Here is a 72089-nt window from a genome sequence, read left to right on the forward strand (position 1 = left end):
TTCTGCTTCAAAGTAGCTATATTTAAACTAAACGGTTAACAACATTGATTTGATGATCTACTAGATGCATATATGTATGTATGTTTTAAATTTTTGTGTGCAAACTGATATACACATTACTATAAATGTATATATTATGCTAGTTGTATATATTATGTAATATTATAGTGTGTAGATTCAAAAAACCAATTATAACACCATTTACATCCTCTGACCATCATAAATAATTGCTATGGTAAATAACAATAATAATAATCATAAATAAAAAAAAATTATATAACATATTCAGCACACATTAACGTACACTAATAAATAATAACAATAAAAGCTTGATTATGTAATTTATATACATGTACATATGTATATTAATTTATGTAAATTACTTCTGCAAAATGTCTTTCAAAGCGCAATGGGGTCAATAAATTCTAATTTACGTATATTAGGCTCATTTATTTAAGTATATATAGGTACTTATGAATGTATATATTTTTTATTTATTTTATTAATATTGCAAACGCTAATATTCCTTGTGTTATCTAATAAAACACAAAAAAAAATCGAAAACCCCAAACCTAAATATCAAAAAAGTTAACATGAAACATGTTAAATTTTTTTTTATTTTCCATCATCTTATATGAGATATTGTAAACTATTCAGACAATTATTATTATAGATAACATAACAAATGTTCTGTCAATTAATAATATTTTTGGGACCAATTCAATATACCATCTCTCAATCATAATAACTGTCAAAATATTATCCTTATATATTTTATGTAAGGCGTTTTTAAACTCACCAAAATGTGTGCATACTTTCATACATAAATATAAATTTAGTGAATTAATACGTACATAAAATAATTTCCTGTACCTGGTGTTTCATTTAAAATATTACATATTCATCTTTCATACGTTTCCTCTAAGTATTTACTTAATTTATAAGGTATAAGGTTGGTAAACTAAAAGGGACTTGGTAAACTAAAATTGATTACGTAGGTTAACATTAATATTTTAAGGTTTTTATAAATATCCAACATAGAAATTCTTCTCTCGTAGTCACACAGTTTTATTTGGACCTATCTGCAGCCAACTAAGATTTTTTTGTTGGTGGTTCCACATATTTATATTTGTATAGCGTATGTGATGGTGTTATAAAACATTGAATTTTACCAGGATCTTTTCATGTGCAGAGGAACCCTTTTTTTTATTACATAAAATATTCCCGCACTTCTTATTTTCTTCAATTGTTGGTTTATATTTGGTTTCCACGTAAGATTTTTGCCTATTATAACTCCATGACATTTGTATTGCACCACCATATCTAATTTGCTGTTACTATTCGAGACATTTAAATTATTATCTGTCGCTTTCTTGTGTTGGTGGTGAGCTTTTGTAAGTTCATCCACGGTTCTATTTGTCTTTTATTATCTATCTTATCTTTTAGTATTTAGTGCTTGCTGAAATTGAATCTTCGCCAGAAACATTGGCTCCTGCCTTCTTCGCCGTAAACAATAGATATTTATTTTCATTCCGTTGACACATTCTGCAATTGTCTTTCACTTTAATTTTGCTATAAGAAAATACTACAGCATTTAAATTCATCCATCATCGAATAGCTTTTTACAAACATTAACAGCACATCCTGTCCACACGTGTAAAACCTACAAATATAATTTATCAATAATTTCAAAAACAAAAATATACGTACACATATACTTGCTAGTTACTAAAGATTTTATTATTACGATAATACGAAACCTCTAATAATAATAACAGTATATATAACAATAATTTGAGAATATCGTAATACCGAAATGAACTTGAGAGAAATTTAACATTTTTGTATTTTCTTTTTTTAATTTCTCATACACAAAATGATGTTTTGAAGGTCTTTCTATAAAATTTTTTAATATTAAAAAATTGTATGAATGGTCCAATTATAATTTCACTAGATTATTTTATTACAAATGTGTTCCGTTTCCATAATATTGAGAGTATTTTGATGAGGGATGGCACATTTAATTTTTTTTTTGTTTCCATTCTTTTGGAGATGCCTGGCAAAGCAGGAACGCATCACAAAAGAGAGTTCTATTAATTCTTTCGCTCATTCTGAGATATTTAATATTTCATACTGTGGAGTATATTGATGGGCTCAGATTGCGGTTTTTTGACGATGAACGACAACAACAACTCTGTGATTGCTATGTACACAATATATTATTGATAATAACGACCTGACAGCAATTGCGGTTATTCAATGAATGACAAAAAGGAAAGGGAAAATTGTAAAAAAAAAAATGAAAACTTCTTGTATTTCATTCCGTTATTTTGAATTTTTTTTTATAAATGCATGCCAATAGTGAAAGAAAGACGAAAATATGAAAGATACGCTCAATAATAATAATTATTATCTCTATTATTATATAGTGTTATATATTGTATATTTAATGGGCCTGTACTCGTATAATATTACAGAATGTTTTATATTCGAAGGTTCGTTATGAATGTCAATATGTAGATAAAAAAAAAAATAATTTGTATGTATGTATATATATTATGAATATTTAAGTAAATAATGCAGTTTGACTGTCAGACTATCGAATTTCAAGGGGAAAAATATTTTTTTTTTTTTATTTTGTGAATAATTGTCGAAGGGACGACTTTTTTATTTTCTTTTTGGACAATAAAAAACAAAATTTTATCAATTTACTGTAATTTGAGATGCTCAATATAATAAAAATATGAAGGAATGAAAAAGGAACTCTCACACATTGAATATGAAGAAAAGTTAAATGAGGCAAACTATTGGTTTTTTTTTTATGTTATTTAAGTTTGGGAGGGAAAAAAGTAGCTGTTGTTCTACTCCACAGATCATATTTTGTGAATGAATAAAATTTGATTTTATGTAACAATGTTTAATGAACACAGTGACGAACTTTATGTTAGAGTTTGAGGTAACTGTAATAGGTTGAATACAAGTATGTAATCGGTTAATCAAACTTGTTTTTTCTTATCAAACTGGCAATGTATGAAAGATGTTGTGGTAGAAGATTTTTTAGTTGTCGATACTTTTTATCTAGTATTTTCGAATAATTTTTTATATTAGTCTGTTAATGTTTTCATTTTTGGCCCTTGTGATTGTGTTTTTAATAAAAAGTGTTTGATACAAGCAAGTATTTTATATGGTATTGTTCGCCGCGATTGCTAGAATACTGTATAAATTTTTCCGCCACTGCTCTCGCTTTCAAGTGTACCCATACTGGAGTAGTATTCTCAAATATTACTTTTATATTCATTGTTCTTGTATGAGGAACATTATTGTATATTTAAGTTTGTAATAAAAACATTTAAAATTTAATATCAATATTAAAATATTTATATATATACAGAAATGAATATTATTTACATAATGACATACACACCCGAACTATCTCAATTCAAAGTTGAGAAGAGAAGACCAATATTAATAAAATAATAAATTTAAAAAATTATTATTCAAATTTTCTGTCATTAATTCTATAATTTATGAGTTAATTTAAAAGTCAAATCGAATATAAAGATATCAAAAATATAAATAAGTTAAATGATTTTTTAATGTAAAAAATTTTTAAGGAAGGAAGAAAATATAATGGTTTTTATGATCTTTTAAATGATAATTAAGTAATTATTAATAAATTTATGTATTTTCTTAATCTTAAAAGGTTTTTATAAAATTATTTTTAACAATTAATAGAATGAGTCTTTGAAAATTCTTCAAATAAAATAGAATGTAACTATTTCTTTACTTATAGATTATTGAAGATCAATAAAGTAATAAATTTATTGAAATCCCAATCGTTTGAATAGAGAACATAAAAATAAATTTATTAGATCATCTTCTCAAATATCGAAGGAGGCAATTTACTTATACATAGAAAGTACATTTAGGATTAAAATTTAAAAAAGAGATTTACAAAATTCTCAATATTGATAACTATTTTTTAAAACATAAATTATTACAAATTAAAACAATAAATTATTATTGTCTTATTGATAAATTTTTCGAATATTTTGTAGTTGCTTATCGAATCAAAGATATTAATTAGAAAATTTAAATGATAAGATTGTAATTTAATCATCCTGCGTGTGGCAATATCTAATCTCGGCCGATTAAAATTCAAAACATGTTAGTATTGTCGTCAATGAAAAATATGCATTGCATATTATAATCACAGGGTTGTGAATAGGCGAAAGCAGAACTGCTATAATGTACTCCGACTCGGCAAAAAAGTCATCTAAGCGATTTTTTTATCTTCTGTTAATCCATTTTTGTAATCTGTTAACATCTGTGATGCTAAATGATGTTGAAAATGAACTATTTATTTTAGTGTCATATCGTTCATGGTTACTTTTCATATACATATGCACTATTTAAATCGAAAACAGCAAACTTTAGGCTATTAATTGATACTACACTTTTTTTACCATTGATGTCGACTTCATATTTCTTTTTGAAACGAGCTGTAACCGCATATGAACCACCATACGTTTATTGTAATGCAACTAGAACTCCGTCATTTCGAACAAATACGTACTTTGACATTTTTAATTCAGGATGCACGAAACACATACTCGTATTGACTGGACATATATTTGACATTTCTTTAAAAGATTTGACAAAATCTGTTTCAGATGGAATATGTTGTTGTTTTCAAAAAATTTCCTGGGCAAAGTAATGTTTTGTCCACAAATCATTTCAGCTTGTACATATGTGAGTGGCTTGCGATAATATTTTTAAGTTGATTTTAATTCGATGGAAAACTTTTGATATCCCTGATGTATAACACAATTTACGCCATGCAATAAATGTTAGTTATTTCAGACTCTTCCAAAGCAATCAGATATGTGATCTTCTATAATAGATTTTCATGTTTGTCTAGAAAATTTTCAAAATTATTTACAATTTAATTATGGCTTATATATTTACTTCAAAATCCCAGCAATCCTACTTCTAATCACTAACCTACTTTTATTTTATAAATTTAAACTAATTTTGTATTATTATGAAGAAAAATTTAATTTTTTAATAAATAAAATACAAAAAAAAACAATGATCAAATTAAATAAATACCTAGGTAATATTTGTAAAGGAAACCAAGAATTCAGCTTAAAGGCTTTTAATTTTAATAACATTTAAATAAAAGGTAAATTTTTTTTTCCGGGTCATGAAAAATTTTGGAAAATAAAAATAATTAACATTCAAAATGGTAAGAGCACATTTAAAACGAATTCTAATGATTTCAAAATTATTTGTTTATTAAAATTAATTTTTTTTCTTTTCCATTTTTATTTTAAAAGACCCCAAAAATGCTATCAGAATATTTACAAAAAAAATACTGTATTTAATATTATTATACGCTATTTACTAGTTATATTCTATTTAAATGTTAAATTTGAAAATTTTTATTAGAACACGCACACACATATCAAATATTATTATTATCCTTGTTTTTCTTAAAAAAATATTATTTGTATCTTTTTCTAATTCCCATGTTTCATATTAAAATCTTTGAAAATAAATAGATTCCTCTGAGGACTCTTTAAATAATAAAATTCACCTCTATGCCTACAAACATACATAATATGTTACATATTGATATTTTTTTTGTTATATTCTTTTACAGATATAATTTTATTGTAAATTTATTAAAATTTTTCGAAAAATATAAACCTACATGCGATTATATGATATAATATAGAGTATTACAGTTAGTGCAGTTTTCTAACTCACTTAGTATGAAATTAATATTATAAAAATAAATTATTACTGTGTCAATACTCGGTTAGACTACCTTTAAAATTTTCTATAAAAAAATATTATAAAGACTACTGCAAAAACGAATTAACAATTTTTTGAAAATTTTAGGGAGATTTCGGAAATTTCTACAAAATTATATTACTTTTTTGTATGAATTAGCTTACAATAGATTTGAAAGAAGTCGGTGTATTGTATGTGCTATTAGTTTAATATGCGCATTTAATAAACTAGTAAATTACTCCACAGCAATTCAAAAAATCAAAATTTTCTCTGTACTTACAAGCATTTTGACCGAACATCCGTTCGTACATGACTAAAAACGATAATTTTTCTAATGCAAATTGTAGATTATTGAAGAAGAACATTGGCAAGAGAGCTGCTCCCCTCCCAATCCTCTAACCATAGCAGGGCCGTCACACAGAAAATGTATGGTCATCTCCTCACTATCACACCAAAATCTACACAAAAGGGAATCCGATTTATCAAGTTTTTGTAAATGAAATTTCCAGTAATAGCACGAAGAAGCCAGTAATAGCGCGAACCCGATTTCGATCGATCCACAACAACACTAAAGAAAATCGTTCTGAGCAAGATGAAAGGAACAACTTTGCATGATGACCACCTATGATATAATTAAACGATTTTAATTTAATGATCTCTCAACTCGTTCTATAGTTGAATAGTCGTTATATAGACGAATAATAGTTTTACACCTCTTAAATATTATTACAATTCAAATCAAAAATATTGCACACTCTGTATATGTAATATGTAGAATATTATAATATTTTCCTCGTGTTTTCTCTTCGGAATACAATATAAATTTAAATTTATTGCCAGTATCTAAAAAAAAAAAAAATTTCTGTTCTAGTGGGAGACAATTTCAATTTTATCCTAGTACGAGTATAATTACATACATATATAATATTACATACATACCTAGTCTTGTTTTATAAAATATTGTTACATAAACACAGATTTTACGTATGCATGACATCAATATTTTGTAATCTAATGTACACATGTTAAGCTCTATTACATTCAGTTTTTATATATAGATACATATATGTAGGTCGTTTTCAAAAATTGGTCGAAAAAAGGATAAACCTTTTTCATCTCTTTTAATATTTTCATATAAATATATGTATAGGTAGATTTCTATACTATTTAGTTATAAAATATTGAAAATATAATATTTCACCATTTAATATAGTTAAAATAATATTGGAAAAATATAAAATGTGTTAAAAAGTGTGAGGTAAGACCAATAGGGGGATTTTTAAATGTCTATATTAAAAAAAGGATATTTGAAAACCATTTTCCAATTATATATTGAGTGTGCGTGTATTCGGGGCTCTTCATTTAATATTTTTTCTTTGTTTTGTTGTTCTATGCTTTAGGTAGGTTTTTTTTGTGTAAAAACACGATGACTATTAAAAAAGGATTCATATTTCAAATTCTGCTAATAGGAAAAGAATGGCAACACATATTATATAATAACAATAATAAGAAAAATGTTCATTCAGATTAAATTGTTGTTTGTTTAACTAATAGAAAATATGAGATATGAGGTTTTTTTTCTCATTTTTGTGTAAAATTAATAACTAAATCATAGTATGGGTTAATTGGACCCCTTAAGGCATATTTTTATATTTAATTTGGTTTTTCACTTTTTTTTTTTGGTTTTTCGTTCCCTATAATATTTTTTGTTGTTGCGCCATGATATTTCTGTTTTTGGAGGTTAAAAATAAATCAATTAATTAAAAAAAATTATTATTTTTAGGTTGATTACTTTGCGTGTCGTCGTGTAAATGATTTGTCAAGAAATTATTCTATTAACTTTAAATATTTAAAAAAAAAAAAATTTCTGGTTGAGAATTTACGCTTCAATTGGAACTGGAATTGATTTTATTGATTGTGGGTAAAAAAAAGTTTAACTTAAGGGTTTTAATTTCATTTTGTTTGTTATATCTTACCAGATCGATTTAAGTACATTTAAATTTTATTCAATGTATTCTTCAAAGAATCTCATGATTTTTAGACCAAACCTTTTTTTCAATATATTTCATTTCAGTTATACGTGTTGCAACCTTGAAAGTTGAAAAGAAAGAATGTTTTGACCAGTAACGACCTCAAAATTTTGTTTTGCTTGATTTGCACACGTTTCAAGTGTGTTTTACCCCAGACCTACTAGCCGTAGAGATTTATATTCTTAAAAATAGTCTCATTTGAGAACATTGATTATTCTGTTTATCCGAGCGTATACAATATTTTTATAATGCCGTAAAAAAATAAAATTGTTAGATACCTGATCTGGTCATGCCTGAGTTTTAAATACATTTATCTCTATCTTCCATTTATAGTAAAAAATTCTAATATTCTTATAATCCATTTTCACGGTGTGAGATATATTCGAATTCAATAAAAGCTTTTCATTAAAAATCATATGAATGAAATTTATTTATTAAATTAGTCCTCTCTTATTCAAAAAAAGATCCTTTTTCCTAAAAAATATAAAGAAACTATAATTATTATTATCATCTTCAATTTTCATTTACACAACAATCGATTCTTACCATAAATTAGTCTAAGTATTAGTGTAAGTATTTCAAATGAATGCTTTAAGTATTTAGTAATATTTCTTTTTAAATTATCACTTTATTAAATTTTGTTTTGTTTTCTTTAAAATGAAAAATATTGTTTTCTTCAAATTGTTCTATTAATTACAACGTATTTTTGAGATTCTACAAAGATCTTTATGCTTCTGATTCTTAACAATACCAATTTAACGCTTTATATTACAAAAACTGAGTTGAAATTTAAAAATATAGTATAACAAAACAACAGCGAATAGCATTTATTAGCCCCGCTCTTCTAAAATAAAATGTTTGGAAAACAAATAAATTTAAAGTACATCTGACTTTTCTAAATACCTATTTTTTTTCAAAATTTTATTTTTTTGTTTTAAAATTTTTGCAATTTTCAACTTAATATTTTCAAGTTTTACTTTAAATTAAAGAAGTTTTCACGTAACAATAATAATTATTATCATCACATGAAAAAAAGGAAAACTATAATAGTTCCAAAAGAACACAGCACAGCAGTTAGTAATTAAAAACTTTTTTTTTTTAAATGACAAAACAAAAAATAATAATTCACTTTTTTTTTCGTTTAACTTTTGTGTAGCTTTTTAATTGTTACCTACGTATACACTTTTACGTAGAATTACAAAGAATGTCCTTAAACAAAGAAAAAATGAGTGGAATGCAATTAGCTGAAATATTTTGTTACAAAATCTTCTATGATGTATCTATTTTTATAACAAGGTGTACCACGGCCGCCATGCGCCAATCACAGCTAGATTATTATAAGGTTTAAGTACATGCTTTTTACTCACGCTACTCAATAATCTTTGATTAATATTAATTTAAATTCCGAATAAATGAAATTTTCTTTGATTTCAACCCACCAAACATTCTCCTCCTGCAATTTTAATGCTTCTACAGTTGAATAATTTTTTATCCGTCGCTTTAAAATAGGCCTCCTCAAATCCTTTTATCAGTTGAACATATTTTAATCAGGTTAATAAACGGTTCTTTGTATTTTATAGAATCCAACAATGTAATGAACTTTGTTATCTGTGAAAATTGTTATCTGTTTTATACTGGTAAAAACTTCTGCCGTTGTTAGTTCAATAATGAAAGACAAGAATTGATTCCAATATTAAAAATCTTCCATTTAATAATCTTACTTTAAAAATCCTGTTATATGGAATACCTTGTTTCGCTTTGAACCCTCTGAAATGTAAAAATAAAAGTTAAATTCTTTTTATCTATGACTACGTAATTTTAGACATCAAAAAGGTTGCTTTGTTTTTTTTCTGTCTTCAAAAAATACTCTCTAATTTCGTACAGTCAAAACAAAGTAAAAGTAAACGTTTTGTAAAAAAAAAAATCATAATTAAAATCCTATCTGCTTGCTATACGATACGCAGCAAAGTAGTAGCAACTTAATCCCACCCACCCCAATTCATCGGGTTTAAAATTTAAATATTTTGTAAGTTTTTTTTTTGTTTTTTATCAGAACCTATATTTTTTCAAGCATTTTATTTTAGTATTCTTTAAACAATGATCCTTTTAGAATTTTCTTAAATAGAAAAAAAAATTTGCTTCTATTTCATTCGTTGTAATAAGAAAAAGGATTTAAAAAAAAAATAAATGGAAAAAAAGGGAAACGTGTTTAGAATTTTTCATTTCATATTCCATTTTTTCTCCATTCTTTTTAATTAAAAAACGAATCCTTTCTTCCTCTATTTTCAGTCCTTTTAGATTACACACAATCTTTACAAAAAAAAAAATTTAAATGATGAAATGAAATAGAACTTTGTTTTTAATTTTTTAAAGAAAAAAATGCAGTTAATATCCTTAGAATTTTCAAAAGTATTCATTATGACCATCTGACAATAATAATCATCATGCAAATAATATAAACGCGATGCTAACAATGTGAAATTTAAAATTTGAAATACAAAAAGCGAGGAAAAAAAAAAAAAGAAGGAGGAAGAGAGCAAGGAGGAGGAACAATATGCAATTCCCTTCGATCCCATCCCTGTTATGCTCACTCCTTCCCTCATTCAAATAATTTTGTTTTCAATTAAAAAGAATTTTTAACATACCCGTCTAGCCATTAGCCAATTACGTCTATAAGTACTGCATTTATTTCAGAAAGGTTATACTGACACACATAAAAATCACTGATCCTTAATATTCATATGCATACACCAATATAAATATTTCAGTAATGAAACCACATCTGTAAGAAATGTAACAATTTGTTAATAAAAAAATTTTATGCAAATGGAATTCAAAGGATTACTTGTTGGCATGTACTGTTTACTGGTAGTTAAATCTTGTATTAGAGAATAAAAATTAATAAGTTAGTTAATTAGTACTAAACTTTTCGTTTTAATTTCTTTGTCAATGATGTTAATGATTTTTTTCAGCAACAGAGCCATTGATCTATCCATTAGGCCAACATCTCCGCATGCGCCAATTCTTGAAATACAGTGCGCTATTTCATTTCTCTGTATCTCACTGTGACCGGTAAGCCAGCAAATGGTTACAATGTACACATCGCAATGGGTGCCCCTGCACCGCTTCATCAAAGTTGATCTAAGCAGTCATTAGGCAACCAATTATAAACCTTATCTAATTGATTTTTTTGGAAAATTTTAGATGTACAGGTGCATGAACTCGTAAAAATGAAGAAAAGTTGCAATACAAAGCCTGTTGATGAAGAAAATTTGAAGAATTTTTTAAAGTGTTCTTTGGAAATTATTAAGGAAAATTGTTTTATACATTTTGGATTATTTCTTACAAACGTATCCTGGAGCGAAACATTTTTTGCGAAACGTATCCTGGAGCGAAACATTGATTGCGTAAATCAAACTTAATCTCTTTCTCTTCAATTTTCCAATTAAACCGGAACTTTTCAACATCGTTAATTTTAATCTCAGCACATTGACTTTTCATCTATACCAAAAGATTATTTATGTTTGCTTTCTAATACAGAAAAAGCTAATCACAATATAATTTTCTTCAGGTGGCTGGAAATTTTTTTTACAAACATCCATACTTGAAATATCATCATCATCATCATATAGGTTATGGCTTCATAATTCATTAGACCAAAAACTAAAAAAAAAAAACAAAATAATTATTACAATTGTCTTCATTCTATGCATTTATGGTTGAAACTGAAACACAATTACCATTCATTTGAATAATAAGTTCATAATAGAGCTACCATGCTTATTATTATACTCACCTAATATAAAACAAAATAATGTAAATAACTATATAGTAAAGACCTTCATTATATTCCTCTATATATTGTGCATATTAAACAATAAACATTATTATTATCCTTGTGTTACTATAATAAATAATTATAACCATTTATTTATTTTTCTAAATTCATTATAATATTCTGTTTATTAGTTTAAGTAAAATATTTTATACAGCTTTGTACCAGAAGAAGAGGAAGAACTTTTTTAAAAAATAAACTAAACAAAAGTATAAAAATCAAGTAACAAAATGAAAATTGTATACAAATAATTATGATTTTACTATCACTGTAGTTATTAATATAGATAATGGCTCAGAGCAGTAGGGCATTCGAGCAATAAACTTATGAAACAATAAAATTCAAATCATTTCAACCTTCATATACAAATATGTACGCACATACATACAATAATGGCTTGGAAACGTCTGGGACAATTGTATATTTCAGTAAGAGTAAAGTATATAGTAACAAAATAATATTAAAAAGTTTATTATGTACAAGGCGGGTGTTAATTGAATTAAAAGTCACATTCGAGGCGATTTTCCACAATTTTTCCATTTTTTCTTTCATATTTTTATTTTTTTTTTATCCATTGTTTATGTTACTTGAACTGAACTGAAGTGGTCCTGGAGAAGGACGACAAATTGTTTTTTAAAATGAATTCTTAACAATCCTGAAGAGGACGAAAAAAATTTCTGTTCCGTTTTTCATTTTTGTTGAATGAGAATGGAAAAAAAACGAAATCCATATGAAAATAATAATAACAAAATTATGTTAAAAGCTAATGAATTCTTAAAGGGGTTTATGAACTTTTCTGCCTTGAATATTTTTTTTTTCTTTTGCATGTATTAATGCGAAAAACTCGTTATTTATTTGTCCGGTGGAAAATTTTTTCATCAGAACGTTTATTTTTCACATTTTTCCTATTTCCAGCTTTTCTTCACTTTTTTTTTTGCCTTTCTCTAGATTCATTAAGTCGCGCTTTTTCATGTTTTTGTTCTTGGAAAATTGCATTGCAATTGCACTACAGCAGTTTTATATATACGCGAATAATAACTGAATTATGGCATTAGGTAACTGTAATTTTTTTTATTGTTTTTAAAACAAAAGAGTGGATAATTACAATTAAAAAATAATTTTAATGTGCAATTTTAAGAGAAACTTTTTTTTGAGAAAAATTTTTAAATGTTAAAAAAAAAGTTTTTAATTACTTTAACTTTTTTCCAAATAAATTACATAAGTTGACCTTTAGTGAAATAAGTTTAAGGAGCCGTCTGTGTTAATGCACTAACAGACAGAGTTAATTTTTTTTTCCTGAAAGTAATTAAATTTTTATTTAAAAATTACTAAATTTTAAGTAGTCAAAAATTGTATAGTGATTGTATAGAATAAAATTTGGCTTGATACAGATTGCTTGTTCTGAAAGGATTGGGATTTCCAATCTTTAAAAATTGGGAGTTCGGAGATAATGAAAGTCGTTTTCTTGGGATTTATTTTAAGTATCAATTATTCAAACCAAATTTTGTTGTCCGAACAGCAATGACAAAAAAACTGTTTTAAACATAATTTAATTACATGGAACATGTTTGATGTAACTTGAACATGTTTGATTTAAATGTATACAAAATACTAACGAATTTTTCTTTTATAATAGCTACATATAAGTACATAATTTTATTATTCTTTAAAATTTATTCAAAAACTATTTCCATTGTTTTTTAAAATTCAATATTAAAAATTTTGTAAGAGGTCAAATTTTTGTTAAATTAAAACATGAAAATTTTTTAAAATAATAGTGGTGTGTTTATAAACAAATTTGTTTGTAGATTTTTGAGAAGCATCCATCATTCATCTTACGTTCTAATCTCTAATTTCGAAATTATTGGTATACATTATTAATTCAACACATTAAATGATGATAAGATTAGGTCCCTTATGGTTGTGTAACATTAACCACTATAAAACTATCCACAAATTAATATAAAACTTAAATACTAAATAATCTTAGATATTTAAAATATTTTATATCAAAATTTCGTATAATTTGTAAATTTTATACTTATATATTTTTTATTTTTAGCAACGCAATCAATCCATTACGTAAAAGAACTTGGCGTATATAGAAAATTGAGAATTTTTATTAAAATATTTATGTACATGCAAAACAAAAGGCTATCATAAATTACTGAAAGAAAGTACCCTTGTCTTAGCGATTAAAATAATAAAAAGAAACACCTTTTAAAAAGTAGTTCATCTTTTAATTTTGTTAAAGAAGACACGTCTGCAGCAGAATTACTAAAGCATTTACTCTTAAATCTTAATATCATTTAATTATCTAATGTGTATTATATGGTAAAGTAAAAAATAGACGATGAATCATGTGTACGTACGTATATATTCAGTAATGTATAAAAAAAAGGCAAATAAAATTTATTATGATACAAGAAACAGATGAAAGTATAAGTAGAAGAAAAAATAATAAATAAAATCCTTCTTTAATCCTAGTTACCATCACTTTAGAACATAAAATGTAAAAAAAAATATAGAAAATCATGAACACTTTATTTTTTATTATTACCAATCTAATTCTTGTCTAGCCGTATATTATTTTTTTTTCTTTAGAATAGAAAGACACACACATTTACCTTTTAGAAACTTATATCCTCTTCATAAAACCGCAGATTCTCCTACATTTTTGAATTTTTTATATAAATGTATTCCATAATTTTCTTTAAAAATATTTTCCCACTTGTGATTCTAAGTAGTAATTTCTACGTAATACAAAAAAAAAATATTTATTTATTATAAAATTGCGTACCTACACTTGTATTCCAATTTAGTGTTAAAAAATGTTAGAAGAGCTTACAACATGAATAAACTTTCAGTTTAGGCACTTGTGAATTAAATAGATTGGAACCTCTTAACAAAATTAAATTAAGTTTTAAAAATCAAAGAGCACACATTGCCTTCCTTAACCTAAAATATAAAATTTTGTTAATACAATTTCGTTTAGAATTAGCATTTAAAATCTCATAAGGAGTCTACAATTAATTATAGCTATTATTTTAGCATCTACACTACAAGTTAACCATAATTTTACAGTACATGCTGCGCAAATATTATTCATTAAATAACAATATTCTAGACAAAATGAGTTCTTTAACTCAAATGCTATCAGAAGGATTATTTAAATTTACTATTTTAAAATATCACAATAGGAGCGTTTCCTTACATTCCCATCCCTATTAAATTCTTATCAAATACAATATTGAATAACTCTATGCATATATTACAACACAAATAATTTTTACGGTTAAGTGTAATGGAAAATGTATAATGAAATAATTCAGGTATAAATCTTAATGTTAAGGAAAAGCAAAAAAAAATTTATATTCCTTTATTTATAAGGATAAAATTTTTGTGTAGCATTTAAGTTTATAATGCAATAATACCACCTCACGGGAAAAGCAAAAACAAGAATATCAAAAATAAAGAATTATTGCGGTTTCAATTTAATTAATTAATGTTGAAAATATTATTATCCTTTTTGAAGAAAAACTCTGTCTTCTATATCGTATACTTATGGGGAATAAAATTATGAATTGAATAGTCAGTCGCTTGGGAGGAAATTATTATTATTTTCTAGCTAAGCATGTATTTGACTGAGCGGAAAATATAAAATAAAGAAAATTGATGTAGACCTATAGGTACTGAAAAATTTTAATTTTTTTATGAAAATTAAATTTTGAATTCAGGAAGGCGCATTATTATTATTAATGCGTTTATATATACATATTTTAGGTTTTCTAAATTGAAGTATACGAAGGTTTACTAATTATCTGATGAATTTTTTTCGTCAAAATCAAGATCATAATATGAATGAAAGGAAGTACAAGTGATTATAGTAATTGATTGCAGGAAAACATCATTATTAAAAGAGGCATATGTGTTGAATTTAGTATTTAAGATCCACTTTAACTTTCACATATAAGAAAATCTTTTTATTGGATCAAATTTAATAAGAAAGCGTTACAACCAATTACTATTGTTGCTATATTTTGCCTAGTCTCTATTCAAATAGGTAGTTATTGCTCATCAAAGTTCCCGATGAACTTTATGTTCAACGATCCTTCAATTAATGAGCACATGATTTACCAATTTTATGGAAGAAAAGTGCTCTTACCTGTAAATTTTCGAGCAAATTCTTGTACCTTCCTTGGTAATATGTTTTTCTATGAAGTTATCAACTGAGTAAAACAATATTCTTAATTTTCCATAATGTTCGACCTAATTAAATATAAAATTATATGAAAATTTATCTATTTAAGAATCAATTTACACAATTACCATATAGAAAAACTAAAATAATTTAATAAAAATTATATAATATGAGAAATGAATTTATTATCCTGTGGTTAAAAAGTGGAAAAACACCGGATGTTCATAAATATTCTTTGGAAAGCAAAAAAGAAAAAATATCATTTTAGTATAACTAAATCTGCCACAATATTTACATTCATACTATTTTATAAGAATTTATTCGAAATATACAAAATTGCATTCATATACAATTCTACATAAATACAAGACATATATATTGTATTATTGTAACACTTTCATAAATCATTTATATTTAAAAATCCATTTATAATTTTTTAAACTTTTCTACACTGAAAATAATATTTCTTGATTATATAAAAAGTTAGTTTGAGTTTATATTATTGCTTTCTTTTCTTTTTCTCTTGTACATGTATATAATATACTTAAATATTAATATTTCTATAATAATATTTAATAGTTTTTCTAGAATTTTTCAATAAATCTTAATAGTAAGCTACATCCGATTAACTCATTTTTAACCGCAACATACTGGTTTTCATAAATTGTTTACACTATATATATACATACAATATTATATAACAAATACTATATTACAATAATATGTACCTATTTGATTGCTTTGCTGTATAAACAGTAAAAGTTGTCAAAGTTGGAAATCCAAGGAACTGAAATTTAATTTCCAGCTCAGACAGTTTCCCGATATGTACAGGTTGGATAATTTTGTACTTCTGTTAAATAGCTAAGTTTCTAATCCTTTTTATTATTATATCTAAAATAGAACTATGATTAAGATTTTCGTAGCCCGAAACCAAATAAATTACATACAATTATTCGTGTGGTCTTCTTAATTTGATTAAAATACAATAATAGCGTGAATAAAAAAAAATATGAAAATATGTAATAATGACACTTGTGACAGAATTCCAGTAATGATATTTTGTGAGAACTTTACGGCATTGCCAGTTTGCCAATATATGAAAAAAATTCCTCTTAATTTTAAATGTTTCTTCCAGGTGTCGCGTTAAACAAATTTGTTCGTTTTTCCATATAGAAAATATTTTTTAGTGACAGTAAAGTTAAAATTTTTTGGTCTTTGACAGCGTCCCTCCCTGACAAGTTTTACTGTCCTTTATAAAACATACAGTTTTGCAACATACAATATGGTGATGTATTAAGAAAAGGATATAGGATGAAAACTAGGAAAAACCCGGATATTTTCTAAATAGTTGTATATTTTTTATATTAAATTCTATATTTCTGTGGTGGAAAAATATCTATTTGTTAAGATCAATTCAACCGTCGTCTCTATATATCATATATGTACAACTCTTTAAACAAAAATATAGAAGGAGAGTTAGTAAACTTGTACATAGTTTGCTTTTCATAAGAAATATATAAATAAATTCACGTCTAAGTGTATTATAAATTGGTATATGCGGTAGCTAGAGCTATGTAAGGAAAATTTTCTTTCATTTTAATTTTAGAAAATAAAATACCATGACAGGTTTTTTTTTCTTAATCGTTTTTCGATGAGGTTTTAGTGTTTTTGTTTTTTATTAAAAATTTTCTTGTATGATTTATATTACTGTTCAGTATAGCAGAAAAATTATTTCATAAATTGAAAATAAATTTGTGTTGCGGATGAACTTTTTGAAAAATATTAAATTTTAAATGGAAAATATTAGATTTTTGTACTTGAAAATCTTGAAATTTTTTATGAAAAGTTTATTGTAATTACAATTTTTTTTTATTATATTGCCGAAATAACCAGCCTTATTCTACTAGACGCGTGATATTTTTTTTTGATATTCTACTGGCCGCGAAATATGAGATGGCAGAAGAAGCGTGACTTGAAATTTTTTGACAAGTAAGAAATTGGAGAAAGAAACAGTTTTTCGAACGTTTTTTTTGGTTTTTGAATAAAAGTGATGAAGAAAATGAATTTTTCATTAACTCGATTAAAATTTGAAATTGCTATCGATAAGTTACTTATACACTGCAATTAATAAAATTGGTTAATAATGCTATTAAAATATCTAATTATATTCCTTTAATTTTCATGAGTCTCAATAGAATACCAAATTTGTCACCTTACACATGTTTATATACATGCGTTGCGTCTAGTTGAATTAGACTGAATGAAATTTTACATAACAGCAAAGCATAATTGCGTTACGTAATGAACATTTTCACCTAACAATGCTTTACGTAATGACCTTATATGTATAACGAAAAAAGTTTGGTTAGAGTTTCCCAACCCTATTAGAAATAATATTAAAAAGTATTAATATGTTTACAAACGTTTACGCATAATTAAGTAGCAAAATCTATTTTTGGTAGAAATTCTTTATTTCCGTGAAATCTCTACATTTTATAAACATTTTCTGTATTTTTTATATAATTATATAACATTTTTTCTTTCAAAAAAAAATTTGTATAATACAAAACAGCTACCAAATTTATTACAATTTCAAATGTGTTAAGACAAAAAATCGCGGACCTAGCAGCCAAACAATTTATTTTTATCTCACGTTTTAACTTATGAGCTAATTGTTAATGTAAACATTATAAAATGTAAGTATATACACTTATATAGCAAGCATAATATTTACATGACTTATAAATAGACTGACTTCATGCCACTTAAAAATTAAATATTTGCGAAATTTTTGAGAATGAATTTTTAAAGGAAATTAAAAATTTAATGTTACCACACATACATATTATATTGTTCACTAATTAAAATCTTGTCCAATGAATTAAAAGAAAATATAATTATAAAATACATATACTTACATAAAGCAAAATTTAAATTTTTTTAAATTTCAAATAATTAAGTGTTTCAGTTTCAATTAGTGAGAAATTGTTCCATTATTTTGTAGTAAAAATATAAAAAAATCAGATTTGTGTTTCTAATTAGCAAGGTATAAGAGGTGTTTTCTTAAGTTTTGATAACATGAAATTGCTCTGTTTGAGTAATTTTTTTATTTTAAAATATGATAATGCCACAAGTTTGCTATTTTACTCGATCTTCTTACGAAGACGTACCGTTCCGAAGAAAAATAGAATAACTTCAGAACTCTGAATGTAAACCACTTTATATGTATGTATGTATAATATTTAAACAATTTGTAAAAATTAAAACCCTATAGCATTCTTAATATTTTAAAATTCCTGAAAGTCATAAAAGCTTTAAATATCATTTTAAGATAAAAGGCACCATTAAATTTCAATGTATTTTACAGAAATTTTTACCGCATATACCACGGTTGCCCACGTATAGGGTGAATAGGAGCCAAAACCAGATTTTTCAAAAATTTTCAAAAGTACCATTAATTAAGTAGGTACCCACATACAATTTATGACAACAAAAAAAATTTCATGATGTTTTTTATATTAACAAAATGACTTCCTTAAAATTTGAGTGGCTACAACCTCGGGTATATTTGCATAAATTTAGCATATAACACATTTGATATAATATAGCGCCGATACATGAATGGAAATGCTAAGAAGACGAGTCAACCAAGTACACAATCGCACTCGTCCTGCCTCAACGAACTTGTACCATGTACCAACATTAAATAACCAACTATTTAGTTGATAAGTTCTCTGCTCAACAATTGTTTGAGCCGCATAAATGAGAGCCGCACTTGAGCACTGATATCATGTACTTTTACTTTAAGTATAGTTTTCCGATTCCGGTTTTATTACTATTGCGGATCAGTTTATATAAGAATTTGTATTATAGAGAAACTATTTCATTAGTTTTATTTCAGCTCTCAATATATTGTGTACAAAATTTTATATGAACATTTTATTATAATTTTTTTCATCATTATTACTCTAATATTAAATGTAGTTTATTTTTAGTTTAAGAGCATGTAAAATGCAATGAATGACATCTGTCTTGCATATGATTTCTATAATGACATTTTTCTTATATTGGAATTGGATATATGTATGTACGTAAATATATGTTTCGTACAAGTCAATATATAAGATTATGGTGGATTCATGATTCTTGTATAGGCTCAATAATGTCATTGCACTTTTGTTGGAGGATCATTTCACCATTAAAATCATTTAAAGATTTTATGTTTTTGAGGAAAGTTACAAGGTGTGTTTTGTATCTCTGTTCTTTTTTTTTTTTTGGAGGAAATTCAAATCAAGGGGAAGGGGGAGACTTTTAGAGTAGAGAAATTTGATATTCTTATTTGTTTAAAATATTCAAATGAAAAATATATGTAATTGTAATTCTCAAAAATGAAATATAAAAAATTTTTAATTTTATAAAGTTCTTGGAAAAAATATTGTCATATTTAACGTTAATTATTATTAGAAAATTTAAATTTTAAAATTTTTATTTGTATTGTAAAATATTTTCTAAGAAAATGCTTATGTTTAAGTAATAATTTTCTATTGAAATTTGAATACGAATGAATTTTTTTAGAATTATCTAAAGATTTTGTAGTAACATTGGGAAAAGGAGCAACAACAGCTTTTCATACGATTGTTTGGAACAAGCATTTGAGAGGAAGCAGTTATCTGTAATACTACACTGAGTGCAGAATAGCGACAGTATTAAACTTTCTCGAAATAATGAAGAACAAGGGGTATAACTGACTGTATTATGGAACGCAAAAATTGAGCCGGATATTTCTTATAATAGGGGGTAAAAAATCAATAAGAGAAGAAATAAATTCTTCTATACCCAACTTAAGAAGCCTACTACTGTTATCAGTGATACCAAACCAACGTGATTTAAATCCTAGACATTGGTACTGGTCTTTGCAAATAGTAGCAGAAAATTTCAGTTTCGCCATTACTTTAAATAAAATTTCGAATGTTTTTTACTTTCAACAAAAGTTGAATTTTAGAAATTTTGCATTGGTTAAAAACAATTCAATTTTCAATATTTTAGAATTTCTTTAAAAAAATTCTTTATATCTCCTAAAAAATATGCATAAATTTACAAGATTTTAATATAAAAACAAAATAAATTTTTATTCTAGCATACCAAAACAATACTTACGAGTAAAAACAAATTTTACTAAGATTTTTCTTCAAGGTTACTAACATTATTTTGTCTAAACCCTGAAAAATGATGTGTTTCAAAAAATAAGAATAAGTAAAAAGTATTCTCGGAACGTTTAATATTTAAAAAAAAATATTACAATTTGGCAAATATGCCATTGGCGTAATGTGTTACAAATTTACAAGGAATTTTAAAAATCAGTTCCTACAATATTTGTCAACTAACGACCTCAGAAAAAAAACAGAAAAGAAAAAAGGTTTTTTTTCCATTTTGTATACAACTTTTTTGTTTGTATTATTTGCTTTTGTGCTCCAACCTCAATATTCTTCTTTACATTCTTGCACTCGTCTATTCATCTATGGTTCCTTATAAAAATATTTCCTGCAATATCATCCGTTCTACACGTACAGTTACTCTTCAACTCTATTTTATGAATAAAAGTAGGGTTTCTTCTTTCATATCTTCTTTAAACTTTTATTATTTACCTAGAATTGACTCCTAATAGCGATAAGAATGAAAAGAAAACAAAAGAAACAAAACGAAGGCATTAATAAAAAGCGAAGAATTCAAAAAAAATTACTTCGGGGTTAAAAATGGAAGTGTGTGTGTACCTTTTTTCTTTTCCATTTTTTCTATTTTTCTTGGAAAAATAAACGACTTTTAAACGTGTGACGAATAAAAAAAATTTCATTCAAGTTTTTTTTTGTTGGTTTTTACTATATGTTTAATTTTCCTTTTTAAATTTAATCGTGTGCAAATTTCCTAAATAGACAAAAAGAAAAAGTAAAAAAAATTTTTCTTTTTTTTGGAAAGTACACATTAGATGGTATAGAACATAGGCGTGAAACCTGCGGCCCAAGTCCTGCTGTGGTGTCTTTGGATTTCTTGCGCAATCCCGTAAATTCTTTAAATTATGTTTACGGTGGTCAACTACTATTCTGGTTTGTTGCTTCACTTCGTTCTCGTCCCTTATTGCTAGCGGTCTATAAAGAAAAACTGAATATAAAATAAAAAAAATTGTTACTGTTATTCTAAATATGGTCTCTAAGGGTAAAAAGGTTCGCCACATCTGGTATAAAACATTTATAATAGAAAAAAGAAAAACGAACAAAAATATATAGAATAGAATAAGAGAAATGGTGAAAAGACAAACTTTTCAACTTTTTTCGCCTCCTAATGTGTTAAGGCTCCATCCCATATATAATGCGAATTTTTCGTACATAATATGATAAGGTAAAAATAAAAATACAAAAAAATTGCGTACTAAGCAATTTTCATTAGTCATGCTAGAATAAAAGAAAGAAAAACAGAACGTAACATAAAAAAAATAATATCCTAAAAAAATAAGAAATTCTATTGAAAGAACTGAGAAAATATCTCGATAAATTCTCGATTGTGTATGGGTTTTTTAAAAAAAATTTTTAAAGTTGTAAATGTTAAAAAATTACTTTCTTATTGCATATATATAGGCGTAATATAGATCTGACTAGTGAAATGCTTGAATGTTGATTTAATATTACAGTAGAATGTGTACAAGTTAAATTTTAGTTTCCTGATAGACGACAAATAATTTTACTTTCTGATATTCAATACTTCAGATCCTAGATCAGATCAACTTTATGAAACAATTATGAACGCAATAGAAATAAATTCACGTACTTAGTTCTAGATGTGTTAAAATAGCAAAATTGAAATGCTTTACTCTTTGCCAGCCCCCCCAGTGTTCTTTTATATAAACACTCATTTTCTCTCTCTCTCTGTGAAATTCACATGATGATTGCATCAAAGGTCCTTCAAAACGGTAGATCAGATATTCGAAGTGTAAATAATTTTTATTTTTGTGATAATTAGGTCTTTTTTTTGTTACAGTACATTCTCTTTTTAAAAAAGCTTACTGACCCTCTCTCTGTCTCTCTCTCTCTATCTATTTAATTTATACTCATTTCTGTAATCTGATCATGAAACTTTCTCCCAATTGAATTAAAAGAATATTATGCTGAATTCACTGTAACAAGAATGTTTTCTTAAATTGATTTTTATTTATTCAGGATATTTTTGTTTTCTATGTTCATTTTTGTTTTGTTTTTTCAAATTTAAATGGAAATTCTTATAGAATTTACACAATAATATACAACAAAACAATTTAATATCCAGTAACACGCTGTATACATCAACATAACATATCCTCCCAGTAGGTATGAAAGAATAATTGTTAGAACTGATTTTCAAAAGTACGTATGTATGTATGTATTGACATCAACTTTATATTATATACAACATAATTCGCAAGACATACTCGTACCTTTACCTATGCTCATAATATAAATATTAAAGAAATCAAATATTTAAATGGAATACAAGTTAGGTGCTAGAGAAAATTTTTCGTCAATATTATTAGAGAAAGTAGGTTAATTTTTTTTTTTGCTTTTAGAATAATACGAGTATCTAGGATATGTTAAAAAATTTTAACTTTTGTTTTCTTCACACGAATTGTGTGTAATGATGGTAATTGGAGCAAAAAACAGTGAAGTAAAGCAAATGAAAAAATTTGATAAAAGAAAAACTTTTCTTTTTATTTTTGTAATTTTTTTGTTATTTACGATAATTACCACATAAAAAAACTGATTTACAAGGATATTAAATTTTATTTGCTTAAAATATTCGTGTTTAAACAATTTAATTTCGATATTTACAAAATAAAGAAAGTAAATTTTTTTAAATAACTTTTTGTTTTTGATTTTTTTCCTATTAAGAAAATAGAAAAATGTTTACATTTTACGGGGGTGGGGGATGCCGAATTTAAAATTTATATAGCAATTTGCTTAGATTTTTAAACACGATTTGACATTAATGTAAAAGATTAAAATGGTGAAAATTAAAGGTAGCAAAATAATTTTGAGGATGAAAATGAAAGAAAAAAAAAAGATTTGTTAAAAGTAATTATGATTTCAATTTAAATTTAAAGTAGGAACTTTTCATACCAATATTCAATTTCAGCTTTCTGCTAAGCGCAACAGACGTCAATATTCGATACCCCTATTGCTCGTTTAAGTCAACTGTGAAAATCATGTGTTCGATGCGGTCATGTTAATCAAATTTTCGTTTATTTTTTTCCAGATAAGCAAATTTTTTTTTTATTTGACTTGTAATAAAAATATCGCAAAGGTCAAACAGCAAAATTTCAATAATGTCAATTGACGATCAGTTACACTAAGCCGAACGCATGCATAGTGACTATTTTGTTGTAAAGTGAAATTTGATAAAGAACTTAATTACAGTTTAATTTTAGTAGCCGTGCAATACTGTAAAGTAGATAGATTTTCATAATAAGCCAAGCACAATCCTTTGAACGAAATTAATAAATCATTATTTAATTTAAGTACGAAAATCATTAAATATAAGTGAGAGAACATTATAAAAAGGCGTATTTACCTTAATTTTCGTTATATATTTCATTATAATAATTACTTAATTTTGATCCTATTAAAATATTAATAAATTTTTTTTTGATTGAATTTTGAAAATTCAATAACGATATACCAATTAACCAAAAAAAAAAAAATTTCAAAAATTAACCTTATTCTTTCATCCTTTATTTTAATTATTATTGAGTAAGTATCGATTTTATCCTGAATATATTGATGAAACCAATATATTCACGTCATAATAAATTTATTATTTTCATCAAATTAAAATATTAAAGGTTAACACAACAGCCATTTTTTGTGTTTTGTTTTTCTTTTTAATCACAAATTTGAAAGGAATGGTAAAGTAAAATTTCATTTAAAACGAAAATTTATTTAATTACATATTACATTAATTTAATTCCGATTTATTTTTATTAAAATATTAAAAAATGTGTAAGGATTAATATAATAATTTTTGTTATTTTATCCTGTGGTATTTATAAATAAATTATAATAATTCGAATTAATTCATTCTATAAATAATATTCTTAATTAATTTATATTTTAAATAAATAATTTCCTAGCTTTTGTGACATTGAACATTATTTGCATTCTACAATTTAAAAAATATTAATGAATATGAAAAATTTATTGATTTTTGTAATTTTTTTACACTCATGTTCCTTCAAAATTTAAAAATCTGAGAAAAAACTTTCCAAAGTATAATAGGTGTAACGTAGTAATAATCACCCATACGATAAACATACACTACACTAACAAGAAGGCTCATCTGCAACTGTCAAATTAACACATTTGACGACCCTCATTTAATGACAAACCCAAAAAATATCAAGACAAATCTCAAGAGCTTCGCCAAAGTGTCCCCTGACAGGACAAGTTCCTCAGCAAAGCGCGGCCCCCAGGATGTGTTTCCTCTTCCAGACCAGAAACGTACGGACATGAAAAAGTGTTCCATGTCCTCCTCTTCCGCAATATCATGACTCTTGGCCATTTTCCTCAAGAAGCAATACTTCGTCAGTAAACCTTCCCAAAATATGAACATTAAGTTTTTTCAATTTTGATTTCAAAACACAGCCTCGTGTCAAGTATTTAATGTTTGTATAAAATAATATTTCATTTATTATAGTGCCATCTTTAATTGATAATTTGTTTTTTTTTTTTGTGTTAATGCATAAAAAGAAAATCATTTCAAAATGAAATAAAAATATTTAATAAAATTATTTTTGCAAAAAAAAAAAAACAACAAACGAAAAAATAATTTTCACTTTTACAACACAAACCTGTCTACCATCACACTACATATACACCTACACCATACAAAATATTAACTATTGGTAAACTGAAATAAGAACAACAAATAAAAAGGCCACAAATAAATAAAATCAACAATTTATTTTGAGGAATTTCTTTAGTTCAGTCGCTTGCCTTTAGTTCTCAATGTAAATTTGTGTGCATGTGAGAATACCTTTGACATTCACTAGCCATATAAAAATAATATCATTTAAAATATTCATTTATATAACATAATATAATACAAGTATCGACTTTAACTGTTGCAATAAAAAATAATATTTTATGTCAATTTTCGTTCAAAAATATCAAAATAAATAAAAAAAAGCCGATAAGGCGATAAATAACCATCACCAACAAAAATTTTTTTATTGCTGACTGATGTTTTATATTTACACCCCTACCATTTTTTACCCCTGAATCTCTTCTTATTTTTCCTAAATTGATTTTAATATTTTGAAATTTTTTTAAATAATTTCTCTTTATTTTGTCAATATACAACACAATAGGCTTAATGGAAATTAATAATATACACAAAGAGTGTACAGAGAAATTGTTTTCTTCAATTTGGGTGCAGGTAACACTGTGTGGAATGATGTCAAAAATTACATGGAATCCATTAAAATTTGACATTTATTCAAAAATGAATTTGTTTTAAGAATTATGTAAAATAAATATGTAAAAATTGTGATGTGAGTACTTAAATTGATTACTTTGGTTCTTGCAAAAAGAAAAAAATTAAATTGTTTACACGTTATGAATTTAAGAATATTTTTATTATAAAGGAAAAGAGATATTGACACATATATCAAAATGACATTTAATTATATGTATGTATGTTATTTATAAAAACAAAATGTCAAAAAATTTATTAATGTATTGAATAAAACTTTTTTCGCTTTGTTCGTGAATTTATTTGAAGAGGAGTATGATAAAATTGTACCAATTTTTCAAGGATTTTTCAAGAATTCAAATTTTTCGAATTCTTGGAATGATAATTGAAAAGACAAAGCCTTGTGTGAGGATAATGCAAGAATGTCTCGTTTTAGTAAGTTGAGACGCAAAATATTTATATTTGCTTAATAATGAATGCAAAAGCTGGTTCTAACTCACTAAAATTTATTATAACAATTGGTAATATATACCTCATTTTTTACATTAAATTGAGATTTCATAAAAATTTGAAAAAAAATATCAGTACTATTAACTCGTAATAAGCTTGATTTGACATTTTCTTAAAAAATAATACAAATATTTTATGATTGACTTGTTCGACATAACCTTTGGCTATGCCGCTCATTACAATGTTAAAGAATATCAAAATTTTTCCTCAAGAGAATCGAGTTCGATATTCCGAAAAAATGAATAATTAATGTTAAGCACAGCCTTACCAGAAAAAAAAAATGGCTGCTTGTATATGAATATAAATAATAAATAAAGGCATATAATACGTTTATTAACCTGAAAATTTTACACAAGAATTTATTGTTTACTTTTATACATATTTATTCTGCAATATTTTCATACATATTGTATCAAAATTTCATTATGAAATATTTAACAAAAATACACAATACTCCTTCCAAACCTAAGAATAATAACAAAAAAAAAAAATAAAAATTAGAATTACACAAATATTTTTATTATCCTTATAAAATGCTTTTCAATTCATGTGTTTTCTGCTGATTGAACATTAATAATGTACATATACAATACTCTCTGTATATCACATGCACGTAAAAATTTTGTTACATCCGTAAAATGCCTAAATGTGTATATAGAGGTGTGTAATATTATTCATTTTTATTTCACAAATATATTGACTTGTAATATCCGGCCGAACAAGTAATACTGTTAGTATAGAGCGTTGAGGAATAAAATACATATTTATGTTATATGCATAGATACATATGTAAATGTATACGTATTTATGCATTCTTCTGTTTTATGTAAATAAATATTCTTATATTGTTTAAAAACGGGAAAAGTTTTTACATATCGATGTACAAGATATTTTAGGAATTAACGCATATATTTTTTGTTGTAAAATTCTCTGCTCATTATTATGAGCCATGCTCAATGTGGCGCCTGCATCCCCAGCTATCTTGCAGTTTCTTCATCTGCACAGTCGATGAAAATCATCTTCGGTTTGAAGTGAATTCCCTTAAACTGAATCACTCCATCTCAGCCCTTGGCTACCTCATCGACGATCTCTCCTCCAACGTGGATAGCTTCAGTTGTGTCAGCATTGCCGAGTGATATTCCCTCGCCAAATCTGTGACTTTGATGACCTTGACGGTAGTGCCCGGAGCGAAATGTATGGTGCTTAATCCTGTCTCAGTTCTCTGAATACTCCCTCTTATCGCTTGTTCTCCTTGGGTTTTAAAAACTCTTTTCCACCCATGAGCTACTTGGGCCTCTTTCCTTATGTATCTCTTTCTTTCTTATGCTAATTTTCTGACCTCTTGCGGTTTTTTCCCTTGTTTTTGGAAACGTAACTACCATCCTAAGTGGGCACTACTGAGGAGTCGCCTTTTCAGGTTATTCATACTTCCTGGATTTCTAAGTGGCGGTAAGTAGGGTTGTTTCTTACCCTCTTCTGAAAAGGCCCTCTTTTTGAAAAAGAAATCTTGAAATACAACTTTATATAAAACGAAAAATGTTACTGTTGAACTAAAACAATTAACACGAATCGCTGTATAACACGCTCTAAATCCAAGCATGTTCAGTATGTAGTATAAATATTTTTACCCCTACAACGCACCAATTAAATTATGCTCAAAAAAAACATCCTGTTTGCACACAATGTTTAACGTTAGAAATTGAAATTTTATTTTCTCATTATAAAACCTTTAAACACACATACACACACTTATATGTATGTCATATTTATGTAAAAAATATATTGTTAAATTTAATATTAAATTTTCAAAAAAAAAAAAAAACAAATGTAGCTACATATAAAGAAAATGAGCCGAGAACAAGCAACAGAATTGGGAAAACAGTTCTCTTCCATTTTCCAAATTTTTTCTGTTTGTTAAAATTCAACAGTATAGGAAACATAAAATATAATAAAAGGAAAAAAAAATAAATATTATAAAAAAATTAAAAATGAGCTTTAAAATGAAAAAAAAATAAAATATTTTATCACGAAAAATTCCAGGCACCAGACGTGTGTTCGTTTTTTTTTTTTGTTTGATCCTTGAACTTACTCGTATGGCTCAAACACAAAAAAAAATTAAATTCCAACAGCAGAAGCAGCAGCAGTACCGGCAGCACCAGCACGAATGCCTATGTATTTTTTCCGCATTTACGTTTGAAAATTATTGAAAAACAAAAAAACTTTTATAACGGAGCCGGAGCGTATAGGGTATGCGAGCGTAACATATTACTCAAAAAGAAAAAAAAAACGAATGAGAATAAAAGGAAACAAAAATTAAAATATGAAAATTCTCTTTTTGTTTACCGCTCACCTCTTTTCGCCTATATTTTACTGCTGTTCACTCCCGCATTCTTGGAAAAAAATTAACAACACTGTGAACTCCGCGAATAAACGCGATATATGAAATAAAACACCTTCTTAAATATTGTATAATTCGTAAAAGAGTCATGATAAAAATTATGCAAAATGTCAAAAAGCACAAGAACAAAAAAAAGGAGAGTAAACGCCACATTCGTTGCCGCTAATGAGAAGAGACACGCATCAAGAGTTTTTCATGTTTTTTTGCCTTGTTTTTTTTTTTTTTGTTTTATTATTTGAACATTTCTCTGCTAATTTTTTTCGTCCTTTGCTTGGTGGTTCAATTTAATTTTTTTCTCATTTTCGAAATCTTCCTTTTGCTTTTTCCATTCACAGCACACTACAACACAAGTCGCAATGTGATACACAAACGAAAACAAAAAAAAGCAAATCAAAAATTGAAAATTGTAGTGTAGTGGTGATATTTTTTTGTTTTTTAAAGTTATTTTAATATGATGCTTGCGGTTGACATCCTTGCGTAAAACAAAAATCGAAAAATAATAAAAAGAAGGAAGAAAATAAAAATTACGATGGAAAAATGGTAAAATCCTTTTTGTTTGTACATACATAGATAAATTTTTTTTTTTGGGGCAAAAAATATTTTGGAAGACACCAACATTTTCAAAAATAAAAAAAATCATGAATTTTTCGTATTTTACAACATTGTTGGCGTTCACATAGCATTATTTTACATCATTTTCATTTTTACGGGAAAGGACAACAACAAAAGTAATGAAAAAAATGAAAAAGCAATGAAAAACAGAAAAGATAAAAGGATATAAAATTGTAAAATGTGATTATATTAAGTCAAAATTACGAATAAGAGTTGAACTCGACAACACTAACAAAAATAATAATAATAAAATTAAATAAGATTGAAAAGAGAAGAGAAATACTATGCGTTTGTGTTAAAAGGACTATTTTCGTGATAAAATATTTTATCACGTTTTTGATTTCGGAAGGTTTTCAAATTAACGCACAAATATATATGTATATATGGGAATACACATATGTACACCTGTAAAAATGCGACTTGTTGTACAAAGCACTTGAAAAGTTCAAACTGAAATGGAATAATATAAAATTAAAGAAAATATACCTAGCTATACGAAAAATAAACGATTTTCACTGATTTTCCAATGCAAGTCGAAAATTTTGTGTTTTTTTATCTTTTGTTTCAAATTAAATTCAATGAATTTTTTGTATGAAATTTTTTGATGACATACGAATATAGTAAAAATATATTTTTTTTATTAAACACTTTAACATTTTATTTGGTACTGTTTGAGTGTATGGGCGAAATACAACAAATCCAAGTATGTACAATATTTATTGAAATTAAATTAAATTTCATTATTAAAGTACAATTTTTTTAAAGTATATAAAGTAAAAAATTCTTTAAAACTTCATAACACTATTAAAATGAGTTGTGATTGCTAAAATGAAATATTAAAATATGGAAAATTGAAATATTAAAATATGGAGTTCGATCCATCCCCAGCAGCTCCGAAGAGAACTTTCGTGAGCAAAATGCAAGGAACAGCTTCGCAAGATGACTTCTCTCAATAGCTTCTCAATGAAGATTCGATTTCCCAAGCAGAACTTCAAGGCTGCCCCTAATGGCCGACATTGACTATCCACAGTAGGGGACAGATCAAACAAAAGGGATCTCAGATCCCCACCGTGTCGGCTTTTTATGTTTGATTATTATTGCCATGATGTCATAAATTTCTATATTATTAAGAGGAAGGGTATTTTAGTTTTCCATTGATTAATTTTTACTAATGTCTCCTTGAATTTCATTATAAAATATCCAATAGTTCTTTAAATTTTACTACCAATCAAGAAAGTTTAATTGACTTCTGTTTCTAAGTTATTATTCCCTTTTAAAACATAAGACAGTCTTTTAAAAGTATTTAACATTATAACATTCAATTAACTCAAATATTTTCGATGAAAACAATATAAATTAAAATTTTCATATATGTATGTATGTATTATGAATATGTTAAAATATAAAATTGAATAATAAAAATTACATTTTAAATATTTAAAATAAAATGTCTTTAAAAGCTCATTTTAACATTAAAAGATCTTAACTCTATATAAATTCAGAAATTTTCAATAAAACATTAAGAAAAACGACAGAAAACAACGAAAAATGGAAAATTGAAAAAAAAAAAACATTAAGAGAGATTTAGTTATTTCCAATAGAATTAAATGGAAAATTTTCATTTTCAAGGATATTTTATATTCTAATATTATATTATTATCCTTTTTTAAATTCCCAAAATACCATATACACATACATCCACATATATGTACGACGTACGTACTTAATATCTTTCATCTTATTCTTTAAAAAATTTAAAAAGTCATAAAAGCAATAATAATAATGTCGTCAATGTCACATATGAACTCCCTTTATATAACACATTATAATATTATTGTACTTTAAACGTACATACGTACATGGAATATACATACTTTGCTTAGATCCTTGCGATTTTTATTTTTCAATTTTAACAATATGGTTCAATGAATTTTTTTTTTTTGATTGTTATTATAAAATCCTTAATGCGAAAAAAGTATAAGATAAAATGAATAAAACATTTTTTTTAGATATTTTTACCACACAATATGCAAGGTATTGTTCTGGTAAAGTTCGCATGGCGCTTTTTCAATACAAAATGCATTTCATAGTCAAGTTCCGAGAGATGCCGGCAAAAACCTTTTGGTCAATCTATATAGATAGGTTTTAATACTGCGATTCTGTACCTCAATCTCGACTATATACACCCGTTTTCATTAAATTTTATATTAGAATTTTTTTTCGGATTTTGATGGGTTGAATAATTTTTAGTTTATCTAGTTAAAGAAATTGAACATTATTGTTGTATACGAGTTTATCATTTTTCAGATACGAGCATTTATCATATCTCATTTCACATACGTAATTTAATGAATTTATTTTAATTTTTTAAACTATTATATTTGGATTCAGTTCGGTAATATTATGAAAGTAACATAAAACCTTTTTTGAAAATTGTAATACAGAGGACAGTGAGCCTCAGTCTTAATATGCACAAAACTCGTACTTGTTAAAATGTGTTATAAGTTGATTGGCTTTGCGTTTTAAAATTTGAATTTAAATTATAAACGACATTTACACACACCTTCTACCGTTCTTTTACTAAATTAATAAGACTAGATTTTAAAAATTTCTAAATGTGTTGTTCAGAAGATAAATACCGTTCGTTTATGTGTTGATCACATCTTTTTTTTAATATTTTAATGTACCTAACTAATATATATGTGGTACATGTAGGTACATAGTATTAGAAGAGAGTAAAAATTTTAAGTATGAATATGGAATGTTTTCTATAATGACGACAATATTATATTAGATATTCGTTTCAATATTATACGATAATAAAAAGGACTTCAAGGGTTAAAATGAAGATGTGTTATGCAAGATATTAAAAAAAAAATTAAATTCTGTTCGCTTATATTCTATGAATTTTACTCCAATTTTTTCCTATTTATAATATTATACTTGCACTTCAATCTAATTCTATATCTTAATATCTCCAATGGTGTTCTTCCAATATTATACTTTAATGGGTACTACTCATATGTATATGTGCACATATTTTGAAACGATTTTATTAAACTCGTACAATGCAATTTTTTATATATTCGTATATGTGCACTAAATATTTACTTTTTAGTGATTTTATTCAATTTAAGTTATTTTTTTTCCAGCTTTTTCTTTCGTTTTTTATCAATTCCTAAAATAAATAAAATTCATGTATGTATGTGTGTACGTACAAAAGAAAAGCTCCATATTAGATCTCAAAATCGATTTTTATGATTATTAAGTCTGCACTTGTTCCAGAGTTCATGTATGTATATATGTACAATGACAGTGATTTTATCCTACCATATACAAACATCCCATCGGTATTAAGTGTGTTGGAAAATAAGAGTGCATGATTGAATGTTAATATGTGTTTTTTTTTTTTATTAGTATAAAACAAACAAAGAAATCATTGACTAGGCGATTATTGAAAAAAAAATTGTCATCTTTGGTTTTCATTTTTTTTTATTATTCTTTTAAATTGAATTTTATCCACTTCATTTTTATATCGAAATTAACATTATATAACAGAAGTGATCTTTTAAAAATGTTCTAAAGAATAGAGTGAAGGATTCACCTATATTTGCATTTTTTGAAAATTTTAAATATTTCCATTGAAAATAAAAGATGTTTTTTATAATCTAATTTCTAATTAAACTTAATTTAAAAATAACAAAATTTAATTTGAATTTGCAAGATTTTTATTTGCTTTTTCAAGAGGAGGATAGTTTGCCCTATTTGAAAATAGAACAGGTGAAAAAAATTGTATAGAACACCTTGGATGGAATTAGTGGAAAAAAAATTTGTGAACAAAAAATTTTTAAAGTATTTAAACATAATTTTCAATTGAAAAATTTTAAATAATTATTTTTTATAATTCAAGGAACAAATTTATAAGTACATACAATATTTAGAAATGAGTGGATTCAGCAATTATTTCTGACATAAATTTCACATATGAAAAAAAAAACAATTATTTAGACAACGTTTTATTGTCTAATTTAGTTTTAAAAATATTAAAACTTTGCCTATACTAATTAAATTTATAATTTAAATCATTTATACCCATTTTGTTGTAATTCTAAAAATTATTTTAAAGTAAAATAGATCACGGAATTCAACGATATTTCGAACATAATTTTAAAAAAATCAATAAATTTTAAATGTTACCTATAAATTAAAATTATTGGAAATTCTTTAAAAATTTACCTACCTATAACTACGTCTATGCTGATTTTTACGCCGTAACGTCACAAGCACAAAATCTTTTCAAAGAATACAAAGTATGTAAACATCAATACTATTGTATACTTATCTGAAGAAATTTTCATCTGAACCTAAAAATAAATTCATCAAAGTATATAATACTCATATAGATATATGTATGTAAGTACATTTGATTTACCTACATTATCTAAAAGATATTTCAACTTACCTGTTGAAGTTAATGCAGGTTGGAGTCTCTACGTTCTTAATATTTCGTTCAGCGCAGTCAGCTTATTTGGGTTGATCGTCTGCAGATGCACATTACTATCTTTTTTATTTATTAATATAATCTTTTTTGGAACATTTATTCGATAATCTCATCATTTTTATTCTTGTAAAAATAGAACAATTAAATTCCCTCCACTTGATGACTTTGTATAAAAAAAAGTGACAGTTTGCAAAAATAAAAATAGATTCGTTCAATAGCTTCGTTCAATTTCATCAGTGTTGCCACATGGCAAAACTAATCAAATTATATTAATGTAGTGCATTAAACTAATACATAAGTAATGTGAAAATTTTCTTTCCTATTTTCCTGGAAAAATGTTTATATTAAAACAACCTTCAACTCATATTTAAAGTTCAAAAGAACAATAATATATTATTGGTACCTGAATGTATCTTGATCTTTAATAATAATTTCAGTAATTTTCTAATTAAATTTTTAAATTTTCTAATATTTCTTATTATACCTACTATTAAAATACTTGTAGCTATTTTATGTACATATTTCAATATTATTTTTTTCTTTTTTATCAATAAAATATATGTAAAATTAAATTTTTATGCTGATTATACGGAAATATAATCTTCAATCAGTTTTTAAATTGAAAGAAACATGAACGACGACGACGAATGAATATCATAAGATTTTCTTTTATACAATTTTTTCACATTAAAAATTTGAAATGAAACGAAAAAAAAAATTTATTTTCATCTTCAATTTCTTTGATTTTTTTTAGATTTTTCAATTTAAATTTATTCCCCAAGCTTCGTCCATTCTTATATTTTGAATCCATACATTTAATATTTTTTAAATAATACAAGTACAGTAAAACTTCGATATAATATAGTGTTAACTGAAATTAAAATTATTAAAATGCGACACATTGGGCTTGTTTACATGTGTATTGCATTGAATGTGTGCAGAATAAAAAATAAATATTATTTGTAGAAGAGAGTGTGTGAGTAACATAACATGAATAGCTGTGCATACGTTTAATCATACACTTGTAAGTAAGCGTACTGTATCATTAAGCGTTACTGTATTGTAAGTAATTTGTTGTACATAATGTGAATTAAATTTAAATTTGACATTTAATAACATCAAATTTGTGTAAAATGTTTACATAACATGTTGAACAACAAATTATGCATTTTAAGTTGCCACGAAAAACTTCATTTGGAAAAAATATTGCAATTTTTCGCTGGAAAATTCTAAAAATACTAACGCATTAATGTTTGCTCGTTAAATAGGGAAGTTATATAGGTGACTGACTGCCAGTTTTACTTTATAAAAAATAAATTATATACAAAGATATTTTTTGACAAAAAGAATTACATGAATATTTTTGTTAACTCAACTTTTATTTTTGTACCGCACACATGCTTCACCCACTTTCCACCTTCATAAAGATATTTGTTTTGATCTTAACAAAAAAAAATATTCACAATCGAGAGAGATGAAAGAAAGAGATGACGACAAAAATTTTTTTAAGGAAGTATTTGATTTCATTTTATATATATATTAACATATTGTATATTACATTTTCTAAGGATATGCGAAGTTTTTTTTTGGGAAAATAAAAATTAAAGTATTTTTTACGGGAGGATAATAACGTATAAATAAAAAAAACAGTAGACTAGATAATTTAATACCAATACCCAACATAATAACAGGTATGTAAAGGTATCTGTAATAATAAATTAAATTTTGTTTTCCTCTCATACAATTTTCCATAATATATTGTTGCGCATCATACAAATATCTACATATTTATTGGATTGTATGAGAGAGGGTATGAAAAAAGAATTATGTACGAATGGATTCATATATTTTGTGTGTGTACATACATTTGCATGTCAATTTTATTTCACTTGCTCCGTACAATATTAAATAAATTCATGTTTTTTGTATTCTATTATTATATTTTGTGTACATCATTGAACTTTTTCAAAAGTAAATTTTAAAGTTACAAGAATTTGTTAAAAAATTTTTATCTTTATTTTTTCTTATTAAATTAAATTAACTATAAATGATAAAAAAATCAAAATTTTCCAGTACTGCTACTGTAATGCAGAATAACTGAATTTTTTTAAGATTGTCTTAAATTTAATAAATAATTTTTTGGTTAAATTATGCTAGTGCCAGATGTCTTAAATTTTAATATTGAATCATATTTCAGACCCAAGATATTTCAAAACCAATCCATTAGATTAAAAGTTGCTAAAAATATTAAATAAAATAGGCGTCTGTTTTTAATAAATTTTATTAAATTAATTCAGAAAATATTTTAATTTCAATTTTTATTTGCATAAAAATCTAGAGATCAAGGATAAAATTAAAATTTTTGAATTAATTTATAAAAGACTTATAATGCCTGAAGGGCTAGAATCATTTACAGTACTGTTTGATTTTTTTGGAAAGTATTACCATTTCCAGTTTAAAATGTTGTTTTTAAAATTGTGTTTTTTGATTAATTAGAAGAATTTTATTGACTATTTATCTTAAGAATAAACTGCGAAATTGAGTGAATGAATATAACGCAACTGATTATTGTAGTTAATTTTGGAATTCCTTTGGAGACTGATGCATACGTTATTCTTATACGTGACAAAATGAATGACGAACAGAATATTTATTTGTAAACATATAAAAACATATAAACATTTAAAACATATTGAAATAATTTAAAAAATATCAATTGCGATAATTGCATAATTGAAGAAGATTGTCATTTGCAAAATCAAACGAATGGCGTGATTAACATGATTTCATACTTTCTACAAATAGAAAATAGCCACAAGAAATTAGCAGATATTAAACTTCTTGCGCACTGCAGGATAAAATCAGGCAGTTAATTTTATTTTACCAGAAACAATTAACATTTTGGACACAGGGTTAAATTATCACTTTATAAACTTGATATCAAATAAATAAAACTTATAAATTATTGCAAACTTAAATGTGATTTAAAAATTTCATTCAAACGTACTCCAATTTGTATAAATTCATCTTATTCCTAGTACCTATTAAATTTAAATTTAAAATTGCGAGTTTGAAAACATTTCCAAATTCTTTAAAAAATTCATCATAAAATCTGAACTCTTTTAACAATACTAAAATATAGACAATATTATATTGTCTATATATAAAAACATTTTCTAACATTATTAACATTTCAAAAAAAAAAAATTCTTAACAAAATGTCAAGTCGAACAGAATGAAAAAAAACATCTGCTTACCAAATATTTTTTCCCAAAAAAAAATATAGAGCCGAAAATCAAGTAAAATTTAGCGAATACAATAGCGTTTTTATAGAGCAATGAATGAAAATGTATAACAATTCCTTTTTTGTACCGTTTCTAACACAATAACGCAAAGTTGTAGGAAAATTGAAACCAAACATACCAAAAATGAAAAAAACTCAGGACAAAAACAAATTACAAAAATATGTAAAAGAACACAAGACTTACAAAATAGGAAAAAAAATAAATAGAAAATGCGTCGAACCAAAAATTATATTTTGCCTCCATTAATGCTACCTACACCTTCCCTTTAACAATATTTTTGTTTTGCGTTACCGCACAGAGTGTTTCATTGCCTTAACGGCAACAAACAAAGTCAGCACAGATTGTCGAATCACTGCTAATTGATAGTTTGATATGTTTATTGTAAACACAAGGCCATTTGCAATAAAGCAATTTTCACAGTTGACAATCTACAAATTATTTCAATAAAGCGGAAAATATTTTCAGAATCAAAATGTTTTCTTCGCCATTCATTTTGTGACATATAAAAATCCTCAATTCTTCAGCCTTTAAAGAAATGCAGAAAAAAACCAAATAATAATCACTTGCGTTATCAACGTATATTCGAACTTTTACACGCGGGCGTCATGTCGCATTCATGACTAACTTCAGTTACACGCAATTGATATTGATATTATAGTTTCTAAAGTTTTAATTCACTATATACAGTATAGTATTGACTATCGAATCCCAATTTTGATTAATAAATTATTTTTGTTCATTTTAAATTTTACACACTCAGTTAGCCCAATTTTTCTTGTGCCACAAATTGCAAAGAATTTTCACAAATGCAAAGAAAAAAAAGCCTTTTTATTTTTTCCCCAAAATAAAATAATAACTTTCTTATAATTTCATTTTTATACCAACTGTATTCGCATTATTTTTATTCATTCAAGTAATTCTCTAGGATATCTTGTAAAAATATCATCATACCATCAGGATTTTATGTAGACATTTCCTAGTCATACCCATATCAAATTTTGTAATTATTTATTATTATAAAAATTTCTCTTTTATTTTTTTCTCATTTTTATATTAAAATAAGGAAGAAAAGAAATAAAGGATGAACAAAAGATGAACATGGTTTTTAGGTAAGGATGTTTCAATTTGCAAAAATGATAAAGATGAGAAAACATTATTGTGTAAAGAAAATGAAAACGCGCATACAAAAGAAAAGAGAAATGTTAAATTAAAATGTTGTATGTAGGTATGTAGCTAGAAGTATATTTACCGTACCGCCGCATATGTGTGATTTGTGAGTACATTTTAATGTCTTCTTATTTTGAGGATGCGATGACAAAGTCGACGAGTTTTGATAAAGGAATTGTACATATGAAATGAAAGTAATGCACAAAAATGATGTTTTTATGTATAATTTTTGTTGTTCTGATTTTCAAGGATATGAGCATTTTAAAATATTCGGATGTAAGGAATTCTTCCATTATATTGTAAGAAATTTTTTTGAATGAAAAATTGTAAAAAAATCATTACATTAAAAATTTTATTGTTTTTTTTTCTTCTCTTCTTTTGAATGCTTCTTTTTTTTTAAATAATTTTAATTACTTAACATCATCACTTAGCAATATTTAAATTAAAAAAGTTATCTTGAAAAAAAGATTTAATAAAAATGTAATAATTATTTAAGATTTTTATGTATGTATTTTTATACATATGTATATAATTATGTAAGTTTAAAGAACATTTTGTACTTTAAATTAATGCAAATATTTTAAAAAATTTTGTATTTTAGGGTAGAATTGTGAAATTTAACCTTGGTAGCGCGTTTTTTCAGTGAAAATAATTGAAGATTTCACTGCATCATTATTATTTCATTGCTTGTTAATGGGAGATTTTTTGAACCCTATATAAACCAGTAAGGACATTATGAGGTTTTACTGTACCGAACTGGGTATTGACTCAAAATTCAGTGTTGACACAGCTTATTTATTCAGAGTATATTATATAAGACAAATTTTTACAAAATGAACTGGTCGTGCGAACACAAAAGAGATTGTACAAGTGTTTTCTATTATGCTTTTGTTACTCAACCAGAAACATTTGCATGTTGTGTTTGCATGGAATTTTCATTTTGAATTGTAACATCGTTTGGAAGTTATCGAGCAACAGATCTAAGAATCAACTCAAAACCATCTGATTTTAAAAATTTAACTTAAGTGAAGGTTAAATCATTTAAGAGATTCCAAAATAATGCGAGCAGAATTAAGAAATTAAAACATACAAAGAATATGCTAAGTATGATGAAATCAAATGATCAGAGTTGCTTGTTTTGTAAATTAAAATTCAATTAAGAATTCAAAATTTTCAATTTAGTTTTAATTTTAGATCATTTGTATTAAAAATATTTAAAAAATTGTGAAAATTTCATATTTTTTTATTGAAAAACGTAAAGTTTTCCTTAAATTTTCCATTATTTTTTTATATTATCAAAATATATTTTAATATTTATAAACTATTTTTGCATTTAAATCCTATAACATCTGGAAAAATTAGAAATTCTACAACATTTTTTTTCTTATTTTAACCATTATTTTTTTCCTAACTTATTTAAAACAATCAATATAAAATTTCTTAAAACGTATAAATCTAATTTTGGAAAATTTTATGTACCTACTAAAAAATTTTCTTAAAATAATTTTAAAATTTAATATTTTCTTTTTTGGGTTTTTATGTTGCTTTTTTAATTGTAACAATTTTCTTATGGAAATTTTATTCATGAATTTCTTACATTATTTTCTTAAATAATAAAATAATTTTTGAAGAAATGCTATAAATACTCGTATAATATACGTGTTTCTATTCAAGTAAACAAAAGATGGAATTTTCACCTAGTTACTTGGTCTTCTGTGCTAGAAATGAAGAAAAAAAAGTATAAAATTTAAGAAAACAATATAAAATAAATAATATGAAATTTTTTTCTCTTTTTAAAATTTAAAACATAAATTTTTTTTATTAAATATTAAAAAAAAATAAAAAATCTCAATTAGAAACAATAGAATAATTTGTAAGATTTTGCATAAAAAATAAATTTTGCATAAATAAAAAATTTTCCCTTAAATTTTCCAATTTTCTAATTTTCTCTTTTTATTTATAAGACAATATTTAATTGAATTATTTGCAATTAATTTGAATATTTTATGTTTTGATAGAATAAAAAACTATAACAGAAAATTTAAGAAAAATTTTACTTTAAATATTTAAAGAAAAATGCCAAGGAAGCTTTGTAATTGGCCAACTTTAATTTACTTTAATAATGTTTTTAAATAAAAAAGAAAATTCAAAGTGAATTTGAATAGCTGAATAGCGCCATAAAGATTTAAATATGACCTGTTTCCAGTATATCAAGTGCGTGGAACTGATGTTAATCGGGAATTCCAACGCAACATGACGTACGCGTTGTTAATTCCAATATATGTTGTCAAAGCAACTGGAAATTATTTTAATTTTTTCTTTTGCCATTTCTGTAGACGGATGGATGCATAAGCGATTTTTATGTCTGACAAAATGAATTACAAAGAAAACATTTTAATCTCGAAATTTTAAATTTCGCCATTTATTGAAATATTGCTTGAAATGTTAATTGCAAAAGCTGCTATTTCAGATGATTGTCATTTAAAAAATCAAGCCAATGACATGATTAATATGATCGTCAAATATTTGATATTTTTGACATAATTTAAATATTACTATGTCAATTATATGTTCTTAAATCTTGTTAACAATTAAAGTTAATCCATTTCAAAATGACTTATAACAAATTCATACTACCCATATCTATGGAGTTTGACCCATATTTTGTTCTATTTATTTCCTATAAATCATTACTACTATAAATAATCTCTTAAACTTCTTAGTTTAAGACTTCCAAAAACAACTTCATTCAAAATATTTTGATAAGAAATTGTAGAGTTACAATAATAGTAAAAAATATTATAAATAATTTCTACAGAGCAGTACAAAACGAAATACTAAATTAATAAGAATAACTTTTAAAAAAATATATTTTGTATGAATGTAGATTTCAAGTATAAAAAATAATTTTGAATTTTGTATTCTATTAGTACCTACATACATTTTTTGTATAATAATTATTTATAATAAATTTAAATTTATTTTTGATATTTATTATTTTAATGATTTGTTTGGATAGGTATACGGAAGCACCATATGTGTGTATACTTTTTGATTTTTCCTATAGTTTAAATTTTTATTAAAAATTTCAAAATTTTAATTTAAAATTTACAAAAATATTTTTGATTTTAGCTAATATTTTAAAGTATGTGGGTATTGGTTTAAATTATTTGAAAGTACAAGTTAAAATTGCTGGAATTATTAAAAAAATTAAAATTCTTATTAACTTTTTTAGAGAATTTTAATACATTAATTAACAAAATTAATATGACTTAAATTGAAGTTGTAGTTTGGAAAAAAATTTTAAATTTTGTCGTTTTAGAGTAGAATAACAAGGAAACTACAATAATTATGAATTCTACATAATATTTACACAGTGTAGATGGTCTTTTTCTTTAGAGACGGTGATTTATTTAAGCATACTGTTTTATATTCCTCCCTATTTAATTCCTATCAATGCCGGCCTGTTGACGACTGTATTTGTAGCAAAACAACACATTTTTCCTAATTGTGCTCCAACGACCACGTCACCCAACTGACCCACCATACAAAATTTTAATAAAATTTAAAATTTATTATTAATACCTTTATTGTTTTAAAATATTAAGTGAATATTAAAATGCACTTTTGAGTGCATAGCATCAAATGTAAAATAATATTCAACAAATGCGATATTGAAGCATATAGAAAGCATATATGAAGATAAAGAAAGCATATTATTTACTATTATCTAAAATGCTTATACATATGTATAACAATCTCTGTTTATGAGATTATGTGCATATTATTTATTTAATAATTTCAAACACAAGGAATAAAATAGGAATAAATATGATATCAAATTGTAAAAATAATCTAACGAAAAATAAACGAACCACCATAAGTAAGGAAAAGAAGAAAGGAACGAAATAAAATATACAATTTTTCTATAAAATAGAAAGGATATCAATACAACTTTATTATTATAATAATGCCATAACCTAGAAAATTTATGTAGGTACATTATACATACTTGTATTTATGCATATTTTTGCTTATACATAGTCATAGCGCTTACACATTCTTAAACGTTCCTTTATTCTCATTCTATTTTTAAAATATATAATAGGAATATAAAGTATTATATAATATATAAAAAATATCCTTGTTATCCCTTTTATTTTTATTCCACATAATATAAAAATTGAAAAACGAAAAAATAATACAAAATAAAAGCACCGGTGTTGTGGCATAATTTTTTGAAAGGGTACATGAACTTTAGGATTTTTCAATTCTTTACTTACATATTATACTTTCATTTTTCTATAACAAGTGTTCTTTTACTTTCATTCATAATAAAATAATTGATAGACTTTTATTAAACTTGTTCATATAGAAAATTGTCCCAAAATTTCGTATTCTAGAAGTGAGAAAAAGTAATTGTCTAGGAAGAAAACATGTTGCCAGACAAGCATAACTAAATTGAATTAAATTGAAAAATTTAGTGCAACCGAACATGTTCGATATATGTTTCATACAAAAATTAATGTTCGTCGAACATGATCCTTAAATAGATTTTAAAACGACTAGTATGTTAAGTATAACATTTTTATTTTATTTCGAAATGAAAACATGAATAAATTTGATCTTGAAGATTCTTGAGTTTTTGAAAATAATTTTAATTTAATTCGTTGAAATCAACAAAAAATAGATGTAGGTACAAACAGTTATATTAATTTAATTAAACACAATTTAAGCTTATTTCACTAGTATTTTTTTTAAAAAGATGCGGTAGCTGTGTCATTCTATTCCTTTTATTTTGGTTTTCGATAAAATTATTAAATTCTAATCTGTATTCGCATAAACTGGTTGCAATAGCAAAATCGAAAGATAAGTAAATTTTTTTTTTGTGAAAACTTAATAATAAAGTTTAATTTAAATGAAATTTGATCTTGTATAATTGAAAATTGTATTACCCTAGCTTTCCGAACATCTCCACACACATCAATATTTGCATTGAAATATTTTTATTGAAAATTGAATACATAAATATTATACACATAAGTATTTTGTTATATACACCATAAGTATTTTGTTAAATGAAGTGATATGAAATTATTCTTTTATTCACCAATAGAAATAAATTTAGACAGAATTCTCAAGAAACAACGAACCAAAAAAAAAGGTGAAATAATATGTAATAACAACTAGAGTACAAAAAATAATAAAAACAAAAATAAAGGAATAACACCTATGGGATACCCTATAGTAATATTCAAAACTTATTCTTTATTATAATAGAATATAGGAATCAGTTTACGTTTTAGAATTTAACATATTTTTTTTTCTTGCATTTCTTTATTATTATTATTATACTGAGTCCTTTTTTTTCCTATTTTTGATTTGGAAAATTGTATATCTGTACATATTATAGTTTGTGCACAATAATCATAATAATAAATTGAAACGAATCGATTGCCTTAAGGTAACAAAACATCATGTTGAATAAGGAAAAAACAAAAAAAAAAGGCAAACGTTATTTTATTTTTCCCTATTTTTCTTTTTTTTATAGTATTCCCAGGATAATACTCTCAATTCTTTTAACAATCAACATACCAAACGTATAACAGTATGGTGCAAGTACAACTGTTCCAATTTTTTTTTCTTTTTCAAACTTTTCTTTCTTTCTCCATTTCAAATAATTCAATACTTAGAATAGAGGTTTTTGATTATTTATTTGTTCCTTTTTTTTTATAATTTTACCACTCGCTATACACACTACAAAACACAAATACTAGTTACTCGCATACCAAAATAAAATAAGGAAGAAATTATAAGCTCTAAAATATTTTATGTTTTGTGCACGACTTCTGTACTCTTTCTTTTTTATAACATCCTTACAATTTATCCACAGAATTTTTATTTTTGCCTTTTTTCTTTGTTTCAATACACATTCTTTATTTCATTAAATTCAGTTATCGTAATTTTTTTGTTTTCTTGCTTGAATATCCTTTATTTTTTACTTATTTTTTCTTTTAATTTTTCTCTGTGAAGATTATGTGATTGTGTTTCTATCTTTATAGTTATTTTATGGAAATAGAGCTGAAGGAAATAATAATAATAAAAAACGAAAAAATTACATTTTTTACCCTAGAGGTATTAGAAAACTAACTAAAAAATAAAAAAAATGTTGTTGATAGATTACATAAAAAATCAAATACAAAATGCAAATAATATGATTTTTTCTCTGTGTTATTCGGAAAGTGAAAGGATTATAATGAAAAGGATTCATAGAAATTTTGTAAATTATTGTAAACTTTCTGCTTTTGTTTTGGTTTTTGTTCTAAATTTGAGAAAAATATTAAATAAATTGGTACAAAAATATGATAAAGTAAATGAAATTTGTTTAACATTTTAATTTAAATATGGAAAAATAAATAATTGTTTGAAAAATTTAAGGTAGAATGAAAATTCTTGAATTTATGAATGAAATTTGTGGAGTTCGAAGACCATTATATCAAAATTTCGGTGGACGAATATTTTTTGAAATTTTTTTAAAATTGAATACTTTTGAGCTTTTGTCGTAGAATTGCATAATAAATTTCTAGAGTTTAAAGAAACAAAGAGAACAAGAACTTATAAGAATAACAAAATTTTTTAAAAGTAAATTATACTAAGTACATAGTTATGTCATATCATTAAAGCACTCATTATATTTTCTTTTTAAAAGCTCTCAAACTAAATGGTTTGAATTCGACAGGTAAACTCTTGTATGTGTTTTTTACTACATTATATATCGATTCTCTAAACGCAGTCGATTCAACTCGAAAATTATAAGCTGTTCTTGTGTTGTAATTATGAATTTCTCTTTTATAACATAGCTTTGAGTTAGTGTTGATGTTGTTTGTAAGCACATCGTGAATTTAATATACCTGAATTTTTTTACCTACAATGTAAGAGGTAGTATATCACATTGTTTATTTATAAATGTTGTTGCAGTTCTAAGATCATACTTACACAGATTTTTTATCAATTTATTTTGAATACGTTGTAGAGCGTTAATGTTTCCATGTGCAGTGTTATCCCATATCAGAATTGAATATTTTGTTGTGGAATGGAACATGGTATAGTAAAGGGATTTTTTGAATTTAAAAGGTATCCTATGGTTTATTATTTTGAAGATAGCAGCAATTATTCGATTGTTTCTTCAATTTTAAGAGACCAGTTTGAATCCTTATATACCATCACACCTAAATATTTCAAGTTATTAACTTTTTCAATCCTGTTACTATTAAGTAATATCGATATATTTTACTCATCTGAGGCTTTGAACAACATATTTATTGTTTTACTTATGTTTACTGTTAGCCTGTGGCACATCCAATCAAAAATCTTGTTGATGTCTTGATTTCCATATTTTCATATTTTGGTAACTCCAAGCCTTAAAAATTATTGCAAGATCATCTGCATAGAGACACGCCTCATCATGTAGAGGTAAATCAAGTAGACTACTAACCTCTTTTATATCACTTTTGAACGCGAAACATTCGGAGTGCTGCTTACAATTTGATAGGTAACTCTAAAGCCTTTCACACCATTTTCGAATAAAATTCTCGTTTTTATGTATCTCAATATTGAATTGAACACTCTTGGTGTCAGCTACATTAGTTTTCAATACCGTCCATTAGCGTTACTGAAATAAAAAGAAACAAAAATTTTTATAACCAAATTTAAAAAAAAATCATTTTAATAAAGTATTAAAGTAAATTAAAAAAAAAACAAAGGAAACAGCATCATTCCAAATCATTAAATTTTAATGCGAGGAAAAATATATTTTTCGAAAAATACAAAAAAAAAAAAATTAAATTAAAATCGTATATTGGCACCCTCTCCCTTATTTCTTTCAAAAAAATTTTTTTTGTTTTCCTTTTCTTATTTCAGGATATTTTATCCCTTTAAATCGTAACAGTAAATCTTTTGATTGATCCCACCACGAAACTCTTCGATTTTGCTATTTTTTTCTCCTTTGTTTTTACATCAGTTTGCAATTCACAATAATTTTATTTATTTATTCCCACAATTTTTTAAATTGCATCAATTTCATTTGTTTTTTTTTCTTGTTATTTTTATTGCCATATTTATTTTGTATACAATTCAACTGTGTTTGTGTTCGTATTTTTTATACCAACAATAAAGTGATTTTGATAGCTTGAAATAATTTAATTTTAAAATCTTTTTCTCAATTTTTATTGTAATTTTAAATGAATATTTTATACACTTTAGGTACTTTGAGTTTATGTACAACCGTACATCACCGAAAATTCATTTACCCTATATATATAAGTATGTAAATAATTTCCCTGAATTTTATAATAGTATGTATTTTGTTTTTTTGATATGAAATAATGATGCATTTACCGTAGTTTTTGCATAATTTATATTAAATGAAGTGCATTAAAAAAAAAATACAAAAAAAAATAAATAAATTTTTGTTAAGGAATTGCATAAAATATTATTTTTACAAAATAGTAATATTGTGTTCAATTTGGTTCAGAATTGGATTTTAAATCTTTCAAATTTTAGCAATTTACATAAATCTTAATTCACATTTCGAAAATTAAAATTTTGGAAATTTAAAAACTTAATTTAACAGCAGAATTTCTTAACATGAATTAAAAATCACGGTCTTAACAGCACCTTCTATTATGAAATTTCCTTATATAGTGAACTGAACTAATGCGAACTCACAAAACTTCGTTATATAAAGGTTTCACTACGTATTTATATCTAGTCCTAAATTAGGAAAGATTAGATTAATGCGGCTATCAAAGGATATATTTAGGCTAGGTAGTCACACTGTGGTAACGCTGGATCTCAATATCCCGCCTTTCGCTTGAACATCCCCGAGTCCTTTATAACAAAATTTAAATACCTGACATTTAAAATCAACAGGTCAACAATTTTCAAAAAGAAATAGAGCCCAAGGAACTTACGGCTTCAGAAGATGAAGGCTCCACTTTGTATAAAGATCGTTAGCCAGGCGTCACATCCCCCTGGCGTGTTCGCTAATCAAACAGTGCCCAGTTATAAATCTTATCACAGACAGGTACCGAAGAGGCATATCAGTACTATCTACTAGTAGTACTGATGAGTTAAAAATATAACATTAGAATTATATATAAATTTCACTACGCTCACAATTTAGCTACGCAATTATTTTACTACTTGTTGGAATTTTTCTGAAACAACACTTGTAATTCCCTGTATTAATCTTGAATTCCCCAATAAGAGAGAGAAACTCAGCAAGCACTATAAGGAATGAAAAAAGAATTTGTGAAATCAACAATAGCAAAACGTTAAGAATATGGTAGAGAACATAGCAAATGGCTTGATTACCTGACCTAAATCACTTTTCTTTTTTTAAAAGAAAGGAAGCTCAAATTTGGATTTTTTTTTGACTACGTTACGAATTCCATACGTCAATCTTCCATTGACAATAAAAAAACAATATATTTGAACTCAAAATAAAATCGTAATTTCTATAAAATCAATAAAATTCTGTAATTTTAAAAATTATTTCTTTACCAAATAAAAAAAAAAAAATTATACTCTCATTTTTCTAGATTTTTTTAAAGTATCGTAAAATAAAGGAATAACAGCCGGTTTTTTTTAGCACATACACAAATTTTTCTTTCTTTTATTGATGCAAATTTTTTTTATTATAGCGCGATAAACAAAATAATGACGTTATCCTTATGAATTCTATTGTTCAATTTAATTGCGCACAATTTACACAAAAAAAAAAACAATAAAAAATAAAGAAAACACAATGCATAAAACGTTTTTATTTCTCCTGTTTTTGTAATTTTTTATAGGATTAGCATTATTTTTTTTTGTTGTTGTATGCGTGGTATTTTTTTATGACTAAATTATCAAAATCGATACATAAAAATTTCCCTTTTGTGCAACAACAGCAATATTTTTTTTAATTTTACTTTGTAATGAGAATAGCCAGAAATAGCTAAAGCATTTCAATAATATTTTTTTTTCGATTTTCATTTAAATATTGGTACATTCATCACACAAGTGTGAGTTTAAGAAGAAGCTATGAAATTTAAAATACACAGGACGGTTGTTATCTAGCTTGGAATTGAATATTACAAATATGCACTGTAAACTGCCGTATAATTCATTATACGACATAATCTTCCAATGATACAGAGGAGTTACGAGGAATTGTAAAATGGACTAACTTGGAACCACCCTTTAGACTTTTCATGCCTCTAACTGCCCATAGACTACTGTTATTTTTAGGTATCAAATTCCTTGCGCGATACTAAACCTAGACTTGCTTTGCACAAGGATATCTAATCAAAGTGATATCGGCGCCGGATGATATCTGTTTATCGAGAAAACAAGTAGAATGGGCAAAAGATCTCAATGGAGACTGCTATGACGCAGAGAAAGAGGCAACGATGAGTCATGAACTATGTTGTTCTCCAGCACGGACAAATTCCAAGCAGAGACTTCTTTGGTCTCACTTCTTTCAATGGGCTATGGATTTAGCAAATGCTAATGAAAGTGTACTTATTCGGTTTCTGAGAAATTTGGATTAGTTCTAATAGTGGGGAGGGGAAGGGGGGTAACATTTTATTAAATTATAATGAATTCGAAATCCTAATTTAAATCGGATTCTTGAAGAACTTCGCAGTTTATTAGTCCTACAAATTTTCTGTTTTCCTATATGAGAGTTTAAATAATTGCTTCAAAATTGTGGAGAGAGAAAGCCAGAGCTTCACCAACACATTTGTATTCCAATTCTCTAATACAACTTTCCTATTTTTTTCTTTTCTATTTGTACATTTTTACTGTTAAATACGTTGCGTCTAGTCAGGGATTAAAATGAAAAAAAAAAATCATTTTGTTCCTCATCTTTTTGATGTTTAATTGTTTTTTTTTTTATATTTTTGTGCTTTTACTCTAATGTTATATACGTAGATCATAATATTAAATTTTCTATTATCCCTGTATTGAAATTTTATTTTTTTGTTAATCTTTATTATTGTTTTTATTATCCTTCGGCTATATTTCAAGATTCAAGATACAAAATCGTTAATATTATATTTACTTACTTACTTAACTTGCGTTTTCAATTATAAAATGAAAGATTTTTAAGGAAAATTTTTGAATTGATTAAAAAAAAGTAGAGAGGAAAAATAATTTTCCTTATTTTTGTATTTTTCATTAAAAAAAATGCATCACTATCGCCTTTATTGGAAAACACTGTTTTTCGGGTTGGTGTGCATTATTTAACTTGTATATTTGCATTTTTATGAACATAAAGTTTGCAGTGGCTTAAAGGGAAGTAACCACGTATTGATATAATTTCAATTTATGTGAATTCTTACCATATTATTTTAATGACTTTCAACATTTTCCATTTATATTCATTACACTTTATTTAATCAATTGTGTTTTTTGTCTTGTATTTTAAGTCTAATATGTTTTACACAATGTAAAGGTATATAGAATTTTTGTTTTATTCTGTAATTATTTTGCTTTTGGGTTTCATTACATGCCATACTGTGTACAAGATGACGATAAATTTATATATAATACTGTAAAGTATGAAATAAAAAGCTTAAAGGCATATTTTGAACTGTAAAACGTGATTATTTTTGTTTGCTTTTAACAATAATTGACGACGATGACGATAGGTGGGTGCAGCAGCAACGATTTTTATTATTTCTTAGCCCGTCGATTATTATTTTATTTTTTTTCGTTCATATTTTTAATTACGATTGAATTATTTTTGTAATGATTGTTTTTCTCTTTATTTTTTACAAGACCCTTTTTTTCTGATTTAAAAAGTTTAATGCACCTGCAATTTTATGCGGAAAACAGGAAAATTGTGAAATATAAAAAATAATTGGAAAAAGATTAAAATTTACAAGACGCAAGTAAAAATGTAATCAATTTTTCCCGAAAAAAAACTTAATATAAACTTAATAAAATATTGCTAGACCCAAGATTTGGATTCGAGCTTTTTAAATGTTAGCCCTAATAGGAAATATGGTTTTATAACCAGGACAACAGAGCAGAAAACTCCCGGTAGTTAGCTATTTTTCGTTAGCTACAATTCAAAAATTAAAGTTAAAATTTTCAATAATAATTTTTTTCCATACTATTGATAATTAATATAAAAAATTAAATACAATATTAAATTTTTAAAAAGTTTTTAAAAATAATCATTAAATACAATATTTGAACATCATAATTATCAATATATTATCAATCTATACAAGTACATATTCTGAGCTCATCATTATAAATTCAAAATATCAAATGGGAACAAAATTATAAAAAAAAGAAACTCATAAGAATGAAAATTCAAAATTTCAAATATAAAAATTCCTTAATTCCAACTTTATTGTACGTATAATAAAATTCTCAATTATTTGCTTTAAAAATTCAATTCCTAAATTTTAATAAATATGCTCTAATAATGACAATTAAATTCTATAAATGAACTATTGTATAGAAATTCAATGATATAAAATCAATAAAATTCTCATTTTAACTTCGATAGAAATAAATGTCATGTAGATGTGGAATAAAAACCATTAATACCAAAATTCTTCTATAATTATGCATTAAGAGTAAAAATGTTTTATAATTGGATATCTCAATACATTTAGAACTATAAATATAATTATAATCACTATTATGGATTAAATACAAGACTTTCACATCATTCTTTTTACCAATTTTAATAACAAGGATGGTTGTCCTTAAATGTCATGGTAAGCAGAGATCTTTATCATCACATTAGTTGAAAAATTACAAGATGAAGAATGAAAGGATAACTAGTGATTGGATATATTAACGATAGGTAGCAAATTTTCGAAAAATTACAAAACAATTGAGGGTTTTTGGGAGTGAAATTTAGTATTACGTACTTAAGAACTCTGAGGAAGAAAATTTAAAACCCTCCGATTGAATTTAATAAGGAGGGACAACGAAAGGTAAGAAATATATGAATATTCGGACGAAAGAATGTCCAATCCACTCTGTGGTTGATGATTCATATACTGCTAATTCTAAAGTAATTTATATTTTATTTCTAAAGTAAACTTTTCCCAAATTTCAAGCTAAATTTAGAAATTCAAAATTATCGAAAATGATTTCCCTCATTAACTCAAAAGCTACCAAACCATCCAAAACCAGCAAGCATCTGCGTTAATCGTAATGTTCTGAGATTTATATCTAAATTTTTTTTAAATTTTTGAATGATTGTATGAATTATATCGTACTTTCTTCACTATATGATAATATAGAAATGAACAAAATTCATTGTCTTTTGTACAAATTTATAAAGTAATGCGTATGAAATTGCATAAAATCATTCTCTGCAATTACGTGTATAGGATTTCCATAATATTCAGCTATATCTACCTATATATGAATAAAATACAGCCAACAAGTTCGCATTATAGTAGACACACACACACATTTAATATGTATAACAACATTGTACATATATTGAGTTCATTGTACAATTTTGCTTATGGCATATTGAATTCAACACAGATCATAATCATAATGAATAACAATTTTGACTTTAATAAGGATATTATTTTTTAAGGACAAAAATTTAAGAAATAAATAAAAAAATAAAAAAAATTTAAAACTTCATTAGAATGTTGGGATTTTTGAAAATTTTTTTAGTTTAAATTTTTTTGCTTTTTTTTTTTAAGTTCCAAAAGGAATTTTCATTTAAATTTATAAATATTTGGATACCATCTACTACAGACATAGACAATCCGCAATCCTTGGATTTTTTTTTTTGAGGAAATTGGTGAAAATATGTATGATAGTTTTACTCTTTGTCAAAAATTATTATACGGGTTACCCTAGTGACAAAAATCAATAATTGCTATTGGTTCGAAGATGAGATGACTCGGAATGGTTGTAGATGAATCGATTATAATTGAATGTAATCGACAATTTATGTAAGATTAGAAAAATTATAAGCGACCATTTGTAACAAAGCAAGAATCTAGTACTTCTTATTTTCCAAGCACTTGAAATGGTAGTTCCCACTAAACTACTCCAAATTTCTTTGACAAACTAATTGATTTTCAATTATATTTCTTTGATGTATGTACTCGTATATTGTATGCATTAGGACATTTTATAATGAATGAGAAAAATGTACAAATATTTCTAATACATCGACTGGAGTTCGCAATTCCTCCTTTAGTATTTTCCAACCTAAAATTGCAAAAAGGCTGTTTTTTTGCTAAATTTCTTAATTTTCTTTTAATAAGTGTTTAAATTTTCAATAAACATTCTTGCCTGAATAAAGTCAAAATGTTATATGAAAATTTTTTAAGAAACGCTTGCAATAGATCAAAATACAGTCATGTTGATTGTATTATGCGTATATAGTTTATTTGATTTTTTGACAAAAACATACATGCTCATTAATTATAATTCGAATTTGATTTCTTTACCATGTACATACATACATAACTTTTCTAATTATAAATCCTACATAATTTACCTCGTATAGTTGTTTGGCTTCAATTCTATAAAAGTGCATTTAACTTAGTCGTATCTTTGTTTTAATATTATTAATGAGTTACGTTTGAAAATGGAATTGGGCATGAAAACTTTTAAAATTTTCCTAGCTACGTACACCAGGTAAAGAATAATTATGATATATGAAATAAAATGGAGTGATATATAAGTGATGATGTGTGTACCGATGAAATGACAATACAATATTTTAAATGGAGTACATACAGAGTATAGAGTACCGGAATCATTAAGAGCTTGATGAAAAGAAAATGTGCTTTTAATTCTCTGTTTCCTATCTATTGTGTATTTTTGTGCTTTTCTTTATCTGTTTTTCTCATTTTAAGTAATTTAAGTACTGGAAATGAGATTCAAAAAAATATGATGCTAAAAAATCAATGATTTTTATAATATGGATGCAATTGCAAGTGTCTACTGAGTGAAAATAATAGGGAAACGGAAGAAAATAATTGAAAAAAAAAACAAAAATTCATCTATTTTTTCGTCACACAAAGTGGAAGAGAACATTAAAAGAAGAAAACAAATTTATGATGATTTCAATTAACAATTTAATTAATTTCTTCTCTTCTTCTGCTTAATTTTTGAAGAGGTTTCCATATTTATGCAGAAAAAAAAATTTATAATTATTAAGATCTTGTTATTGATTTCTCATTACTTCAACATAATGATTAAATACAAAAGAAAACCTAAATATAAATTAAAAACTGCTTATACTGAAAAATTCAGAAGGAAAAGTATTATTGCCGGGAAAGATGTAGGGTTTAGTTTAAATTTTTTTGGGAAAAATTTGAACTTAGGATTCGTTTAAAATTTAAAATGTACTTTAATTAATAAATCGTTTTATAATAAAGCAAAAAAATCTAAGTTACAGATATATTAATGAAAAATATCAACTTGAAATTCACCCATATAAAGAAAATTTAAACATAAATTCATAAAAACTTACCCAATAAAAAATTTGGGAACATTCTCTTAACCTCAGGCTTGAGTTCAGGCTTGTAAATTTACAGATTTATAACAAGAGATTTGTAAAACTCCACCCGCCCGCTTTTGTTTGATAAACCGGAACAGTGCAGTTTCTGTTCCTTGCTCTTCCTCCCCGATACGCATCCTGACAACCGCTCAGCGACCTCCTTACCAGCAACGAGATTTGGATAAAATTTGTCTATTATCTTCTCCATCACCTTCATAAAAGCGATGTAGCATTAATTCGTCTGAAAGCATTGGACACTATGTTCTTCCTTCCCCACCATGGATATAAAGACAACCCTAGTCATCTGCCACAACTTTTATTTTTATTAAGAAAGGCATAATTTGCTCCAGCTCTCTTTGTATTAGTACTAGTGAAATACTATTCTTTGCCGACGCCTCCTCAGGTATTCAATAGTCTACTCTTACTAAGTTTAGTTTTTAAAGAATTTTGTTGCGTACACTCTGCTTTGCTGAAGAGCCTCGTAAGTTATTTTGTGGTTCCGCTGTAAAACAATGGTGGTCATAACATTTTTCCTCAAATATTTATTTAAATGACATTTAATAAAAATTCGTTAGCTACCATCTTTAATTAAAGTATTTTTTGTGATCTTGCATTCAAAAAAAAACATGGAATCCAATTTGTCTGAAGGATTTTGTCGTCGTATTGCACCTTCGCTTCTTGGAAATAAAGACCACCCTAGCTACCGTACAAGACTCCGGTATGTTCAATATTAATATATTTATTAAGAAAGGCATAATTTGCTCCAGATCTCCTTGTAGAAATTAAATTTTTTTGTAGGGTTGTGTTGTTGCTCCGTTGAAAAGCCGCATAACTTGTTTTATGAGTTAGCACACTAATTATACACATTACCGTTTCCTCCAACTTTATTTAAATTGTATGCCAAAATTTTTTTTACCGTCTTGAATTAAAATATCCATTGGCCATCTTGTACTCAAAAGCATTTTTAATTTGAAAACAAACCAATAACAATTAAAAACAGAAAATTAAAAAAACAAAAAGTGAATACCATTTTAATAAATTTAATCTCTGCTCTATAAATATCTGGGTTAATAAGAAATTATTATTAAAACCAATTTTATTCGGTAGCTTTCGAATACCTATAATAAACATAGCGTTGTGTATACTCCATCACATATACAGTATAACAATGATGTCCTACTTAATTTCCATTTAATATTCTTCATTTTATATTAAGTGAGAAAAGAACAAAAAATAATTTGATTTTATATAGTTTTGCTTTTTTGTTTTCCAATATCCTTGAGATCAATTTATTTTTAATAAAAATGTACAAAAATAGAATATTGTAGTTGAATCTAGAACGAAAAATGGAATTTTATGTTTAAAAAATCTTTAAATACCTAAAATGCGAGAATAAAATTAAAAAAAAAAAATAGAAAAAAAATTTATTAAATTATTTTTAATGATGAAAAATTAAATGAAGTCAAGAGAACCTCTTCATAAACACTTTTCATTATAAAATTTTTACTTGTTTCCGCAAATTTAAACATGAAGTCCAGTATAAAGAAAGTTTTGAACTCAAAAGTTTTTTCACAATTTCAATGATATTGTAATTCAGTTCCATATTTTGAAAGCTGAAAATTTATTTGCTTTTTGATATTTTACAAATTCACAATTATTTTTAAATTTTAAAGAGAAATATTATAGTTTAACAGCAACAATTTCACAAAATATTTACTTGTCTTTTCAAAATTTAAACCTTTTAAAGTATAATAACGTAATGCAAGCTTTATAAAAATTATTATACAATAAATAAATTATATCAAATTTAAAGAAATTTTCCAAAAAAAAATTTCTGTTAATACTTCATTAAATTTTAATTTGCTTAAAGTTCAATCAACTCATTGAAAATACGTATTAGACCCTAATACATTGTAAGATTTAACATTTTTTAAGGTCTATATTTTCTTTGGTAATAAAATGGTATAAAGCTTCCGAATTTGCACTATAAGAGATGCTTCAATTTTTTTTTCTAAACACAACTTAGATAAAACAGTCCTGCTTATGAGAAATGTTTACAAAAGATTATTAAATAATTTTAAACATTTCGTTTTAGTATTTTCTGCGATAAAGTCTTAAATTCTCATAAAAATTTTAATAACTTTATTTAAACAAGGAAGAAACAAAGAAAAAAAAAAAGAAGAAAACGGTAATTTAAAAGAAGAGATCAAAGTTAAATGCTACCCAAATAATCCCCTATCCACAAATTAATTTCCATTTCATCGCAATCATCCATTTACATTATTCATTTTACATTTTAATGCTTAAAATTTTTATGTTTAAAATTTAATACATGGGTTTCTTTTCAAATTTTTAAGAATTTTAAGTACAAAAGCTATTTTATACACATTTTCAAATATATTTTTGTAGTCAATTTAAAAACAATTTAATTTTGATTTTAAGAAAAAAAATTTTTTTTTTTATAAAATATTTTTTCCTAATAAAATATGAAGAAGTGCTCTACGTTACTTCACTACCAGAGTTAACTATCTATATTCCTACTCTATGCTGCTATTGCGACTATACGAGTACTGATCTCCGTCAAAGATATAATGTCTTGTTTCTCTCTTTTAACTCAGAAATATAAAAATTTCTATTCTATTTGTTCTTTTTAATTTGGCTTTGTTTATCCGAAACTGAATTTTTTATTTTCATTTTTCGTTTTTAATTTTCATACAAAATTAAATTATTAACGTAATAACAAAAAAAATGTAAAATTTATTGTTTCTCTTCAAAAATGCAATAAAACTTCTTTCAAAATTAAAAAAAAAAACAATAAAAATCCAAAAATAAAACAATAGACATCGTTTTTAATATTCTATAACTTTACTGTTATTAATAATTATTTTTTAGACGCATGAATTCCTTAACCATTATGCAAAGGATCCTTATATAAATTTTCATTCAATAAGCATTTTCCCTTTAAATAGGAGAGAAAATTATTTTTTTTAATACAAGAAAAGGAATATTTTTAGTTCCTTTTTTTGTGTGTTTGCTTCTGTTCTAAAGGACTTTTTCATAACTAATTTAAAATTAATTTTATAATAGAAAGTAAAAAGGAATGAATGAAGAGAATAAAAGAGAAATCATCAAGATCTAAAGGATCTCGGATAAATTTCTTTAATTCTTATTATTAAAATAAAAAAAAAATATCCCTAAAGTAATAATAATATTATTCCCCTATAATCTTAAAATAATTTAAGAAGCAAAAAAAAAAAAAAAATAACAAAATGAATAACTTGAATTAATTCATGTGGAAAGGATAACATTTTCATCTTAGATCACTTAATTCCATTTGTTTTTTTTTCTTTCTTTTAGGAAAACTAATATAAACTTCACTTTTATAATTTTAATACTGTATCTCTTTGTGAAAATATTAAAATTTTGACTTATAGTAGCGTGATATGGGAGATTCGTCCTGGATTGTATTCGTTGTTTAGTTTCTTCTATAAAAATAGAAGTGCATAAAATTTTTTATGAAGACTGGTCATAACTTCACTGTTAGCAAAGGTTTTTGTTCTAATTGGAGTGCTCCCTTACAAAGGGATGGAAAATTTATAAAAACTTTATTTTAACGTTTTAATATAAAATTGCAATGTTAAGAATCATAGCGAATAACTCGGCTTTCTAATTAAAAAAAAGAAAAATGAATATCCACTGTATTGGCACTACACCTTATTATCCAAAGTTTAAATTACGGTGTTGAGTTCAACTTGATGAAAAACCAATGATCAAGTTCAATTTATATCCGCTTCTATGTTTGAAATTCAAATGGCAAGCCGCAAACAATAAAACTGTTTTTTCAATTTTAATAAATCTCTTTGCAAGTAAGAAAACTTATTCATTTTAATAATGTGTGCATTTGTTAAATCTGAAATAAATACATTTCCTAATTTATTAATCCTTATCATATCTCATTAATCCTTATTATATCTGTGACAATATCATTTTGCAATACTATATTTTAATTTGTAAATCTTTACAATATAATACATTAACATTGAAAAACAATCTAAGGACAATATAAAATATAAAAATGTGTTTAAAGATTAAAAATTGCTTATATATTACATTTAATAGCATATTGTTCTCTACTATACGATTCAAATAAAATTTCATTTGTAATAATATACATCCTGAAAATATCCTTTTATATATAGAAAACAATATCAATCTAATTGTTAAAGAAAACATTTATATTGATAATATATTATTGTTCTTGTTTAAAATAGAGAAGGATCAGTTCTATATTTTCGCATTGCAATTTATGTAATCATTTTTGGGCTATATTAAACCTTGACACTCGTCTATAACATGATTTTATTATATAAATTGTGTTGAATACAAAAAAAAAAACAAACAAGCATTTAACATGATTTTCACAATATTTTTCTTCTTCTGTTTTTTTTGCCTGGCATTTGCAATAAAATTTATTCAACTATAACCGTGCTGATAATCTTCTGAATATTTCCAATTAAATGTATTCAGTGTTTTTTTTTTTAAATCTAAAGTAAAACGATGAAGGAAATCAAAATGTAAACATTTAAAGAATATCCTTGGTCCTCTATGTGTATACATATAAGTTTAAAAAGTAAACTCATTAAAATCATTTAAACATTAACCATATAGTCACACAAATATATCTCGTAAAGGACGATAATTTTATATAACTGAGTTTATATATATGTATTATATATACATATATATAAATATATAGGGTATAGGACATGCATAATACGATTCCATAAAACTCTTGCAATGTGCATGAATAATGAATAATATCGTTTAATTGTCAACCCTATGTCATTTTGTATACATATACAAGCACATACGAAATTGAAATGATTAAAATAAGAAAATCTTTATTGTGTACCAATTGATTGAAACAATTATTATTAAATATAAAAGGGAGAAGAATTGATTTTACTTCTCAATAATAATATTATATAAGTAGTAAATGTGCTGCCACAATGTTTAAATATTATTGTAAATAAAAATAAATATATGCAATCGACAAGATGCGGTCTTTGAATGCGTTGAAAACTATTAAAACCCTAAATATCGAATTATTTTCTCAATATATCACAAAAAAGGAAGGCACTAGCAAGTCGTAATACAGAACCGAAGTTTGAGTTAAAATCACCACGAGTCTTTAATGATGCGTTGTCTTATCTCCAACCGGGATTTAAACCAATTAGAAGCATACTCGTTGTTTCATTGCAAAATTGCTTTTAAGTATTGTTCATATTATTCATATATGCAGCATTGTTCGCAAATCTTAAATTAGGCGCTTGGCTAGGTTTATACATATTTCGTTATTGATTTTCAACTAAAATCTTGGATTTACTATAGGGAAAACTGTTTATTACTTTATTAAATTTTAAATGTGAAACGTGCTCCATTGATTTTGAAAATTACCTATACACATTTTTAAAATATATTAAAAAATATGCTCAATTATAGAATGAATCACCCTATATTACACATTCATATTAATATTACTATATCATATCATGCACTTAGTATAAGAATTAATCAAGGGTAAAATCGATTGATATCAATTCTCTTATATATGTACATATCTATTTACATTGTTTATAAATGAAAATATTTTAATAACAGTGCAACAACACAAAAATAATAATTTAAAAGCATTAAGATAACACAAAATCATATTATGAGAATGAATGTGTATGTATGTACATTGGTATGTGATGTAAAAAATAAATAATAACATTTGATAAATGCTAAGTGAAAATATGATTTTTATCCCTTCTCCAACTTTTTTCAAGTCACACTTTATAAATTATGATATAGCAAAAAGTTATGCACATGTCATAAAATCACCGATAAAATTAAGTAAGCATGAATAAATTTCTTGTGAATTAAAATATGAAAATCAATTCTGTAATGGTGTGTTTGTTTTTTTTCTGTTTGCTGTATTTTAATAAAAGAATTCGATGTGAATTGAATTGTTATATGTATGGAATTGTGAATTAAATTTATTGTCGGCTGTGATTTTTATATGTATAATAATAAATATACAATACTAATTTAAATATTCAATTCTTAGTGGGAATTATGTATTTCTTTTGTATGTATGAAGATACACAAATAGAATAAGAAGTTTAATGATTCATTTTTAATTTTGTGGGTGTCCTGATTAGGTTATTTTGTGGTTTATATAGGATTCTTTGCATATTTTTTTGTTACTTTTATTGAATTTTAGAAAAAAATTTTAGATTGATATTTGAATATGGGATAATAGTGTCGAAGAATTTCATTCGGTTAACAAAAATTCTTACTCAAAGTAAATATTGCAATTTTGTTTTGAACTTGACATTTAAATAGAAATTTTATAATTACTCGTAAGTGATTTTCTTACTCAAATTAAATGCATGCTTCATAAAGCTGATATTTTTCATAACTTCCTCGTGAGTGGACATGGATGCTTAAGTTGACCTTTAATTTTATTTCCCTTTCCTTCAGTAACGTCTGTTTGTTCTTGTATGTATATTCCGCTATTCACAAAAATATTTTGAATTCACTAAAATTAATATTATGTTGTTTGTAGTTTTTTCATATAAGAAAATTTAAATATACATACCCACCTACTGAATTTGTGCATTTAAGTTTTTAAAAAGCATTTGAAGTTCATACAAACGCCTAATCATTCAATTAAATGTACGATTTTGGTTTCTATTGCTGGTATAATATATGTATGTGAACACATCTTCTTTTATTAAACGTGGGTGAATTCATTTATTAAACTTATTTTGGCATAAGCAATTAAAGTAAACTTGTAAATTAAAGTATTGGATTTTTAAAAGCAGAATCAAATTCGATTAGCCTCTGAATATTACTGATCCTCAAGTATTAAAAGCTTAACCGGTGTACGCTGTTTTTATTAACATAATGTACGACCTAAAAATAATATAATAAAAGTCAGCAAAATTTAAAATGATATTTTTCTAGTTAAAAATATTTAAAATTATAAAGAAAATTTCAAAATTTTCGGATTTTTTTTTTTTGAAAAATTCTTTTAAAAATTTTTAGAAACATAAAACTCAAATTTTCTTTTAATATTTTAATCACATCATTAAAAACTCATAAAAATAACTAATTCGAAAAATTCAACTCCATAGCATAACAAATTACATGTGATATTTTACCTCAAAATTTTAAAACTTCCTACATTTTTCATTTTGTTTCTTAACTCTTTCAAAATCATTTCATTTCGAGTTAATTATTTAAATTTTTACACACGTTTCGGTCAGAAAATAAAAAGTATCTTTTTTTTTTTCTTTCTTCAGTAGAATTTATTGAAAAGAAAACAAAATTTTTCATGTCTAAATTCATCTTACTAAATTTGTCATTTTTGAAGAATTTCTCCTAACGAATTCATTCTGACATTTTATGGGATAAAATATTCAATTTAATTAGTGAGGGTAATTCATTGCATGTTTGTTACATAATCATTTCGATATTGGTAGCAATAGTGGTAGCAAAATTAAATTTTCGATATTGATTTTTTTGTTACATTAATATTTCAATTTTTGGTATTTTCGATAAAATTTTTAAATGACAATGCATTGAACATAAAAAAATTTGAACACACGAATTTAAGTAATATAAAAAAATTATATTCTTTTGCTTAATATGATACTTACATTGTATTATTTACTGCACCCTATTGGAATTAATAAAAATTTTGCTCCGGTACTAACATCCAGCTGTAAATTGCTTTAACTGATATATTAATATAGTTTTTTGTAAGTTGCTTTATTTTATATTTTACTAAAAAGGTGTTGCCATAAAATTGTAGAAAAGCGATCAGAAATCTCCAAAATTGTGGAAATTCTCTTAATATTTACTTACTTTTACTTTCTTACTTGCTACGTCTTAAATACATGCTGTAAACTTGCTCCTCAATTTCATATAACATTTTCTTCTGTCTATCGTGTTCTTGATTGACTCACCCCCAATTTAAAATGTAAAACATCAAAGTGTTTACATAAAATTGCCGCATATTGGTCGAAAGTGAGAATCATAATAGAAAGAATAAAAATCAGATTTTCAATTGAGCTATACCATACTCAATTATAACTTGTAAATGACTGAAGAAATAAATATTTTTAGAATTTCATTCAATTCGGTTCATTTAAGTGTAACAGGAAAACTCTAGAGAACAAAAACAAAAAAAGCAAAAAAAAAATTAACAAGCAAATTTGTGGACAAAATTTTATATTACGCTTTTTTTATATAATTTTAAAATATTAAAAATTGTATTGGGTACTAGAGATACTTTCATGCACATTTCCTTTTCCTCTCTTCATCTACATTCAAGTAATGTGGAAAAAGAGAAAAAAGTTTTCAATTCTCTAAGGGTTTTCCTCTCAACAGTCTAAATTCAAAAATACTTATAATTTTTTCTTCGAAAAAATCAAAAAATTTATTTTACGTTTTACAATTTTACAGCAATAATCACTTTTTCATTTTTTTTTTCATTTTCTCATAACCTCTCTGTTTTAACATGTGTAGCGGAGGCGAGCAGTATAGCTGTGCTTTTTGCTGACTATATAAGACTGAGACATAAATGTTTTTTTAATTGCATTCGTAACAAATTGTTATCACGTGTCTCTGTACTATTCCGTACATTCAATATAATAATGTAGATGAATTACATGCATAATACCTTCGTTTGAATGACAATACTGTAATAACGAATGGAACTTCACAAATTCACCATTCACTACTATTATCATTATAGTATTGTTGATACATTTTAGGCACATGAATTGTAGCTTAGGTATTGTTGATGACATATGTAGTGTATTTGAATTCTTTAAAAGTTCACTGAACAAAATTAATTTTAGTGTTTACCCATCAAAGATTATTTTAGTTTAGTTTTCTTTATATAATTTCTTTTGTAGCTAAATTTATACAATAAAATTTTGTTATTCTTGTAAATTTTTTTCCTTTTGTGATTACGTTTACGTTCCGGTTTTCAAAGTGAATATTTCTTTGACATTTGATTTATTATTTATGCGAATGTTACTTTACAGTAAAATAATAAAATAATAATATGCGTGGAGCAAATAACATTACTAATGTCATTTCAACTGAGAAATTTTTTTTTGTGTCTTGTGATTTGAATATTTTTGAAAATATGCACATATTGTAGGGTATGTAAAATATAAGAATGTACAGAAATGAAAAAATTTTTAAGATTTTATTAATTTTCTTTTTATGAATTTTGTACATAAATGGATAATATAATGTACATACAATATCGTATTTATATGACGTATATAAAAAATAATGTTAAAAATGCATTCATCACCCTTCAGATATTTTGTATGATATTTCATACAAATTTCATTGAGGGTGTTTTTCTGTTCCTTTTAATTGCATACATCCTAAAAGTTATACATATTTTAAAACAGAAAGCACATTAAATTATTTCGTTGAAGAACAATCAGAGAAAATATTAAAGTATTTTATTTAAGGTGAGATTTTATGCAGGGTTTTGCAATCGATATTGTTTACTTACAACAATATGTGCAATTTAATTAGCTACTTTTGTGCTTATTGTAAAGTTTTGGTACTGTATTCTATTGCGAGATCTTGGTTATTGATAAGATAAGTATTGCTAAACAAACATTATCTAAATCTAAATCATATTTTAAAAAGCATATTAAAAGCTTTTGACATAACACTATTCAAAATGTATCGAATACGTAGTCGAAACGTAAAATAAAGGTAGAGCGAAAAAACTGAGACTACTATTTTTGTACAATGCAGCGGTTTCAAGAGCTTTTATTTTTTGCAAAACTGTATTTAGACTGTATTTAAACTGTTTTAAAACTTTTTATACTGCGTTTTAGAAATCACGGTAATATTTTATAATTACTATTATATAACAAATGTAGTTATTTTATATCAATCTCCATTCAGTTTTAATTAAACAAACAAAATGTGTGAATAATGTTGGATTTAATTCTAGACTTTTAAACATTGCTCAATTTTAAAGTATACTAAATTTTTTTGAATGAATGTAATGTTAAATTACTGCAAGTAAAGGATCTATTTCTGCGATAAAAATAAAAATCGAGAAAAAATAAGAATAAAATTTTAAAATAAACTAATAAGACAAAAATAAAATCAAAATACACATATAATTTAGGCAGACATAGTAGACAATTTAAAAATCATGTCATCGCGACAATAAAATGTAATGGAAAAGAATCAGAACAAGAAGGCAAACAAAAAATTGCGCTTAATATTGAACGGATTCCCAGTATGCACTTACAAAAATGAACATGACTCATTTATGCAGTAACACTTACAGTTGTTTAAATTTTTGTGTGTTCTATCAGATTTCTAAATATTACATACATGCATACATACATATGTATGTATACGCATATAATGGAAATTGTACGTATAAATGCATATTAGGTTGAATCAGCTAGCTTGGTATGAACAAAATTATTGTATGGAGTATACACCTGCATTTGAATAATGTGAAAAGCGAAGGAAAACGCGTGCCTTGTAGTACGTTTTTTTTAAATACATACATAAATTTTTATTCTATAAAATAAAATAAAATAACTTTATTTTAAAATTTTTATATTTTTACTCATGTTCTGATGTTGTACTACATAATACGAGAACAACATTTTTATTAAAATTACTATATTAAAAATAATTTAATTTGTAAAAAATGAGAAAATTTGCAATGTGTTTATGCATGTAAAATTTATTTCGATATTCCTAAATTGGAAAAATACATTCATTGAAATTCTTGCAAACAGAGGAGAAATTTTCCTGTACAGAATATTTTTCTTTTTTTGACATAACATTCCGTTATTTTGCAACATGCGAGGAATGAATTAAATTAAAATTGTTTCGCTTTGTTTCTAATGTAATGACAAGAGCGTATTCGTTTATTTTTAGGATTTATAATTTTAGTAAAAATTTTTTTCTTTTTGAATTAATTAGTTTTCTATACAATTTGTACATAATGTATGCATGAATACGGAGATTTAGTTGAACAAAAAATTTGGTTCAACATTTAGACGCTCTAGAAATCGAAATGCAAGTGCGTTATTGAAAAATCACAACTGTTAGTGTCAAATTAAATAAAGTTTGAAAATCTCAAAATCCTGGAGATCTTGCTTTCTACCGTATAGGTAATTGAATTTTTTGAATTTTTCAAAAAATTTTTGAATTATTTTAAAATAAAATCCCAACTTCGTTTAAAATATCAAAATCAAATTAATTTTTAAATCAAATAAAATTATTTTATTTTTTAAAATTTGGGTCGATTCATTTAGAAAAAAAATTCAAAGTTCTTTTTAAATCATTCAATCAAAAGTATACAATTACCCAAAATCGCCTAATTAATTCAATGAATTTTGTTTAGAATATGAAATACAAGAAAGGCCTACCCCAATATTATATTATTTAGTATGTTTGAATTCTAAGAAAACACTTGTATGTAGATAATAGATACAGTGACAATAGAACTATGATATTTTTCAAGTGAATTGTGTTTTAAATAATAATGGAAAAATTAAAATAATGTAAATTTATAATCTGAAGGCTGTATTAGGGGATTAACAAGACTATGATGTAGGTAGATTCATAGAAACAGTCCTATTCGGATTTAAGATTTACATTAATTTTAATTAAAGTCTAATAATATTTCAATAATGAATAGTGCATCTAATTATTTATCTTATACATATACTTAGATAAACATGTAAATTTAATGCAAATAATATTATTTTCAAATAAAATTTTCTTAAAACTGTACCTACTATCATCAGCCGTTCCTCCTCCCTCCTTGTAACCGTTTAGAAAAATTCCCAAGTAAAACCTTAAGTTTCACTATAGCAAATAAATATAGATTAGAATTATAATATTATTTCTTAATACATAATTTTCACCTACCTTAATCCTCTCTTCAACGAGTTAGTTTTTGAATAATTATCGAAATGAAAAGTACTACTCTACTATCTACTGCATTTTATGATTGAAATGTACCAGCAATATTTACTAAAAAATAAATTATATTCCAAAAAAAATCGTCCTTTTCATACAAATTAATTAGTTTCATTTCAACGAGCATATTGTGTATATATATATATATATATTATATATATATATATATATATACCACTTAAACTTACAATTCGATAAACATTTTTCCGTGTGCATACTCTCTTATTAAAAGCAATGTAAGTGCTTACGTTACTTAAAACTGATTAATATAGGACTTTTAATATTTCAAAATAGGGAAGTGCCCAAATACCTACAACTCATTAATACCCAAAATTTTTTTTGTTTCATTCTTTATTTTTAAAAGAATTATGTAATTTCAGAAAAAAATAAAAAATACCATTTTGAAAGTGCACTTCAAAATTTATGTGAACGTGTTGTTTGTATGTCAACTAAAAATAATACACGTCAGTTTGTCAACACTCTTTTAAAGTGTTATGGCTCACTTCAAAGTTCTTTACTCACGTCTACTCAAAGTATTCAGACATATTTTTTCATTATCAAAACTTTAAGTATTGCAAACATATACATATACATACATATTCATTTTCATGAACTTTTCATTAATGGGTAATTTAAAGGATATTTTTTGAATTGATTAAACAATCTTAATTGTACACTACGAACATGTGTGTGTAAGCATGCATTGCTTTTATTATAACAACATAATAGTTTTTACAGAATGACATTTGTTAACATTTTCAAGGTTAAATAATTATTTATTATGTAAGGACGGTTCATTCGTAACACCTTCTATGAAAATAAATTAATGATACTACAGTAAAATTTCTGTTTTAATAATAGTAAATGAACACGAAATAAAATTCAAAATGGAGAAAATTTAATTTTTCGCCTGCCTACGCTGAATTTTTCTAATATTAAATTTTTTTAATACCCTATATTATATTGAAGTGAAGGATATATTGACTTCACATGAAGTTTTAAATCAATGAATTGAAAGAATCTAGTATGTTCATACATATAGAATTGTCCGATCTCCATTCGATTGCACAATAATTCAAAAACTATTACCATTATGTCAACCTCCAAAGCAAATACTATTAAGCTTTCAGGAATTGTTTCTTTTCTGCTATTGAACCCATTTGGCAGTGTAGCTGTTGTTATACAGCTCAAGGCCTAGTAGAGATATTAATACGAAATTTTGCAAACGTGTTTCTAATTACATTTTAAATGGTATACCCTAAAAATTTACTGCAACAACTGTACTTATCCGGAAATTTGCCATATAGCTTTTAAGCAGATTTTAAATGTTTCAATCAGTTTGCCCTGTTTTAAAAATGTAGGGTATGATTCAATCGGTTATGATCAGTTGAAATGTTATTTGCTTTTAATAATCTTAAACATAAATAAAGTCGTTTAACAAAATGTCACAAAGAGTACAAACTCAATTTTAAGGAGACAAAAATAGATTCCCCCTCTTCTACTAGCTTAAAATTCAACTTGCATTTTACATTTTAATAGGTGAACATTTGTTAGAAATAATGTCGTAATATTTTTTAAATTGGGTAGAAAAAGGACATTAAATGCTTAGTCAACACGTTAAAATTAATTGAATTCTTTTTTTTCTTTGTGTTTTGTTTTTATTTATTATCCTTACGCTTCCGTGTACTTTTGTATTTTCATTTCATTTTTAATGAACGTGTTATATTTAACTACAATGTTCAGAATCCCATTGAAATTCTAAATTACGTTATGTATTATAAAGAAGAAGAAGCGAAGCGTTTCATTTAGTTGTAATTATTTATGTATTTTATTTTCTATACTCTCTTGATAGTTTTTAGATCAATTTCCTTCTAAAAAATATGTATGTATGTATATGAGAAACTAAAAGTAATAATTTTGATATAAAAATAGTAAAAATATCGAAATCCAGACCAACCCTAATTTTAATTTTACAAAAAAAATAATAATAATTTGGGAACCCCAATTGTGTTCTAATATAATATGTATGTATGTATACAAACTTATAAAGTAATAATGGCATATATGTATGTATTTACTTGTATGCAGTTATAGTTTTAATAGTCTAAAATGTACATATGTACACACATAAAAAAAACAAACAATAAAAATGTATGTACATATTTCTTTCCTTCCGTATATAAATCTATATATTTACATAAGTATTGTATATGTGACAATTATCCTTTAACAGTTCACAATAAAATTTATATTTCAACATTCAATGCGGAATTCAGTTCAGGAGAGAAACAAGCAAACTCAGTTTGTCGTATGCCACAGGAATCATTCTATACATAAATATACATATGTATATACGTGGTACTTATCCTGTTTTGTAAATAATAAACTAAGTTCATGTTCGTGTTCAAATCCCAAACAAAAAAAAAGGAAACAAATGTGTTCATTTTTATATTGTGTTTATAATATTCCACCGAATTCGAGAATATATATGCATAGGACCAAACAATAAGAATAATATATGAACACCATAATTCACTTCGATAAGTATCGTTTCTTTTTCTTTTACGACTACGACTTAATATGAAGTTACTTTTTTTAAATTTGGAAATTGAAATGAAATGAATAATAACCCCTCCTTAATAACAGAAAAAAAAACAAAATTGTTAAAATAATCCCTTTTCATGTTTTAAAGGACAACAAAAGAATGAGACCGCGCCGCGGATAATATCATACAATTTCTATATTTATATGTATATACGTATGTATTTTTGAAATTCAAAAGCGATTCTATAATAATAATGATAATTGTTACACGCGTTCTTGAACACACAACTTTATATTATTCGGGATTTTATGGTTTTGTTTTGCTTTTTTTTCTGGTTGCTATTTCAAAGTAGAATTTATGTTTTGTATGCCAAGAAAAAATGAAACAAAATTCTTAAAAATATTTCATACTGTGCTGTGAGACTAGTTTTTTGACCTATGCACTTAGTAAAAGTATTATGGTTTTGTTTTGGTTTAAAAACTTAATATTACTTATTTGTATAAGTATTTACGGTAACAAGAAGTAGAACTGAAACCAAACATATTCTTCTATTTCTTTGAAATAATGAGAAACTATTTTTAATAAAGTTTCAAATAAAACTGATTGTTTCTGTGATTATTTTGATACATTGAAAATTTTCTTTTCACAAACAGTTTTGTCTAAAAACCATTGACCAAATTTTGCATGTCGGGTTTTCGATGGAAGCATAATATACTATTTTTTTGTGAAATGTCAGTCTGTGTGTATACTCGCGTGTATCTTAAATTTGACTGAACCGATTTTGATGGAAATTTATATCTGAGTTTAAAAAAGAGTTGTCACATTTTTATAGTATATAGTCTATATTAGAAATTTAAAAGCTTGTTTGTTGCTATTTCAAAGCTGCTAAGATGCTGATTTTTCAGCATCTTAGCAGCTACAGTATTTGATTTTAATATTTAATATTGCTATAATTTGAATGAAAACATACCAGTATTTTGATTCACCACAAATTCAGCTGGATGTAAATCTGGAAAGTTAAAAAGTAGATTAAATTAAGATTGATAAAAATAAAAATGCTTACTGAATTTATCACAAAAATAACGGGAAGCGTAATGTATTGAATGCATAAACTGCAATGTTGGAAATTTTTGGCTTGATATACATTTTGATAATCAAAAATAATTATTTTCGTTCCACAAAATTTTTTTTGCCATATTTCTATATTGATCAGTTAAAAAAAAACGATGGTAATGGTATTGATGAAAATTTAATATTAAAAGTAAATTTTCCATGTTAAAAACTATTTGCACATTCATCTTCCTTGGAAGAAAAGTTTTAATTTCTCTAACGATCTCAAATGTATCGTTTTCTGAAAAATTCTGCCAAATCCCATTTTAATTCCGATATCAAATATTTCAAATAGAAAAAAAATTGAAACTGATACCAAAAAGAAAATATTCTTTGTCTCAAACAAAAAACTTAAAATTTAACATTTTGCATCTGCATTCTCTAATTTCACGAAATTGAAAAATATAAAATCTTCTGTGGACTTCCAGATTTTACAAAATCTACATATTTTCTTGGATTTAGTTGTTTCGTGTCAATTCACTCAAATAGGAAACCATTAAAAAATCTTACAAATCACAAATTTTTAAAGCACCATAAAATAGCTTTGTATTCTATTTTCCTTTAATCCTTATAGCACTCTTTTACTATATATAGATTAAAATGTAAGACCAATTTTTTGTTGAACATCAATATAGGTAAAACCCTCTTATGTTTAAAACTGTTCTTCCATAGAACACCATTATTCGAACTGAGAATATAAAGCAACACAATCCTTTGTTAAGTATGGAAAAGTGCATTTATTCCCTTTCCTTTTTAATTCTTGGCTAAAAAAAGAAACAAAAAAATTAGAAAATACTATCGAAAATTTTTTTTTGAAAACTCATCCTGTTTTATAAACTGATTAAAAAATAGAAAATAGGATTAAAAATTGCGTGTGGTATTTTCATTAAACTTAAAAATAGTATTCGAGTATATTGAGATAAAAGGATACAAAATAAGGAGGAAAATATAAAAAAAAATCAATTTTCTTTGATTAATTTATTCTTTTATTTCTTACTTGTTTTGTTGTGGCTGTTTCTCTGGCTTAGCACATTTGACATTCCTTTTCTTTTTAAGTTCAACAACAAACGAAGATCAATTGAATTTGATTGCATAATTTTATATTGTGACAGATGACAGAATATGAAAAAAAATTTAATTTTTAAATTTACTTTCAATTTAATCCCATTTTTAAGACTAAAAGTAATCGGATTTTATTAAAAAAATTTTTTTATTTATTTATTATCTTGTATACAAATATTCTTAAAGGACACAAAAATATTTTCAATTTTCATTCAGAAAATAATAAAGGGAAAGTTGAATTCAATTGTTTTTGTTGTTTTTTTGTATTCTTAAGTGTTGCATTATTAATATTTGAATAAGATTTTTTGATTTTTTTTAGATTTTAATCATAATATTGCCGAATTTTAGAAATAAAATTTTTATTAATAATGAAATAAATACTTAAATTACAAATAATCAATGTGGAACAGGAGTAAAATTCAAGGATGCAAAATTTTCAATAAAATTGATCTGTCTAAGTCCGTTTATGTATACGGTTTAATATAACAATAAACAAATGAAAAATATCCATTTCAAGAGCAACATATTACGAAAAAGAAAAAAAACTATCGTGTTTATTCGAATATTTGTTATACCCTAAGTGCTAATGGAGTTTGTGATTTTTCTATAGTTTACTTTATACTTGAAAAGGATTTTCCAACAATATTTGAGAATCATATTGTGATAATACTTATAAGAATTGATTTTGTTTATATAAAGAAGTGTGATCAAAAAGGCTAGATTTAGTTGATTAAAATAATGAAAACAAGGCATCGTTTGTGTAATAATAAAAGTTCATTTTTAAGTGAGTTATTAACTGTGGTATTTTATAGATTAAAGGTTTAGTTTAACATAAGATATATTTTTTTCTATTAGTCTCTCAATGAACTGCGATTTAAAAGTGTAAAATGGAGTAATTTGGGCGAACGTAAATCGTCCACAT

At 25.2% G+C, this 72089-nt stretch overlaps 2 long non-coding RNA genes across 2 annotated transcripts; both read right to left on the reverse strand.

Moving 5' to 3' along the window:
- Positions 1–21107: 21107 nt before the first annotated feature.
- LOC129612695 (uncharacterized) lies at positions 21108–34521 on the reverse strand. The gene is made up of 3 exons (XR_008697270.1): positions 34339–34521; positions 34117–34240; positions 21108–22021 (listed from the first exon to the last, which is right to left on the reverse strand). It is a non-coding gene; the product is annotated as an uncharacterized LOC129612695 (long non-coding RNA).
- An 11642-nt stretch (positions 34522–46163) lies between these two features.
- Positions 46164–55344, reverse strand: LOC129612731 (uncharacterized). The gene is made up of 3 exons (XR_008697273.1): positions 54982–55344; positions 54376–54904; positions 46164–46521 (listed from the first exon to the last, which is right to left on the reverse strand). It is a non-coding gene; the product is annotated as an uncharacterized LOC129612731 (long non-coding RNA).
- Between the last annotated feature and the right edge of the window lie 16745 nt (positions 55345–72089).

Source organism: Condylostylus longicornis, unplaced genomic scaffold (assembly GCF_029603195.1).
Source record: "Condylostylus longicornis isolate FDR11 unplaced genomic scaffold, ASM2960319v2 ptg000076l, whole genome shotgun sequence".
NCBI lineage: Eukaryota > Metazoa > Arthropoda > Insecta > Diptera > Dolichopodidae > Condylostylus > Condylostylus longicornis.